Source organism: Candoia aspera, chromosome 1 (assembly GCF_035149785.1).
Source record: "Candoia aspera isolate rCanAsp1 chromosome 1, rCanAsp1.hap2, whole genome shotgun sequence".
NCBI lineage: Eukaryota > Metazoa > Chordata > Lepidosauria > Squamata > Boidae > Candoia > Candoia aspera.
The window spans coordinates 247,297,961-247,370,049 of NC_086153.1; the positions used below are offsets into that span (position 1 = coordinate 247,297,961).

Below are 72,089 nucleotides of genomic sequence, written 5' to 3' on the forward strand. Positions count from 1 at the left end.
TTAAATCGATTCTTTACCTCCACTGCATATTCCTGAGGGATATTAGTGAGCTCATATCTAGCTGATCTGTGGGTCTTCCCTAATCTCTTTAGTCTGATCCTAAATTGTGCAAGAAGAAGTTCGTGATCAGAACTACAGTCAGCTCCAGGTCTTGTTTTTACCGACTGTATAGATGACCGCCACCTTTGGCTGCAAAGGATGTAGTCAATCTGATTTCGGTGTTGTCCATCTGGTTAAGTCCATGTATAAAGCTGTCTCTTAGATTGTTGGAAGAGAGTGTTTCTTATGCAGAGTGAGTTGTCTTGGCAAAATTCTATCAGCCTGTGTCCTGCTTCGTTTTGTTCTCCCAGGCCATGCTTACCTGTAATTCCAGGTGTCATTTGACTACCCACCTTAGCATTCCAGTCTCCTGTGATGAAAATAACATCTCTTTTAGGCGTGTTGTCCAGTAGGTGCTGCAGATCCTCATAGAACTGCTCTACTTCAGCTTCTTCAGCATCTGTGGTTGGGGCGTATATTTGGATCACTGTGATGTTAGATGGCTTGCCCTGAATTCGAATTGAGATCATTCTATCGTTTTTTTGATTCTATCCAAGCACTGCTTTAGCCACTTTACTCTTAATTATGAAGGCTACTCCATTTCTTCTGTGGTCCTCTTGTCCACAGTAGTAGATCTGGTGGTCATTTGATGTGAAGTGGCCCATTCCAGTCCATTTCAGTTCGCTGATGCCCAAAATGTCTATCTTTAATCTTGACATCTCACCAATAACCACATCCAATTTGCCCTGGCTCATAGATCTTACATTCCAGGTTCCAATGGTGTGTTGATCCTCAGAACATCGGATTTGCCGTTCACCACCAGCACCGTCGGCCGCTAGCCATCCTTTCGGCTTCGAGCTAGCTGCGTCATCACGTCTGGGGCTAGTTGAACTCATCCTCTGTTCCTCCCCAGTAGCATTTTGACCATCTTCTGACCTGGGGGTCTCATCTTCCGATGGTATACCGACCTATCTCTGGTTGTACTGATCCATTTAGTTTTCACGGCAAGAATACTGGGGTGGGTTGCCATTACCTTCCCCAGGGATCGCATTTAGTCTGACCTCTCTGTCATGACCTTCCCGTCTTGGGTGGCCCTTCACGGTTTAGCTCATGGCATCATTGAGGTGCTCAAGCTGCATACTCAGGTCTAAAAGTAACATGTTTCTATGACTTGGAAGTATTTTCTGTTCTTTGCAAGTGAAATGGAGAAAATATTTGATATCAATCAGATGAAATTTGATAGGATCTCCAGAACCTAGTAAGACTGACTCCAAGACAATTATTGGCATAGAAGAACTTGACACTTTTCTAACTTACAATGCTATGATCTACTGTATTGTGCAGCATCAGTGCTATGATTTTGCATTAAAACCTGTTTTGCCTGGATATTTTTTGCTGTGTAAAATGAAAAACTGTTGGAAAAATTCAATTCCAGTAGAGAACACTTGGCATTCTGCACACAGTATCTGTCATCTGCTTATTGCATTGGCCAGGTAAGCTGCCAACAGACAGTTTGGAGGGGGGGGGTTGTATTTTGCTTGTGGGTGGGGAGAAGATTAATTGTTTCAGAGAATGTGATTGTCCTCAACTTGCATTATGAAGACAAGATGCAATTGCCCTGGCCAGCCTAGTCCAATTTGGTGCAGAAAGCACAGATGTGTCATTCAGGATCCTGTCCAGATTATCCTTCATAAACTGCTATCCTCGGGATTAAACTGGATGCTTTTGTTTGTTGTGGAACCATTAAGCCCAGTCAATGTCATGAAGTGCATGCGAGAAAATGTTGGGTGGTCAACAGTCCAGGTGTGGAACAGTGTAGTTAGATCTAGAAAATGATGGGTTTCCTGCCCACCCACCCAGCTTTGTAAGCTGGGGCCCACCTCCTTGCCCAAACTGCTGTATCACTGACCACAGTATGAATTACTGGTCCTGTACGACTTTGGAGGTCTGAAAAAAGGCTCAGGCTGTACGCTGTTTTCTCGCCTGGCCCAAAGGAAGTGCTTTAACTTTTCTGAATTACTGAATGACTTTTCATCAGGATAGAAATGGTCATTCTATCTGACCCCATCATCCCAATGATAAGAGGCAGTGTGCTAATAATTCTAGGTTTTCCTTAATTTGTTTGTTTTTGGCTTGCTTGCTTGTTTGCTTTACAGGGGGAAGAAGCATCCTTTAAAATAAAGCAGCCTGCGTAGGTAGTATGCATAACTAGGCAAATCTCCAGAAGTTAAATGGGAATGGATAGAATGTGTCTCTTGTATGCATGTAGATTCCTTTTACACTACTGGTTATTTGTTACAGGACAGTGATGTTTTTGTCATGCTTCTTAAAATGAGAAACAAGTTAGCACCAGCCCACTGACAAAAATCCATACTTGCTTTTTGCTTTTGCTGCAAGGAACTAATGCCACTAACCATTTAGATGCTGCTTAAAATGTTGTCTCACTATGAGCTATGTAGTACTAATTATGAGGAGAGGACAGCCCCCTGCCCACCTGTGTTGGATTTTGAACAGATTGTGTTACTGTTGTATTTGGATTTCAGGTTTCACATAGCTCCCATGCATGTAGGATGGTCAGTTTCTTTAGTTTTATTACACATTTTAATTTTTTGTTGCAGGAACTTATCTCAATAGGAAACCCTTTGATAAAATCCAAAGGATGACAACTTAGATGTTTTCCTCTCCATACGACTAACATCGTGTGGGATTAGTCAAGGGGGTAGCCGGCACATATTTAGCAGATTAGACAGGTTCCAAAATGATTTGGGGACCAGGCTTCCTTCAGTAAAATATGGTGATGCAGCGTACCTATGGTGGTTTCAAAAGCAGACTGGAAATGTTTACCGAGGAGGCAAGGACTGTCAAAATTATCAGGAACATCTATCCTCAGAGACAGAAGGCCTCTGACTGCCAAGTGAAGCAACAACAGAACGTCCTTCTTGTGGCATCACTACAGCACACAGGAAAGATTTTCTTCCAGTATAATCAGAGAGGTTACTGTCTCCAATTGCTTGCTCTTCCAAGTAGATTTGTACCTGGAGCTCAAAAAAGTACTCTCTATATCTGATCAAATGGACTTAAGTCCAAAACTACTTATGTATTTATTTATTACTCAAATTTATATAGCCACCCATCTCACAGAAATCGACTCTGGGTGGCTTATAGCCATAATAATTTTATTATGCCATAGTAATAAAATTGTCAACCATTGTAGAGGGCAGAGGAAGTGGCCTTGAGAGACAAGAGGATGAGCTACTACCAATACAATGGTCACATAAAAGAGGAATGAGTCCAGGACAGGAGTGTAAGTAAATGTCTCAGACAAGATCTTCCCTAGTTCTCACAAAGATAAAGGGAGGGGGGAAGAACATTCAGATTTGCAAGGTTCTGTTACTATAGCTTTATAGTAAAAGTTGCACTGCCTTACATGACACTGGATGCTTTGTCTGATCTACCTTGAAGGGCTGACAACCGTTATTTGAGTGCTGAACGCCAAGCAATGATGTTCTGATGTATCTGTATTCATCTGACAGTTTTATTTGCTTTTTGTTTGTTCTAATTGCTGTTAGCGTTTTAGAGCACTATGGTTTATATTTTTCCCACCGAATCTGGAATTTGTCTGAAAGAAGGGTAGCTTCAAAATATTTTAGAAAGAGAGGGAGGGAGAAAGAGAGGAGAAGCATTACTATTAATCTAAGGAAAGCCTCTCTTAAGAGTTAAAAGCAGCAAATTATAGCTCTAATGTTAATTGGGCTTTGAAGATCTGTCCTACGCATTTCGAACCGTTTTAAGCCAATTAAAGGCTTCTAACAAATGGAAATAATTTAATATTTAAAAAGCGCTTTTGTTTCTCTTTTGGAAAGTTTGCTGCTGATGCATTTGGCTCTGTTTTGTTGACTGTACTATACCCCACCATTTTTTTTTTCTTCTTGAAACAGATGGTAGCTATCTATTTTCTGAGAACCACAAAGCATCCATAGAATACAACAAAGATTGCCCAAGGATGATAATACTCCCACAGTCAGCTGCAGCTCTCAGTTCATGTGAATGGTTTGCTGGAAAGCATCTGGAATGGCAGAAGCAGTCATTCTTAATGTCCTTACTGTGAATGTGCAGATGGTTCATTCACTGTATACAGGATTTCCATCGCCAAATTTCATGCTGTTTTGTTTGCCTTGGACCAGACTTAGTCACTTTAGAATTACTTCTCTTCTAACCTTCTTTTTTCCTTTTCCAGGGCAATCTTTAACAGAAGTATTATTTTAAAATAATCATTGCATCCAGAAGCAAAATTGAAAGCAAAGACAGAAACTACCTAGGCTAAACCTCATGTGAGTTCATGAAGAATCACCACATTTATGATGAAGGGGTTTTTATGGAGATCCTTTTTTTTTACTTTACCAATGCAAATTTGAGGGAAGGAAAAGCACTTAGAAGAGATTGGAGGGGAAGAGTCTCCCTGTAAGCATTAAAGGAGGGAGACAAAGTGCTCAGCTGAGAATAGTGGGATCGGTAGTCAAAGTTTTAAGATGCTGTTGTGATGCCAACTGTTTTTGAAACAAAGCTATTTATAAACAGTGAGGTTAATTCTTGCAGAACAATAGAGCAACTGTTCAAGACTCATTACTGTGCATTGCTAAATATTCCTTATTTTTGATTTCATTGCTGAACTGATAGGGAAGTCATTTGAGTGCCACATTTCTATCTGTACTCTCACAGGGTAGAAGTGGCCGCATTCTATCAGGTCCGGCTCTTAATCCATATCCCACCCACCCCCAGCCCAGTTTCCAGAAAGAATAAAGATGCTGTATCCTACACTTTCAAAGGGTGTGCTCTATCCCTAAATGATGGCTCTTACTCAGTAAACAAGACATTTATACATGCATGAAGGCCTCAATAATCTTGATTACAAACTCAGGTGTTTATTTCAACTTTCCTCACTCTGGTACCTCCAGAATATTGCAGTGCAAGTCTGATCATCCCCAGCCAGCATAAATAATGTTAATACAAACTGGGGATAATTAACATGTAGTTTAATATTCTGGGAGCCATAAGATTGGGGAAGGCAGATGGAGTGCACAAAGCTTTTTTAACAGAGCATATGTGAATTGTGGTTGGGGAATATGTATCTCTCTAGCTGTTATGGAACTTCAGTCTGCCCAACCACCATCACCCCCACCACCACCAGGCTGAAGAAGCATGGCCGGTGGTGAGAGCTGGTGTTAAGAATCTGGCAACAACTAGAGAACATTCTCTAACCCTGTTGTAGATAACACAACAGTTATTTAGTAAACCAGTGAATATACCACTGTACCTATTTTATTTATTTAAAAATTATTATTATTTTATTTTATTTATTATTATATACCCAACTCCAAATGGTGATGGGTGGATGTCCTGTTTGGACTATGAGATGGCCAGGCAGATTTTAGATGGAATTCTTTATTTACAATTAACTATTTACATCAGATAAGAGTATTAATTAGGCAATACAGTTCAATCAAGTCCACCAGGCAGTGGATGAGAATGAGACAAGGCTGCAAGATCAGGAGTAGAGGAAGTTTGTGGCAACACAGCAAGGCAGAACTCAGCTAGCCCTTGCAACGAAGCAGCAAGGCTGGGTGTAGCTAGAGCGCATGGCAAGAATGAAGCATGAGGTTTGGTTGAAGGATGAGGCAAGGAGGCAAGGCAAGACTTGGCTACCAAGGCAAGGCAGGTCTCGGCTGGAATGGCAAGACAAGCCTTGACTGCAGAGGCAAGGCTGGGCTCGGCTGGAGCGGCAAGGGAAGGCTTGGCTCTGGAGACAAGGCAGGACTTGGCTGGAGCAACAAGACAAGGCTTGGATCTGGAGGCAAGGCAGTACTCGGCTGGAGGAGAGTGCAAAGGAGGTAATTCTGCAATGGTGGAAGGAGCTGGCACTGGTTCCACATCAGCTACAGGCAAGGCCCCCAGTTCTGGCAAGGCCCCTCCTGAAGAAGCAGTTAGCTCAATGGATCAGTTGTCTCCATCGGTTGCTCCTTGTACTGGTGCTTTTTATCCGATTCTTTCCACACCATTTCTCCACTGGAGCCAATCGGGCTGCCTTTTGCTTGGCTCACTTCTCAGTTCTCCTTTCACAAGCACTGTTTGGAGGATTCAAACCTACCTCCGGTTTCTGCCCAATCAGCTGCTCAAGATTTTCCCGCTCTGCTGAGTCACTCCGGGTTTCCATTTCCCCAATTCTTTCCAGATAGGTTTTGTTTTCCCCTTTTGGCTCAGCATAAGTTTTGATTTCCCCTTGATCAGAGTCAGAGTCAGACTCAACCCTTACAGCAGATCACAGTACACCAAACTACCTACCTACCTACCTACCTACCTATATCTATCTATATTGGAAACAACAGAATCAAACAAAATCAAATTAGAACAAAGAAAAAGAAGAGTAAGACTACAAACCTAACAACCCCCAAAACATCCCACCAACAACTTGCATCCAGTGAAGGGGGCCCCAACTGCCTCCACCCAAGGCCTGGGAGAACAGCCAGGTCTTTATGGCCCTCTGGAACACCAGCAGGGTGACAGCCATCCGGATCTTGGGGGGGAACCTCATTCCAGAGGGCAGGCACTTGGACAGAGAATCAGACAGGTGGAATCAGAAGCTCTAGGAGGCATTCAACCCCCACAAGCCTTCGATGGATGTGGCTTTATAGGATTTCAGAGGCTGTTTCTAAAGTAATTTTTAATACGATGAAGGGTGGAAATGTTAAATGCATGATTGAAGGATAATCACATTAACAATATTTACTTTTAATTCAATGTGATGAAAAAAAACCAAAGTCAGATTTTGTTCCCCTTCCTTCTTCCATCTCTTTGGTGTCCAGCTCCCAGCCTGCCAATCCTAAGCCAAATGTAGCTCTGGCCTAGAATGGGCCTCTGATGTAGACAATAAAAGAGCAAATTTTGTACCATTTATATTAAGGGAATGAGCTAGTCCCATGAATTGGAAGGCTATAGGCAGGAATATGTGGAGCAGTACAGTAGTAGAGTTTCACAAGAAGAGAGGTGAGCTTATCAGGTATACATGGTTTCAAAGTCAAACTTTCCAAAGTATGCAAAATTTTCTTTAAAAACACACCCTACTTTTCACAAGATTTTATATTTTGCTCCTCATGTAATCAAGATGTAGTGATAGATCAGTTTGTGCTGAATACTGAACTGTCTAAAGGAAAAAAATACACACCTTCCGTTTGATTATAAATGTGATATGCGTCAATTTTATCACCTTTTAAATTCATTGCCACTATAACACCTGAAGCCCATCTGACTTCCTAGCACTTAGAATAAGCATTTTAGATGGGCTTCAGATACCAGACTGCAAAGGAATTGTGTTTACAGCCTTTGCCAGGATAGAAGCAGAAAACTGGTATTCCTATTTACTAGCACAAAAGGGCCTAAGATCTGGTACCCTTTTATAGTAGGTGTATATGACTTCTTCTCTGGAATGAATACAATAATGGCCCTTAAGAGTGATTGACAACTGGGAGCCCAGGTGCACATTCTGGCTACTAAACCCTTTCACATCAGAAATCTAGGATAGCACCAGATCCCAAGGCCCTCTTTTTTCCTCTATATCAGCCAGGCCTTTAACTGGTCTCACTTTCACTCTTTATCTCTGATGTGAATAGCAACAGAGACTTTGTCCACATTGTCACCTTAATCTACCCCATTTCTGAGCTCTGGGTTTTGGGGCCTCTTAGGTCCAGTGATATGTCATCCTTGACTCTTACCAGGGTAGTACTCCCCTGGACAGAGCAGGCGTACAGTTTGAGGGTTCTCCTGGACTTGCAGCTCCTCTTCAAGGAGCAGCTGGCAGCTGTGGCTAGGGGGGCTTTGCACAGATCCATCTCATGTGCCAGTTGTGGCTATTCCTGGACCAGGAGACCTTGCTCACAGTCACTCATGCTCTGGTCAATTTTCCAGTTGGATTACTGCAATGCGTTCTACATGGGACTGCCCTTGAAGATCATCTGGAAACTACAACTGGTCTAGAATGTGGCAGCACATGCAGTTCTGAGTGCTCCATGTTTTGCCAATATTCACCACTGGCTTCCAGTTTCTTTCCAGGTACAATTCAAGGTGCTGATTATCACCTTTAAAGCCCTAAATGGCATGGGACCAGGTTACAGCTCTCCTTGAGTGTGTCTGCCCATCCCACCAGGTCAGATAGGGTGAGTGCACTCCAGGTCCCTTCCTTTAAATGTTGTCATCTAGCAGGAGCTCCCTCTCTGGAGCTGTGGAACATCTTTTCCCCAAGATCTGGCAGGTCCCCACCCTACTTGCTTTCTGGAAGGCCTTGAAGAGCTGGGACAGGAGCCCAGCAAGATGGGATGTAGATGTATGGGAAAGCATTGCCTTGGGCTGCCATGAGTTTTTATAAAGGTTTATTGATTTTTATTTTATGGGTTGAGGGTTTCTGCTATGTTGACTATATGTGCCCTGCCCAGGATTGTTGTTACATATAGGTGGCTACATAAGTCGGAAGGAAGGAAGGAAGGAAGGAAGGAAGGAAGGAAGGAAGGAAGGAAGGAAGGAAGGAAGGAAGGAAGGAAGGAAGGAAGGAAGGAAGGAGACTTTCAAAATGATCATGACAGGAGAAGAAAAAAACTGAAAAAAGAATGAAAATTATTAAAATTAATAAAGTAGAAAGCACTTCCATTAGGAAAAAGAAATCAAATGCACAAGTATGGAATGGATGATACTTGCTTGGTCATAGCATATGTGAAAAAGGTTTTGGAATTGTAGCTGATCAGCTGTGATGTGGCTGTTACAAAGTCAAATGCGATTTTAAGCTGCCTCAACAGAAAATAATAGATCTAATATACTGAGTATTACATCTGGTTCTAGGCACCACATTTTAAGAGAAATTTGGAGAAACTAGAGCAAGTGGAACAAAAGGCAATGGGGATGATCAGGGAGCTGGAAAGTAAACCACAGGAAGAGAGGTTTAGGAGATGATGCCAGTGGTGTCCATAACAAGGCAGGAGGATGTTGAAAAGACATGTACCTCATGATATCATTATGCAAATGATACAATGTAGTACTTGTCACCCAACATTTGATGCAGACTTGTATTCTATGTCATTTGTTTCATGACACATGTACCATCATTTGCCTCCTTTGTCTCCCCACAGACCTTCATCAACTGGCTATGTTGATCCTTGTGATGAGATGACTGAAGGCGAGGGAAACTTGATGGCATTTTTCAAGTACCTGAAGGTGTGTCACACAGGAAAAGGTCAAGACCTGTTCTCTATTGTCCCAGTGTGGTCTTGCATTACTGGAAGACAGATTCTAATTTAATATTATGAAAAGCTTCCTAATGATAAATGTAGTTTGATAATGGAACCAATTACTAAAGGAAATAAGAAACTTCCTTTTGCTGAATGTGTTCAAGCAGAAGCTAGACATCCATCTGTCAAGGATACTTTAATCTGGATTCTTGCACTGAGCAGGGATTAGATCAGACTTCAGTGGCCCTTCCTAATTTTATGATTTTATACTTTTATGTTTAGATCTGCTAGTAACTTTGAGTATATATACATGAATGACTACTCTAAAGCAACCAGTCAGTTTCCATGGCTATATCTAGGCTTGAATCTGGTTCTCCTCAGCATTAGTCCAATACCTATCTGCCAAACCACACAGGCTGTCTGTAATTAATAAGAAGAACTAGGAGTATTAAAGCTAATGTACAATTACTTTTATGTTTCCGTGGATTTTCCTTTTGAGCTGCTCTATCTCTTAGGATCTGAACCCCTAAGCAACTGGAATCTGGTGTAAATAACTTGCTAATCAAATTTGCTTTCCTGAGTTCCATAATGTTATGTCCCCAAAACCTATACTGTATGTAACTACATAGGTTGCTGTTGACCAGCCTGCCATATTGAAATGTACTCAATACTTGGGTGGTGGTGATAATGGCACACTTCGGCTATTATTATTCTGTAGATGTAGGAAAAGGAACTGTTTGCACAAGAAACTTGCAGATGAATGGCATCGTCCTAGGGATAGCTCTTTCAGAAATAAGCAGATATAAGTGGAATAGAGTTTCTTTCACTAGCCCAAATGATATTTAAATATGGAATGTTTTTCCAGTGTGCAGATTCTGTTTGGTTTCTGCCATCCTCTGCAATTTGCTCAGCTTTGCTGCTACTGCCTGTTAAAGTGGGTCAGCTACTCATTAACTTTCATCTTTCAATGAAGGTAAAAATCAGTTAATAACTTGAAAAATGTGTTGATGGTATTCATTTTTAAAATATTTAGTTAGTATAACTTCAATTTACCTTTACGAATAGAGGCCTCCAATTTCCTTCGACTAGTGGAATGAGTTCAATATTGAAGAATCACAATCAGCTTGGAGGAAAAACTTTATTTCCTATAATAGAGAGATATTAAAGCCATTGAATGTCACTGACACAAATGATGGTCTAATTCTCACCAAAGGGGTAGACCAATATCTAGTTTGTACTATGGAAAGTGGCTTGTATGATTCCTGCTGTTCCATGAGTGCAATTTTCTTCAACAGAGAAAACTAGAATGGTTAGGAGGGAAAGGCTGGATCTGAAAACTTGTCATTAGCATCTAGTTTTTTGATATGCTGTTCTCTGAATTCTAAAAAGTGGTATAGCCTGTGCACAATTTTTGCCATATCATTGAGACCTAGGCCCATAATATGCATAGAAGCATGACTCTCACTAGCACTGGCAAGATTGATAAAGATTCTGACCTCCTATGGAACCAGGCTTGGAAATCAGTGTCCAGCTAGGAGTCAGTAGGTAGCTGACCTTGGCTGATCTGGAAAAACTAAATCAATCGGGCCTGGTTAGTACTCAGATGGGGGAGCCACCCATTTGCTGAGGAGGCCACCACAATGACGTGGTCCAAGAACAGGGAATGATGCTCTTCCAGCAGTATCAACCTTAGCAGCTCCTGTAGATCATGCTAGCATATGAGCTGATGCTGGGACTGATTGCCCCTACTCCAATTACCTTCTTGGGAAGTCCAATCCAAATTATATAGGTTGCCTGAACATCTTGAAAGCTGGATAAACAAAAGTTTATTCAAAAGTGTCACATATTGACATCCATTTCTCCGACCTTTTGTGTAACATAAACAATAGGTTGCTTTTGGCCATTGGAAGGCTGGTGTTAAGAGGACTAGGAAGAATTTTTCCTCTTTCACCCAAATAGACTTCCAGGAAAGTGGATTTTCATTCACTTTCTTCCCAGAACTCTTGTGAATACATGGGTTTTGGCTTTGCCTTTGAACTGTCTTATTGTTTTACCTTAATATTAATATCTCTGGTCTTCTCTGGCTATGTTCATGATGCAGGGTTCTCACCCCTACATTAAGAAGAAACAGAAACTAGAAGCTGACACAGATATGTGGTGTTTCACTGAGGGCAAAATTTTATTCAATAGCACTAACTCTGGCCAGCAGGATGAAGTCAAGCTGTTTGGCTTTCCAGTGTCCAGCCATTTAAGTTCAGTTCAGGTATGGATCAGTGGCATCAGAGGCAATCTTTTCACCTTGCAAATACATTTGCAAATTCAGTGCAAAGATCTGAAAAAGAACTAAGTTGCATTTAGGTGAACAGATTTATCATGCTATCTATGCTTAGAAACTTCAGTGAACCAGGATGATGCTGATGCTGATGATGCTGATGTATAACTGTAAGCCAAGCACTTTTGTATTTCCATTTCAGACCTACATTTAGAATGTGTAAAGCTTATAAAAAAGATCCCTCCCTCCCTCCCTCCCTCCCTCCCTCTCTCTCAGAGGCAAGGTGTGTACATCTATGCCCCCAAAGTTATTTAACACTGCATGTGAGCAAACAAAATATTTGCATGTTTTTTGAGCCAAAGAGATGGTCTAGACTCTTTGAATAAACAGACTGTCTCATACACCAACTGTGCTTATCAGTAAAGTGGTCCACTCCATGGTCCTTCAAGAGAATTTATCTTAAGGCTGCCCTGAGGCTGCTGCTGCTGATTAACAGTGAAAAAAAATCTTGAGAGCTACAGTATAAAATAAAGAAAAAGAACAAATGTGAACCAGCTACCATAAAAACAGCTTTGGATCAGAACAATTTCACTGCATTTAATGTGACACAATGTGAGTAGACAGGAATGTTCCCATGAAGTACTGGCATTAACACAGCAATATCATCAACATGTACTATAGGAAGGATATACCATTTGGAATCTAAAAATTCATTAGACAGAATCTAGACAACAATAATAATAGCAGGATTTTGTAGACTCCCATCATCATTTCACATTGATGCAATATCTTCAGTAACAATTCAACACCTTAAAGATGTTTCAAAGAACTTGAGTGATGCTGGGTATGGGTACTTGTGGATAGTTGCTCCTTGTATTTCCTGTTAATATTACCCAAATTCTTGATCTGTCTGGGTCTTTGAAAAAGCAGGAGAACTTTAGTTGCTGCTAAGAATAGTAATAATGCCCTGGATGATGCACTTCAGAAGGGTTGGAGCCTCCTCCTCCTCCTCCTCTGTAGAAGTAACTGCCAGAAAATTACTAACAGATCACTACTGAACTATCTGATCCTGAATATGGTGCTTTGGTCAGGAAAACAACTCCTGAATCAATCCCATGAGGGTCCTCCTTGTGATAACATGTTTTGCCCTTGTTTCCTATAGCATGGTACTTGTGTCCTTCTTTCCATCAGATGAATTTAGATAGCAGAAAACCTCTGAGCTTGTCTGGCATTCCTCTAGACCACACTATTGATCTCTTTGTCTTGCCCCACCCAGAGCTCACCCAATTTAGTGGGCATTTTTATTTTTTGTATCCTTGAATTTTGATATCCTATCTTTTAACTCAGCTCTGAGAATATTTTTTACCTTTTCATTACAGAGAGAAAAAAAAACTTGAAAAGTAAATCAAGGATGCATCCAAATAAGCAAGAATAAAAATGGAGTACACACACATACACACTTATATATTAAATATCTCTATCCAGAATAAATTTGATGGAGGTAATCTTTTAGGAAAAACACAGTATAGCTATGGAATAGCCCCCAAGTTTGAGTATGTTTTTCATTATATAATTTTCAAAGCACTTTGTTGTTGCACTGATCCTATGGAGGACGTATTTTAGTATTCCAGTGTTTTGTGATTACAAATCTGGCTGCTGACAACAGGAACTGAATGCATTTCTTATGTTTAGGTATTACATGCAAAAATCCAAACACTAGGTTGCAAACATGGAGCTCACCTGGATTTTTGCTGCCCCGGTATGATGTGCTTAAGTTGCATCAATTTATATGCCTCAGGAACTATGGACACTAAATTAAGACCAAGATGACTTGTGAAAGGACGTTTGCTGAATTTTTAGTTTGTTTGAAAACATTCAGTCAAAAAGATGAAGGGATTTCTGTTTATGGTGATAGTACATACCAACTTGTTTAGAACCCTGCCAGCACACTCTAGAAAGATTACAATACACACAAATAGAGTGCAATTTTAGCAAAGTGTGGTGCCATCTGTGGATTAACTTCATAGTTAGCTCCTGATATCATGCTAAAACATACTTAAAACTAATTCTATGCCACAAAGAGTGCCAAACCAACCTCCTAGTCTTTTTAAAGACTTTCAAGAGAGAGCTCATGCTTAATGTAAGCATTTTAGCTCAGCTCTGAGACTGATCTAAAATCCGCTTGACCTCTAAGATTGTCCTTAGGTTCTTCCATAACTATATGTGCTCTATTCTGGTGTCTAGCTTTGTTTATATGGCCAGAGTTCCTTGATCTATTCTTTGAGTAATCTCTGCTTTGTTTCCTTAGAGTGATGCGTTTCCCTTGTACAAAGGGAAAACGTTTCCTCTGTTAGTGCCAATTGAATCTATAATCTGACTCCGTAAATGATGTCACCAACTCATAAACCTCTTCCTTGTAATTTTAGAATTCTGCAGGAAGTCAGCTCTTATGAACTAGTTCCTAATTTTTGTGCTTGTAGTTATAGTGATCAAGCAAGAAAAGAAGCACATTTAAGACATGGCTGTCTAGATACCAACCCTGCCATTTCTTGGATTTCTTCATACAGTCACATTTATTTCTCAGTAATAATTTAGCAGCATGTTTTGAATTGTCCCACTGAAAGAGGATTATGCTAAAACTGGCATCAGATACAAAAGTTCTATTTCTGAGTCTACAAAAGCTAAATGGCAGTACTTATGAAGTACTTATGAGTTCCTCAATATTTAAATTGCTATCCTAACAAAATAGCTTATGTTCTGGTGATGTCAACTTGACCATCACTGGTTAAGTCATTATTATTGTGATATAAAAGGAATAGTGTCTTATTAAGGTCTTTCGGTGCAGTTTCTACTGTTTCTGCTGGTGAACATTGGACATAATTAGTGGGCTGTGTAAAAGTTAAATGTGGTAAATCTGATTTGAAGACAATTAAATCAAATTAACTTTCTGAATTGGATTGATGACTATAGATCAAATAATTCCATTGAGTCATATTCCTTGAATCATCAAATGGACTTAGAAAAGCAATTTGGGAAAAAGAAATGGATTTGGAAAATCAATAAAATCAATTTCCCTGAATTGATTCAGATTGTTGAATCAGGTCAAAACAAAATGGAATCCCTGACTTGAATTTGATGGGAGTAATCTGCATGTTCCTGATGCTTAGTACAGGCTCGCTTGAAAGGAACAAGGCTGTTCAGTAGTGGATGAGACCACCGCACAATATTTGAAATATTGATTTTCTATTTTAAAAAAGGAAAACAATAAATTCCCTCCTGAATCTGGTGTGGTCAGCAACATAATGGCAAATTGGTGATTCAGTGTTGTTTTATTTGAACCACAGTCAACATTTTAGATCCCTTGTTGAGCTTTCACATGAGCTTTCACTTTCTCCATCCATTCCATGAATGCCAGATTTCTCTTACCTCCTTCAGTTTTAAGAACAGAGGTCAGGGTGAGGCTGGGCTGGGCTGGGCTGGGCTGGCGTGTGCGTGTGTGTGAAGCTTTTCACGTGTTGTCATTAGTATTCCTCTTTGTTTTCTCCTCCTGACTCTTACAAGAGTTTGCTAGCAAAAAAGACAGAGACTTCTTCGGGCAGTAGATAAATCTCAGCCAACCCTAATGCACATGTTGATGAGGAGCATGGAAGGAGTATATAAATGCATCAGGAATCTGTTGGTATTAGACATGTCTGCTGTTGTGCCCATACGTCTGCTTATTTCCATACTAAAGACATTTACTGTATACATTGGCCACAAGGGAAAAGGTCTGTCTACTATTCAGCAGTATTACTGGAAGAGCAGAATTGTGTTTGTATTCAGTGGAGTCTTCTGTTTCCAGTACATGCACAGATCTTCATTCTGTAGCCCTCATCCTTGAAAGAGTTCCTCAGACTATCCTTCACCACCCGGCCAATTAGTGAATCCTTCTCATTACAATTCCTCCTGTCTGCAATATGTAACTTGCTACAGTCGAAGCAAAGAGACTGCGGATCGCTCTCAGCAAAGTGAGTGATCATTAACGGCACAGAGGCTGGATAAAGCTTACAAATGAACAGCTCTAAGTTGAGCTGCAAACGCAGCAGCTTTTTGTAATTCAAATGAAGCTAATAGCATGGGAACAAATTGTGGTTCATATTAGATTAACTTCTTTGGAAAGATATGAATTGAGGATTGTTAAGATTGCCTGAGCTGGGCTGACCAACAAAGGGAATGCCGCCGAGGGAATGGGATTCTCTGAAATACGGATATTCCAGGAGGTGGGACGAAGGAAATAGAAACGCAGGCAGAACAATTTCTACATTATTCAGGATTCAGGACAGTGACCCAGCTTTGGTTTTTCCCAATTTGCCCAAATCTAAGGAAAGGCCAAACATCATCAGTTATAACTACTCCTGCTCTTCATTTTCCAAACTGTCTCAGAGAGAAGCTGACTTTGGTCTGGCATGGCTCTGCATTTGTTTTTCACAAAAGGGGTAAGCAGACTGATATATTCCCTCCTTCAATAGGCAAACAGTAATAGGATCCCTGTGGATTCTAACTTTCCAAAGCAAGGAGGCCTAATTAGGGTCTCTTAACAATGATGAAAGAAAGAACAGGTCCAGAACAGGTTTCCAACTTTCCAAGGGACTACAGGACAAAGAATCTGCAAAAATCTCTGTAAGTGGATGAGGGAAACAGCACATGCTTTGCATCCAGAAGGATCTGGATTTAATAAAATCCAGGGACTTGGTAGGTAGTCCTGAGAAAGAATTCTGGCTGAAACCTTGGAGATTCATAACCAATCAGTGAACATAAGATTGAATGGAATAATGCAACTTCTTATATTCCAATAGAAGATACTGGAAATGTGGCTTTTACTGGCCCTCCAAATGAAACCAAATTTCCTATTTATTAGGGGAATGCCAATTCCCAGATATCTGATTAAAGAAAATCAGGTTGGCTCTCTCATTATGGTCCTACTGCACTAAGGGAGGGAAATAGATTATTTCTTCAGACAGATAACTCAGGATTTAAACTGAGATGTCTACCAAGATGGTTCTGCATTTTATTCAGAAAGAGTTGGGGTCTTAATAAAATACTACCCCACTTTTCTTTCAGAGCTGAATGTGGTAATTGAGGACGCCCCATCTAATTTATCCCAACAACAAGCTTGTGAGGTAGGTTTAGCTAAGAAAAACTGACTGGCTCAAAGTCACCCAGTGGACTTTTTGGTTAGCATAGATCCTATTCCTAGTTCAACACTCTAACCACTATACCACATTGTCAGTATGTTTTCAACTGTATTTTAGTTGTGTTTCAATGGGTTTATAATATGTAATGATAATTGCTTTATTTTTATTACATTTTGTTGTCTTGAGTGCCATTTTTGGTGAAAAGGCAGCACATACTTTCAATATATTAAAAGAGAATCAAACCCCAATTTTGCATTATAGTTTTAAGAGCGATGTTTTGTTTAAATGAGTTGCTAAAACTGGATATCTTTCGAGCTTCACAAAGTCTAGAAACCCTCTCCCTCATCCAGTGACCATTTGAACCAGCCCTGAGAAATTTAGCAAGATTGGGTTTCCTTTGTTGTTTTTGGCTGCTGTTAGCAGCATCTATAAATTGACTCTAAAGGAAGATTCATTAAGGCTCAGGTAGAAATGCTGGCAGGGTTTCACTTGTTCTGAATGCAGGATCTGATTCAAAAGCTGAAAGGCTACATTACATGCTAGTGGTCACTAAACTGATTAAGAGGTGGTTTATCTTTAGCACTAAAAAGGGCTATCTGCTAATACTAAATACCATTTACCCAGCTCTGATTCTCTGAATGAATATTTATGCCGAGTGATGAGTAGAGCGCTATCAAATGGGTTTTCTGCTTTCTGTTCTTTAGAGCTGCAGCAATTATTCAACCACATTATTCTGGTATTCAATTCTTGTTTCTATTAAGCAAATTTGCAGTGTTCACGCAAAATTCATGATTGCATTTTTATTCTGGATTCCTTTTTTTTAAAAAAGAAAGCTTTATTTTGTACCTATGAATGAGCAGGAGGCCTTAGTCAGTACATGCCCATATATTTATGAACATGGTTATGTAAAAGCTATTCCAATTTTTTAACGTGAAATTCTGGATCTCTTGTTGCAGCCTCTACGAAAACAGATCATAATTCCTTATGATTTCTTTCTCTATTTCTCCTATAATGTTAAAAAACTTAAGCATTAAAATGATGTTTTAAACAACCATTAGCACCAGTACAATAGAATTGAATTGTTCCAAGCGGAAAGAGACAAAGCACAATAGAACAGAAAAAGCATTTGCATAGGAGCCTGTGTGGTACAGATGTTAACAAATGATTGCCTGGACTGTAAGAGAGCTAGACCATAGCTCCAAAGTCCAAATGTTTAACTGTTCATGTGTGTACTCCAAATCTTCCTTGTTTATTGCTGATGCTTGCGGTTGGAGTTGGGAGAGGAATCCAATAAAACAGCCAGATAGTCTAGAATTCGTAGACCAATTGCTGGGTGGCTTAAATCTATGGTATTTAGATTTTGGATTTCCAACCCCTGGCATGAGTTGGGAGTAACACCACTTGAGCAGCTGCTCCCAAGTCAAGAAGAAAATACAGAAGACTGGCAAGGTGCTAGGATTCCCAGTCAGGTTTTAACTGGCTCATGAATCTGTATGGTGATGCAAAAGGCTAGCAACTTTTTCTAGACAGCAACATATAGGACACAAATGCTGAATTCATGAATTACCAATTCACACAGTTGTTTTCTTCTCAAAAAAGCAAGTGAGGACCAGGGAGAAAGACCTTATAGGACATTGGATTTTTCAGATCTCCTTCTCCAAGTGCAAAGAAAACAGATGTGTTTCAGAAAGAACAATCTAATTTTGCGAACCAAGCCACCCATCTGTACCTGTAGAAAAAACAAAATGGAGATATCTGGGGAGAGATTGTGGATTCTTAGGATCCAGAGCTGCCATGTTGAGGGAGGGAGTGACTAGGATGACTCCATTAGTTTTGCCATATTTGATTAGTGTCATGTTTTGCTAAATGGGCACCACACTCATAGTCCTTTCTGTACTGGCTGGGCACTTAAATTGAGATTATAATGCATATGGCCTTGTAATATCTCCCAGAAACTGAATTATTACAATTAATCCTGAGATGTCCATTTTGCATTCTTTTGCATGACACACAGAATCAAATGGAAAGCATTTTCTGGAGTCTACCCCTAGAAGCTCTATGTTGAAAGTAGCTTATATAAATGCCTTGTAGTGTTACCCAAACCAAACTGAATGCTTTAAAGTGAAAAGTAGCTCCATGTTAGGTTAGAACAGGGTCACTCTTCCTTCTCCCTGCTTATGTCATAGGCTACTGGAGAGACCTTAACTAGGTCTATATGGCACACTTACCAAATCAGTTGCCTGACCCAGTGAACCATTAACAATGTCAGGGACTCAGTTTGGCTACCATGCTAAGATATAACATGGTTAGATAGTCAGAGGTTCAGACTCAGTTACAGAGTCAATTTTTCTGCAGCCCTTTGTCTCTCTGGTAATAGCTAGATTAGAGGCAGGAAAAATCCAGGTTTTGGAATTTACTGGGACAAATTCCCAGAAATGTCTGCTTGCCCACTAAGACGGGGGGAGAGGCCTCGTTTTGGGTCCCTCCTCTGAGGCAGTGTTACCATTATGGCCTTGAAAATGGTCCTTCTCTGTTGCTGCCTCTCTCCTTGAATCCCCCAGGATTAAAGCAGTTCTGACCCTTTCAGAATGTAGAAGGCCATTAAGATCTGTTGTTCTGGAAGTTTTGGGGGACTAAAGTGGATATCCTGCCCCTTCTGTAGTTTTTTATTGTCTATATTGGAGAGTGTTTCCTTAGTGCAGTAGGATAAATTATTATTAATGCTGGATTTATGTACTGTTTCAAAGCTTGTGATGAAGTATATGCTGCTTAAAGACAATTCTAACTGAAGTAGCTTACTAGCCTGAGTAATAAAGAGAATAAAACATAAACATTTAGAATTAAAAAATTCTGAACCCGCAAAGTTATGTTGTGTTTCACATCTGAATGGAGTACTGTCCTTCCACTCTGAACTCTGCTTCTAATTATTCCAAGGTTCTTTTACGTCAGCAGTATAATTTAAAAGGCGGTGTGCGTAACCATTGTTGCTCTTGTTAATCAGTTGCAAGTCACCAATTTTTGCAAGTTTGCTGAAAATTGCCTGAAGTCTTCCAGTTGTTCTGGCTCTACCGTCTGCCAGCTCTTATTCTAGATGGAAAATTTAGGGTGGGCTGAGTGACTGGTGTCTTTCCATATGAACAATAAAGAGTTTCAGATGGCCAGGAAACATTCATAATTTTTAATTCACACCTGTAATAAAATTGCATTACATTTTTCATAAAATAAATGTTCCAGTTTATATACAGAAAAACAGACTGTACAGAGCTTTTCCCCAACTCCCCCCCCCCTCCAACTCACAAACATACAGGCAAATGCAGTGCTCAGCTAAGCAGGCACAACTGTACATCTAAAATTGTAACTGCGTTGTGTTGTATAGGTGTGTGTGAGTGGGTGTGTGTTTGTGAAGAAATACTACAACGTAGACCATCCTTTGGGGACCAAGGACTAAAAAAATATTGCAGGCAAGCTGAGAGACGCCCTTCACTGCCAGTGTGGCCGAACGTCCATTCCACAGTGTTTCAGCCAAGCAGGATTTGCTATTGAACCTGCTCAAAGCTGCCATTCAGTTGCCCCTCCTCATAGTCCATCTGACATAAGATCATGTTGTTCTTCAGGAAAAACTTGTCCCCCACGCAAAATCTAAAACACAATAAACAAACAAAGCATTAGAAGCTACTTTTATTAATTCCAGAGCAGGGGAATGAAAGCATCCTTTGTATATCCACGAAGATGTTTATTTCCCATTCCTATTTGTGGAAAAAGAGAGAGAGAGGCATTTACATCATGTGCATTTTTCCTTCTAAATTTTTTGCTTAATGACAGATTCAGACGATTCTATTTTACCTTCAGTGAATCAGTTATTTTTTCAATCATTTAAGAAGTCTGTGTAAAACATAAACACATTTGATCTACTATTAGGCTGAGTGAGGCAGTTTGGCTCCAGTGGGAAAAAGTGTCAGTTATTTAATTAATTTATATATATATATATATATCCACAGAAGTGTGTGCTTGTGTGCATCGCACCATTTAGAGTTTCTACCTTAGCCATCAAAGTGTCCTGCTTCTTGATAAATAAGCATCAGAGAGAGCACATTTACCCTGGAATTTTCAGATCTCATAGCCAGGCTTGTTTAATTTATTTCCCCCTAAAATGTCAGTGTTTTGGATACTTCTGACAAAATATCTTGAACTTCCAATCTAATGAACTCTATCTCACATAATCTTCCTACTACCAGGCTGAATTCCAATGAAAAGAATTCAGCATGAGGCCTCAGAGTAACAGGACCATGGACAGTTCATTATGGAGCAGGAAAGATTCTCACTGCAAAGGACTCAGGCCAGAGTAAGGAGCCATCTAGATCAGTGTTTCTCAAGTGTTTCTCAACCTTGGCAACTTGAAGATGTGTTTACTTCAACTCCCAGAATTCCCCAGCCAGCCAAGTTCCGCTCAGTTTCTTATTTTCCCAATGACAACTTCATTTCTGGCCTGTGCTCACCTTAATTTGGGAGTTCAGGAGAGAGAAAACATTATGTAAAAATTGTATAAAACACCATGTACATTTTCACGTGCATTTATCAAAAGGAACTTTTTCTGTATTTTTTTTTCAGTTGCAGCCATCTGTCACTAGTTAATTTCTCCTCAACATTATGGGCCGTTGTGCATACTATTTATAAATAAATCTGTGCAATGTAGAAGTTGGTGTATTCTAACATATGAAAAGATCAGAGAGGTGCAGATTAGGTACATTCAGGTAAGGTATCATGTAGTCCTGCTGTCAGATTTAATGTACCTGGCTTTGTCCCATCTGAAAAACCTGCTGGTGCTTAGAATGGATGGACACCTCCTAGAAGGGCTGTTTTGCAATGCTGGGAGTCCAAAGTCAGGAAAACAAAGCAGGCAGGGCAACTTTCTCAAATTATACAAAGCAAAGGCTATACTGACATTTCTTTTCTCATGAGAGTCATTCACAGGTATCTTCTGAAATTTATTTATTTATTTTATTTTCTATCCCGCCTTTATTATTTTTATAAATAACTCAAGGGGGCAAACATACCAAATATTCCTTCCTCCTCCTATTTTCCCCACAACAGCAACCCTGTGAGGCAATTTGGGCTGAGAGAGAGTGACTGGCCCAAGGTCACCCAGCCGGCTTTCGGGCCTAAGGCGGGACTAGAACTCTCATACCACGCCTGATTGGTTCTTGGGCTGAGAGTGAGTGGCCCAAGGTCACCCAGCTGGCTTTCGTGCCTAAGGCGGGACTAGAACTCTCAGTCGCCTGGTCTCAAGCCTGGTGCCTTAAACACTAGACCTGTCATGAGTAAGGATGGCGAGCAGGGGGCTCCTTTCCAGACTGTTAAGCGCATGCGTAGCACTGAGGAATTGGTGAGCCATTCCAAGAGGCACAGATTGGGACCGCCTTAACCTGTGGGGTTTATATGGCTGGGTTTTTCCCACGCTTGTTCAGTTTGTTAGGATTACTGTTATGTATTAGCAATAAAACATTAGAGAACAGTTCCCTGTCTCAGAGTGTTTCCTGGGAGTCAGGACAAGACCAAGCTGCTTTATGAACAAATGCTTTATGAACCCAATTCCTGCCCCTTGCATTGCCTGAATAGTATTCTACAATTGCACACTTGGAAGAGGACACTTAGGGCATTGAGTTCAAATCTCTGCTCATTGCAGGAATCCAAATTAACATTTGACATTTCTTCATAACACCCCTCAGACATCTTTTAACAAGGCTAAGCAGAGTCAGGTTTTTTTTTTTCAAATTCTCCTTATAAATCTTATTTTCCAGTCCCATGATCATTGTGTTGTTTATGTTCTAGGTTTTCTGAATGTTTCCTAAAACATAGTTCCCAGAATTGGGCACAGCTCTTGAGAGATGGTCTGACAAATACAGAATAAAATGCAGAATGTTGCTTCCTATTATTTGGAAGCTACACTTCTTCTGATGCATGTGCTCTTTTTAGCAGCCATGTTACACAGTTGCTCATACTCAGCCCTTTATTCTTTTCACATGTACTAGTACCATGCCTGGTATTTCCTCATTCTATTCCTCCACATTTGCTTTCTTTTTCCCTACATGAAGAACTTTGGGTTTGTCTCTATTAAAATTTTGTTCTGTTAGTTTCACCCCAATTCACTAACCTATCAACCACATTTTGAATTTTATTTTTGTTTCCCTATAGTATCACCTCTCCTATGCTATTGTCTGTCATCTGCAAATCTAATAAAGGTCTGATTAATAGACAATGACATGCTCTTTCCATGGATAAAGAACAACTCGTGAATCCATCTTAAGTCTTCCAAGTTCTTGTTAGGTCTGGAACTATTGTTTAAAATTAAAATATCTTCACAATACCATCCAATATGGCCTAAAAAGCATGATGTAGTATTATCTGAGGCACTGCAAGAGATTTTGCTCAAAGCTGTCTTCTGTCTTGGCTCACCCCTTCTTTAAATTTTAATCTATGTCTATATAAATTCTTATGAATAGAGGCTGTTTCACATTATATATTCATTGAACGCTGCACAAACATAAGCACCCTGTCTTGGTTGCCTTCTCTAATTACTTCCTCTGACATCCAGATGTCCATTTAAATGAATGATGGGTTGGAATTAGAGCCCTCTACACTGGCTTCCTCCATTCTGGCACCTCTAGATGTGTTGAAACTGCAACTCCTAAATCTGGAAGGCACCAGATGGGGGAAGAATGCTCTATGTACAGTCTCTCATTACTTTAAATAAAGATACTGAAGTGGGGGGGGGGAGGGATTAGGAGGATCACCCTTGCTCACCCCATTCCCAAACTCAGTGCATCTTATCCAATGACTGTATATTTGGGGTGATTCTAGAAAAGGGACTGCTATATGTGCGTTCCATGGAACCAGTACCATAATTGTTCAATATTTTAAATCTTTTCTGGCTTTATATCAAACCTGTGGCTATTTGGGGAACTGCTGATGAGACATGCAATGGCATTTAACTATCCCTCTAATATTAGGGTAACTTTCAGAAGCCCAAAGAAAATTGTTTTAAACTACATAAACCAAGTTAGCCACATAGCACCACTACTACTTCATATATCACTACGCATGATTGGAATACCTAAGCTTGTCAGCACATGGAACCTCTGCCATCAAGCCATACACTTCATTCAAACGAGACTGCCAGAGAATTATTGCCTATCCAATGATGGCCGGATCTTTCCACAGCTCTGTGACTCACTGGATTTATGTCCTTTTGTCAGTTATGAAGCCCATTTTTGCTACTTCATTTGTAATATTGAAGGATACATAGACTTTTCTTTGGAACTGTGTCAGCCTCTGACAGAAGTGTAAAATGTTTGATATATAAGGTAAACTGAATGGAAGATTGTATTATTCAACTAATTTCATCTGAATTTCATTTAGATCCAAGAACATTGCAAATATCATTTGAAAGGAGAAGTCAGGGATGTCAAGGGAGTCCTCACACATTGTCTTTTGAATTCAGGGCAAATAATCTTTTGTGGAGAAATGTGTGTGTGTGTGTGTGTGTGTGTATAGAAAGGGAGTTGGGGATCCTAATTCCCTTCTAAAATAACTCAAACTGTCCAAGAATACATAATGCACATCAACTGTATGGATTGAATGCATACATTTTTGCACTTTGATAGATAAGTAATGCATTTCTTCTCAGCAAGAGATCAGAAACAGTCATATACACCATGAGGCAACATGTTTGCTGGCAGCAGGAAACAGTAACCAAAGAGTCTGAGACCTTACAGAATGCATTACATTTCCCTATCCAATCTAGCTTGCATACTGAAAGGGACTGCATGTTATTTCCTTCTTAGAAATATTGATAAGGACTAAACTATTCCTATGCTACCAAGGAAATGAACTATTCATAAAATAACTTCAGGAACTGTATTTTCTTTTCTCTCTTAATCCCAGTTCATATATGCTGCTGCTAACTGGAAGCTACAGCCCCCACTACGTTGAGTTGACTGAAGACCCATTACTGAGGAAGTAGGAGATATGGTTCCTTTTCATCTGAATGTCCAGGAAGGCTACTGCTGTCATAAAGGAAGTTTTCCAAATGGTGAGATGGGAAAAGTACTGACAGTAATTGTTTTATTAAAAAAAACTTGTATTTGCCAATGATACAACATTATTTAGAGTGAAGGAAGTAAAGTTGAAAGGAATGAGGTAGGAAGGGTAGAAAGGTTCATGCCAAGGCCATCAAGGGAATGGGTGAATATCTGTTGGCTTGGAAAGGCAAGAAGAAAAAGCATAGAATTTACACGCTGGAATAGTGAGCTACTATAGAAACTTTGTGTACTGGAGAAAGAACATCTTTCTTGTGACACAGTTTCATTTTTATGTGCAATTATTTATTACTACTATTATTTTGTGCCTTTGAGTCAGTTTTTTTAGTCCTGGTGACTACCTGGACAAGTCCCTGCAGTTTTTTTGGCAAGGTTTTTCAGAAGTGGTTTCCCATTGCCTCCTTCCCAGGGCTGAGAGAGAGTGACTGGCCCAAGGTCACCCAGCTGGCTTTGTGTCCAAGGCAGGACTAGAACTCAGGGTCTCCTGGTTTCTAGCCTGGTGCCTTCACCAGTACACCAAACTGGCTCCCTTTATGTGCAATAAAAAGATAAACTTGGCCAAGTGGTATCTGTGACTTTCTGCAGGGTAAGCCAATACGTGAATAAGGGGTTATGTACAACTGTGCTTGATGTAAAACCTGACAGAAGAGTTCCTAAGAGTTCCCAAGCGGAGGTGATCTATCCACCTGCTTCTTCTCCATTGCTAAGAGGGAAATAACAGTGTGTTCCCTGCCAGTCAGCTAATGGCTCCTCAGAAGCGAAAGTGGATGGGTTCCCCAAACCTCCACAGGTACCAGCTCTCAGAAACAGTTGAGAAGATTAAGAGCATCTTATGCTACTGCTTGGTATATGTGCTGTTCTCTACACTAACATGCCAGAATATGCCTATTATGTAACCTGTAAAGAACACACAATGCAATAGGAGTTACACAGAAAAAAAGCACGGACTTCTTAGAATAAGCAAGGAAACCCTGCCCCACTAACTTGTAAACTGAAGAATTATCAAGATATCATGATTCCGCCATGTACTCTTTATCTAAGCTCCTGATGACTGCACCAGAAGTTCTTTCAGTTTTGAATTTCCATTGGAGGGACCTCTACAACAATGATGTCACTCTAGTTTGAATCTGTACCTTGAAATTTGACTTGCAAGACCTCTCCAAGCATTTTGCTGCATCCTGTATCTCATAGCAAGAAGTTCCCTTTACTACCATTTGAGATGCTTTACATGGTACTTAACATGCACGTAATTCAAAGCCAGGCATCTTTAACCACTCCTAAAATAGGATTAAATTACAACATGCAGAGTGCCATAACCGAACATACATTTACATGTCGCCCACTAGCAGAGAAGGAAGAAGGAAGCTCCCCACAGTGTCCTAACCCTCTGGGACAGATGCTCAGGGAGTAGAAGGAAGACAAAACTGGCAAAAATCATGTATTTTTCCTTCAATCAACCAGAGCATCTCATGACTGGAGTTATGGTTACGGGCACTTACGATTCAAGCCCACATGTTTCAATGAGTAACATTTCATGTGTATTTAAAAAAAACAAACCAGCAGGTAAATTGCCTTTAAGATTGTTTTAAATGCTGCCTATAAATCTTGAAATGAGGTTGAGCATTTAAAAGAAAGAAAGGAGGGGGGGGGAAGGACCCAAACCCAGTTCTCCTTTAACAAATTGCAAAAGAATTATTGCCAGGAAATATTTTAGAAGTAACAGTTAACGCTGACAGTAACACTAACAGCACACTGCAGCAGATAATTAATGGAAACAGAGTGCTGAAGTAGTTTTGAATTTGTGCGTGCGCATGTGTTTTTTAAGAAGCAGTGTGCTAACAGCTCAGGCAAGTATCTGAAATGGGTTTAATTTCTGATTGCACATCTGTGTGATATATTAGACGAAATAAACAAACCATCCAAAAGAGCACCTTTGGGCAGGGGTGGGTGAATGGTGAAATTTCAAAATCTAAAGACTGTCTTAAAAGTTTGTAAGTTAAATTTAGCTCAGGGTAAAGAGTAATTGAGTTTGGTTTTTTTAAACTTCTCCTGCCAGATACAGCAAACATACTTATAATGTGGTCATAAACATATTTCCAGCTAATGTAACGTAACATGTATATACTGATCACGTCGGTTCATTCTTCTTCCATTTCTGGAAACCAGATTCTACAGATGAATCTAGCTATTGTACGTTTAGTAAACTGAAAGACTGAAAGATTCTGTGTGTGCTTGAATTAAGGAGAGTTCTGTTCAAACCCATATGATGTGCACATGAAATACAATGCAATTATAATCTGAGAAATGGTAAAAAAAAATCTGGCTTTACTCTGTTCCACTTGGTATCTTCTCCACCCAACACACACACACCCAGAGACAATTTTGTCTTTATTGTCAGTTCTTAGAAACTTGAGATCTCGTGGGTAACGTGCAAGGACAAGGAGAAAAGAGAAACATTATTTTCTCTTTTATCCCCATCAACTATCTTTGATTCCTTTTTTCCACATGACCCTGGCAAAGGCACTACAGATATATTTGAAGTCAAAGTTACTAATAAGACCTTAAAATATTTCTAGTATTTTCCAAGAAAGGTACTTACCAAAAAAAACCAAACAAACCCCACCACCCTCTATTTGAACCCACTAGATGTCACTATAGCCTCAACAGAATAGCCTATCAAATTGGACAGCTTGATTGATTGTACCTGCCTCTTTCAAACAGAAAGGCAGCCTACTCTAAACAAATAATGCCAGCTTTGTGCTAGTTACAGTCCCTTCAATAAAAGCCACCCAAAATGACAGCATATCCTTGCTCATGCTCTAACTTCTGATGTATGTTAGTCAGGAGAAATGACTCTGATTACATCAAAAAGCTAAATCATTCCATGAGAGGTGGCCAGAAGAAACAGACACAGATGATACATGACTTCTGAATAGCAGATATATAATCCTAATGCTCCTTGTGACCAAACTACTGTCTATGGATTTAGCAGTAAACATCCTTCCTGCAATGCTTGCATAACAGGGCTACCTAAACAAGAAGAAAAGTGTTCTCTGTTGACCCCAGACTTGATGTCTCACACAGATATCAGGACTGCCCATGCTTACAGATGAACAACTCGGTTTCGGTGTGATTGGGACTCCCAGATGTGTGGAGGGATGAGTATGAGCAGTGACTTGGACAAAGCAGATGTCTCTACCAATATGTGGACAGGGAGGAGTAGGACCAAAAAGTTGGACCTATTTCCAGTGATTACACAGAGACCCTTCAGTTGATTAATGTGCAAAGTAGTCAGGACACTGAATTATTTAGTCCAATCATAACTTGCTTTAACTTACTAAGTCCAACTTTTCCTACTGTAAGTAAGCAACAGCATTCCAAATCAATATCCATGTTTGAGATATTAGAAGCATACATTTCTCTGGATCGAAATAAACATTAAAATAAATAAATAAATAAATAATCCCTCAGAATTATGGCATTTCAACAGAAGACTTTGGGAATCCCCAAAGGATGACATGAGTCTGGCATACTCCTGTTTGTCTTCCCAGAAATGGCAATTGAGAAGCTGACTGCAAGTTGGAGGTACAATTAGTCCTTGATTGGGACTAGAAAATCTGTTGCTAAGTGACACGGTCATAAAGTGTGACATCACACGACTGTGCTGACTTACAACAGCAGTTCTGGCAGTTCCAGTTGTGGTCGTTAGGCGAATTCCACACAGTCGTTAGGCATGACATCACGTGATTGCCATTGTGACTGGCCTCCCCATTGACTTTACTTGTCAGAAGCTGGCAGGGAAGGTCGCAAATGGCCATCACTATCCCACGAGTTTATTTAAGTTGTCTAAGTTTGTTATCACCTCTGCACTGATTGTTAATGAATTCCATAGATGAACTATAGATGGTAGTCTGATGTGTTTCCTTGTAGCTGTCCTGATTCTTCAGCACTCAACTTCACTAGAGGACCTTTATTCTACTGTTATGAGACAGGGAGAACAAGCTCCCTCAATTATCTTTCTATACACTATGCAGAGTCCCTTATTCACCTTATTTCTAGGCTGAAAAGCCCCCCAAACTGTAACTTGTACTCTTTGGTGAGCTGTTTAAGACTGGTTGTCATTTTGGTTATTTTTTTTTCCTTAACCCTTTCCAGGGCTATAGTATCCTTTTCAAGGTGTGATTGAGCCATATTTAATATTCATGTATGATTACACCATAGATTTGTGTAATGACATTGTATTATTAGAAGTCTCTCCTTCCCTGCCCCCATTCTTGTTCTACCTATCCCACACATAAAATTCGCCTTTTCCAGCTGTACATTATAACTGTTTAGTTGTTTAGTTACTTCTACAGGGGGTTGAGATAGGGAAGGGTCAAAAAAGTCAGGATAGTGGTTGCAACCGAAGCCCTGCCCTTTTGAAAATGCTTGCAATATCCACACATGCACAAAAGGGCCAGGACTTTAACTCTGCTTTTGCAGCCACGATCTTCACTTTTTTTACTCTCCCATGTGGATGCCCCTGTAGATGTTCTTTATCTGGAATGCTCACACAGCATCAAATGCTGCAGATGCTCAGTAATATCCACAACAAAGTCTTCTTGGCTTCCATATAAGCTAGAATCCTTCTAGTTCTGAGTCCGGCCTCCTACGGAAGGCATCCTTTGTATGAAAGGTTTACTGCTGCAGGCTCTGGCATTTAATGCACAGGAGGATCTAACAGCTAATCTCCTTAAATGATATTGGTGAGAGGTGGGAGAATTATCCAGAGGGCTCATATGTTGAGGGTTCCAGATGAGAAATGCAAGAAGGAGGGTTGTTGTCATCGTGTAGGATTAATTCTAGGATCATCTCCCTTCTGGTTTGTCCAAGAAAGATGCAGTATCTCTAAATTTTATCAATTTGTTATAATTAGGATAGGCATTTAGCCAGTCTATGATTTTATTTTCCATTCCAATATCCCTCCAAACCTTTTGGTTGAATGACCAATAGCATGTCAAGTGCACCACTTTCTTTTTGAAGGCTAGCAGACACCCATAAAAATGCTAGAATCAGAATCAAGTAGTTCTTGCTGGCTTTTCCACAGAGCTCAGTTTAAAAGCTGCTCTCCCATCTTTTTGTTCTTGAATGACTATGCTGATCCCTGAGGCATTGCCAAAAAAGAGGAAATGCATCAATAAAAAAAAGACAGAAAATATAGTAGAAGCTGATGCAGAGTTCTAGAAAATTTGCATATACAATATACAGTTCCAAATTTAATTAACACAATTAAATGTGTTCACATCTTCAGAGCCCTCAACTTTAACTGCCTCTACCCAAGAAAGAATGCCTGATTTTTAAAAACATCCTCTAAATTGGTTTGAAAACTGTTTTAGGGTTATCATCTCTGAAGCACCAAAATCCAGATGATCCTTGGATGAAGACAAAGGGCTCCCTTTGCTAGTAGTTATCTGGAGTTTTGAACTCCACTATAAGGAAGGAAACAGGGAGTGGTTCTACCGTAAGCATGAAATAAGAAACTCAGGTGCTGGTACTTCCTGCATTTCCTACTTCTTTCAATTGCTTGGAAACTCAACTATATTTTTCTTACTATGATGTTGGAAACTAAGAACCCCATGCCCTAAGTTAGTATTATTTGCAACTCTAGCTGCAAATCAAGGATACAAAAGTTACCTTTGATTTTATATATACATAAAGATGAAGAACCATGAATTGATGGCACTTTTTTTTCTCCCTGCATTGTGTTAATCCTTCCAGCAGAGGGCTGCCATTCTGACAGTACAATTTTGCATTTTTCTTCAGAGGTACTGAATGGGACTTCCTCCCAGATGAATGGATACAGGGTTGCAATCTTCATCTGGCTCTCAATCCTCAATGCATTTATACAAATTGGGTTTGGTCCTAATTCCAATCGTTTTTTGGACTGTGGCCCCTGGCATGACATTCAAAGGCCAACAGTCATGCTTGGCAGGAAGAAAGTTCACAACTCTGATTTAAAGAAACCATCTTTTCCCCTTCTTTAGATTGTGAGTGATAGGGAATTCTACCCAGGCTAAAAAAAGGGGAACACAATTTCAATCTCAATTTGTACACAGGTTTAAGAACCATTATTAAAGATTACCTTGTGGTGATAAGTGTGGTAAAATACACTTACTTTTCTGTTCTTATTGAATCCACAGATAGCTGGCTGGTGACCATATTTCAGGTGACTTGGTTCCTCCTGGACAAGGAAGGGCCAGGAGAACCTCTGCAGGATTATTGTTGCAAGAACTATTTGAGGCATCTGCCAGATAAATTCACTTGGATTGTGGTTGGGGCATGATCTTGTTGAGTTATCTGGGGAAACTCTGACTCTGTTAGTTCTGAGGTCCTTAGGGCTTTGAGTCTTGCCACCTGTGTTTCAAATGTCCCTCCTGGTTAGTTAGGGGCTCCTGGGATGTAGTTGGATCCAAGTGGTGGTGAATGCTTCTTTTTGGGAAGGGATGACTTTGCTTGCCCTTATGCTCTACACTGAAATCCTATATGAGTTTGTAGTAGACTTCCAGATGCACTTCATGGTGCTGATTGTCACCTTTAAAGGCCTAAATAGCACAGGGCCAGGTTATTTGCAGGACCACCCGTCTTCAACAGTTTCTACCCATCCCATCAAATCTGACAGAGCCGCATGCTATGCGTCTTGTCTGTGAAACAATGTCACCTAGGAGGACCCAGAGATGTGCCTTCTCTGTCATGGCCCATGCAACAGCCTCCCTGCTGAAATTTGGATGGCCCTGCTGGCCTTCCAGAAGTCCTTGAAGACCGGGCTGAAGACCAGGATATTAGTGGAGCCTGGTATGTGAGTTATATTCTGTGAGATGGTTTTCTGAAGAGCCTTGTTTATTGTTTTATTTATAAATTTATATTGCCTTATGGTCCTTTATCCACATGCTTTGTTAGCCCAGAGCTACTTGTTTAAGATGCATGGGCATATAAATTGGTTATATAAATATTAGCAGCAATGCTTCAGAATTATGGAATTTCTTGAGTTTGAAAGCTGAGCAAAGATTTTGATGTGGATTGGGCTTTGACAACTGGATGTGGACATGCTGCTGTTTGGCATGTGATGTTCCATCATTCCTACATTTTATGTTTATATGCAGTGTTTTTGTAGATATGAGAGGTATAGAAGTCAAAATATCACAATTTTTCAATCTACACATTAGGTCTTTAAAGCTTCTACCAGTATCTGCAAAACAGAGAAGCCAAGTAGATACATGGAAATCTGTGAGGCACCTACACCAATGTTATGGAGATAGAAACAGGTCAGAATACCTACTTCATTTTGCCTATGATATCTGCCTTTTAGACACATACTATATGTTCTACTTAAAGTTATGCTGTGAGTGGACATTACTGGAGGAAGTCAGCGGGTTGATGGGTGAAGCTTCCCTACTGAGGCTTTGTCAGGGCTTATTTAGAAAAGGGCATTTCCTTTGCTTTATCTTGATCTAACATCTGCGCCTGCCCAGTTGCATGACTTAAGCAACTTTGATTTTAAAAGTATTTATGCCAATGATCTTTCTATCAATGGATGTTCAGTAGACCGACGAGAAGCTTGGCTTTGAAGCTGCTCATTCAGTTGCCTCAGCTCTACTTAACACCACCTGCTGGCCTATTTCACAGAAACCCCATTTTTGGTGGGGGGAGTCCCTTCAACAATCCAGCCTACCAGCAATTCCACACATTAGTCAGGGAGCTGCAGGGAAAAGGCTCCAGCATTCAATTAGCAGGTAAAATGATTTCGCTCAGCAGTAGCAATTTGAGAGCCTGGGAGAAGGTGATGGAGATCAAACGGTGAAACAGACTTTACTGTTTCATAGAAGTGAAAATAACTTGCATTTTAAAAAACAATCCATGTAAACCCCCCACGTCCTCACCTCTGGTTGCAAAGCTGGCAGGCAAAGCAGTCCAAATGGTAAACGTTATCTCGGGCCCTCATCACCATCTCAAAGGCAGGGATCAGCTTACTGCAGGCAGCACAATTCCCAGTAGTCCCAAACAGCCTGCCAAGGAAGCACAATCATTAGAAGCCAGTTTAATTAAATGGTGGAAGGACTAATTAAGTGTAATTAGTAGTATCAAATACTGTATTGCACCAATAAAGAGAAGTTGCCATCCCCATTTCTCTGACCAGTCAGCATGTGGGAATGGAGGCTGATCCTGCATGGAGAGAGAAGTTCTGAGTCCTTTGAAGTTTTGGAGCTGCCAGCTAATTGACTGTCTAATGAAGAAATCCATTCCACATGCAGACAAAGTGCTATTTTGAGGCTCACAATGCTTCCATCAAAAACAATACCGTCTTTTCAATGCAAATTAACAGTGTCTTAGCAGTACATTTTTACAGGATCCTAGCAGCCCCTCTATTTTCTAATTTGCTATTCCTTCAATTCCTACTGATTAGTTAGCTCTCTGGAGAAAATATGCAAGGTTCATTTTTGGGTAGACATATGACTCCTGCAGAAAACTTTCTGTACATGCTGCTTAGTTATGCTGTAGTTCTTGGATAGGTGTACTACAACAATTCAAAATAGAAATTATATCAGAATGTTATTTTCCAGAGACATCTTAAATCATTTCCAGCACAGTAGTATATTGTAGGACAATCCTATATGGAAAAACTATTATGTGCGTGGATTTGGCCATAATATGAATTGATTCCTGGTTCAGTGACACAATATTAACCTGGAAATGCAATCTTTAAAAAAAAAAATGCTAACGTGTCATTTTCTTTCTCCCATTTTATTTCATACAGTATGTTAAAGATTTACCAGGGCATGGCTGAATTGCAATCTTGAAATATTTTGAGAAATATCCAAAAGCTACTGAATGCCTCAACATATGCTGGAGAAATCCATCTGTGCTGACTTCATGTAAACCATGTGCCACAATAAACAGATGCAAATATTTCATTGGTAATTAATAATCCAATCTATAATTGCTAAAATATTTTGAATTTCAATTTGGAACTGCCTTTTGGTAAAAATCAGTGCAAAAGAAACATCTACTTTCTCTTCTCTTTCTTCTCCAGTGGTTTGTTCACCTTTGCATCATTATATTCCACATTGCCTCCCTTGAGATAACTGGAAAAGTCAATCCCCATCCCCCACAAATGATGTGTTGATTTACTATTTACTATTGTTGTATGACATTCAAACTATGGTTTGTCCTTTCAGAACCTCCCAGAAAACCTTGAGGTTCGCTGTACCATTTCTAATCCAACAGAAAGCATCACATATATCACAAGAAATCTAGATGAAGAGGTAGGTGTCTACTGATAGGCATACATGATTTTTCAAACTGTGTTCCACAGAGCTTAGGGTTCCATGAGAATTTGATGGGGTTCCACAAGGAACTAAGAGCCAAAGAAAGGACAATAAAAGTTCATTCAAATGCAGACTATTTTCTCTCATGATAGCTTTTCCTCTTACTCAAGCATTCTGGGATATTTTTTTTAAGTTTGAAAACCCTTTGCAGGGCCTTATAAAGTTTGAAAACCCCGCTCTACATCTTAATGTAGCATGTGGGGTGTATGCAGATATTCCTTATCTCCAGTCAAAACAGTGCTTCCCAAACCAAGGTAAATTATCCAAAATTGGGTAAAAGTGGTTTTTCTTTGGGTAATGACACATGAACCCATTAAACTGACTTAAAATACTTTACCTACAATGGGTAAAAAGGACTTAATGATAAGTGGTTTGGGTAATGAAGGAAAAAGTTTGGGAAGCACTGAGTTAAAAGAACCACAAATAATTAAGCTGGTTAAGATTTCTGTAGCTGTCATTCAAGGTAGCCAATACTGGCCATGTCGTAAGATTAATTTCGGTTTTATATCAACAGTACAGTACATCCATATGATTCATTACTTTACTGAAAAGACAAGGTAACTATTTGAACTTAGTTTCTAGTGCAGTCAATAAGACTTCACTTAGTAATATTTGCATTTCACGGTATATCAATGGGATCTAAGTATAATTGTGTGAAATGTGAAAGGTCCCCTGTGCAAGCACCAAGTCATGTCTGACCCTTTGGGGGGATGCCGCTTTCGCGATGTTTTCTTGGCAGACTATAGCGGGGCGGTTTGCCATTGCCTTCCCCAGTCGTCACCTTCCCCAGCAAGCTGGGTACTCATTTTACTAACCTCGGAAGGATGGAAGGCGGAGTCGACCTGAGCCGGCCTGAGTTGATCTGACCTGAGAATCCAGCTTCCGCTGGGATCAAACTCAGGTCGTGGGGAGAGTTTCAGTTGCAATACTGTCACCTACCTCTCAGCGCCACACGAAGCTGTATAACTAGCTTAGATCTAATCCAGTACAAAGTAACACATTATTTTCACAGCTGTATGAAGGCAATTGTTTGCTACTGTGGGCCACACACATGCAGTCTCTTACCTTTACCCATTATGAAGATTAACATCACAACTTCAAACTTTTTGAGATCATGCTGCTACTTTTAAAGCAAGGTATGGAGCCAGAATTATGGTAAACACAACTTGATGATACAGCAAAGATTATAGACTGCAATAATTACTCTGTGATAAGATTACGCTAAGATGTTCATTCAGAGTACCCAGCAAACAAAGTTAGCTGGCATCAGAAGTAGGATGCCCGGGCCATGCATCTTTTAAAAAAAGAATCTACCATTCTTCACCAGAAAGGCTGTGCAGTTTGAATCTTGTTTAGAAAAACAGAGCTCTAGGGAGGAGGAGCAAGATCTTGAAGTTGCCTTTGAATGGACACAGTCTTCTCCATTACATAAAGATATACTGGACTTCTATCTAAATTAGGGTAATTTAAATAAAATCACAAATATGATGTAAACTCAGTCCTTAAGTCATGATATGGCATTTTCTCTTCTCTTAGGCAAGCCCTCAAGTCTACTCAACTCCGGCCTCTGGAACAAATTTTAAGACTGGATAGGATGTTACCAAGTGGAGGGGGAATCCATTCCATTGGTGAGAAGAATTAACCCACATAAATGTGCACAAGGTATGCAAATCTGTCTCCCCCCCCCCTTTTAACATTTTATTTCATGATGCATTTCCTCTTTTGCAATGCCTTTGCTTTTGAGGTGATGCTTATGTGACCCCTTTAGTAAACCAAGATATATGTAAGAACTTTTGCTTCTAAAATTGTCAAGTTGTTTGCCAGACTTAAGTTGCCATCTTCTAATTGGTAAGGTGTCTCTCAGATACTTGATATTTCTTTCTGCCCCCATGAAAATGAATGCAATTGGCTGTGAAAAAAGCAGAGGGATCTTAAGGGGGCTGTGATCTTAAACCCTCTTAACTGGAAAAGAAGTGTCCTCACCAGCATCAATTAAACACCCAATTCTAGATTGGATCAACAGATAACTAGGTATTCTTGGACTGAAAGAGAATTAGATCTAAAGATCTACAGTCTCCTTTGAGTTAATTCCTGGTGACATCAGGGACATGTTCATCTAGTTTGCTTGGCCACCAAATGGAAATAGTTTGCCATTACCATCTTCCAGGACTTCCCAGTCTAGCCTAGAGCCATGAGACATACATTCTGTATGTTTTCCATCCGAGTACTAACCAGGCCTGATCCTACTTAGCTTCCAAGTCCAGACCAGACTGTCCTGCTGAAGCCACCCATTGAGATCTGAAGCTGATAGAAACCTCTATTTGCATATATTGGTTGTAATTGTTTTACATAATCTTATATGTTAATTTAGCATGTTTATTACGGAGTTATGTCCAGAACTATTATTTAATGACATGGGAAAACTATGTACAAAGCATGCAAGGACCATTTCATACCATACCTTCTCATCTGTATGGTGAGATATCCCCATGGTTGGATTTCTCAAAAGCCCCCTTGCCCCCTACAGAAATAAAAAGTATCCATGGGAATGTCAGTGATTTGCCACTACAACAACAAAAAAGACATCTTCACAGAATACAGTAGACTCTTAGTTAACCGGCACCCAATGTAGTTTCTGGTTGCTTGAGGGTTATATTAAACCATAATACCCACTAGATGGCAGCAGAGAGATACAGATTTTTTTTCAGGTTGCTTGAGAGTGCCGTTTTTTTTCCGGTTCGATTTTTGTGCCGGTTGCTTGAGTTCTGGTTGACTGAGAGTCAGCTGTATAAGAATTAAAAATAACTAATCTGGAGGAGACAAAAACAGAGCTAACTGCAGAATACTTTGGAAAGGAACAGAACTTTACTCTGCATTTGGAAAATAAACATTATAAAATAGGGATTTCTCAGTTATGTCCTGTCTCCCACTACCTTCTGCACAGCTGCTTCCCTAAAGAAGTTCGGCTCTCTCCCTTATGAATTTCAGCTAAATGACATTACAACAAACTCCCCAAACTCTGAAGTTGGTTTGTCTTGAACTTCTCAGTTTTATCAACTCCCAGATTTTATTCTCTGTTTAATCATGATTAAATACAGGCTTGGGCACTTTTGTCAGGATCAAAATGGAGCATATAAATAGTTTTAGGAATGTAAATATAATTCTAGAGCTACTATTATTCGGTTAATCTTGCAAAACAAACCTGTTTTTTTAAACTGCCTTTGCCCTTTCAAAAATTAGGTGAGGTGGTGTAGTACTGCTTTCGGTTTATGGTTGGGGAGCTGAAGAAAGCTTTGACAGCATGAAGTTTGAACAGAAAGATTTTCACCTTCTGTGATGCATCCTTAGGTTCTTTGGGAGCTTAGCTTGTACTGAAGAGAACCTCAAAAGCCATGCATCACTAACTCCTCTCTACAACGCTGAAAACCTACAACAGACTCTTCCACCAACCCACTTCCATTAGGCCTGCCTGCCTGCCTGCCTTTTCTTTCTTTACAAAGTAATTGTAAAATTTGCCATGAGGTTTGGGGCAAAACATTTTTCCTGGCTGGTTTTTTTTTTTTTTCCAAAAAACTTTCTATCTAGCTTACAGCCCTGGGATTTTTTGGTGCCCCCCGCCAAAGTAATAAGCAGATGCAACCCTGCTTTCAAGGTCAACCAGGTGCTACCACCTGCCAGACTGTGTGAGAGAAGTCAAATTTGGTTTTACTTATCTCCCCCTACACAGGGACAATTTATCTTTGGAGGAAAATGTCACATCTCCAAATATCACTCTAAATCATGAAAAACAAAACCTAGAACATTTTGAAATAAGCTAATCTCACATGAATGTGCACCAATAGTTTTACCCAAAACTGTTTACCTTCCAATTATGAGTCAGTGATAATCTCCCTAGTGGTTTTATTAATATAGATGGTGTAACATTATTATTGGGATAATTTTATAATTTTGGGGGTCTTGATTAAGTGTATGCTTATAAAAATCTCCTCTTTTCCTCTGTCTCTTAAGGGTAGCTCACTCCTTTATCTTGAAATGGAACATTTTTTGCATGGTATAAATTACATTATTGATACACTACTATGGAAACAAAAGAATGGAGCACACATGGCATTTATCTTGTCAGCTGCAAAATTTGTACTTTTTCATGCAGTTGTCTGGCTGTATAACATACTGTTGAGGGGATAAACCTTCTTAAAATGCATAAAAAAAGTTTGTCAACGTGCCATTGCTCTATTTCTTAGCAAACTTGACAAAAGGGGTTAATGTTTAAAATCAAAATTTTACCCTTTTGATCTTTAGAGCATCCATGTAGGTTAGATTACCATTAGAAATTGCTGCCCTATATCCAAATGGGAAAATCAGAAGCAAGCTAATCCCAGATTTGCTCAGACTGCAGTGCCATTCTGTGTGAACATTAAAAAAAAAATCCATTATTCATTAGCATCACAGTTGTGTGAAGCTCAATCTAGATTAAACAAAATAAAGGGACTCCAGACAGCACCATCTGCATTGTTAAACAGGCATTTTTCGTCACCCTGTGAATTAGCGGCTTTTCTAAATGGAAATGAGAAGTTTGGACAGATGTTCACTTAACTATTTAAACAGTCATCTTAAGAAACATGAAAATGTATTTGATCCTGGATTCACCTGCCTCCTTCCAGGGGCTTTGGGGGTAGGGAGAGAGACAGCATTAAACAGTTTTGAATGTTTGTATAAGATTTAAGGCTTCTATTCTGTCCAGCTGCAATCATGTTGCTTTTTTTCTTGTCTGTAACAAATAGAGCTTCCAGCTAGTCTGGGTGCTAATCGTGGCCTTCAGTTTGAATGCTGCTTTCCACCCTTTGGTATATGAATGCTTCACGCCCATTCTTGCACTACCAAGTTCAACGCCTGTTTTCAGAGAAAGCCAGAAAACGGTGCAGCTCTTGGTGTTTAAGGAAGCGGCAACAATATGCAAAGAGAAATGGACTTTTGACTTTTTGTCAGCCCCCCTCCACCCCCAGACAGTCCTAGTCAGCTACATGCCTAGTAACTAAGGCTAGAATAAATCCTCTGGAATGGGCAGGATGTGTTCTTTGGTAATTATTCCAGATCCCTCCTTCTGTCTTCTTCTTAGTGTTTTTCCCGTGCTATGGCAGGGTCCGCTTGCCGGCATATCTGTCTTCATTTGGCTCGGTCCAAGGCATCTTCAGGGGTGATATTCATGCATTGTATGCATAGTAAATTAAGGACAGTAAGTGTCTTCTCCTCACAGAGCCTGGGTTCACGCATTGTGTTCAACCACATTATATGTAACCGCAATGGGTGGGATTTACACATTGTGCTAAGCCATACGTACATCATGGTTTCTAATCCAAATGGGCTGTGCTCAGACAAACCAACCACATTATAGCTTAGCATGACTTGGATCTTCAGTTATGTTAGCTAAAGGAAGTTCATGGAAGAAAATTCACCCCCCTCCTTTTTTTTTTCTTTTTTTGTTAGCCACTGCAACTGAAGAAAAGCCATTCTGGAAATTTGGGAGAATCTCCTGGCTACTGAAGAGCCACTAAAAGGAAAAGTCAGGAAGCTTTCTTTCAACACATTTCCATGAACGGCTTTCTCTTGGGATCATCCAAACCATGATTATTTATCCTAGAAGATGAGATGAGATGGTTACCAGCACTGATGACATTAGCAAGCAATGTTTTGTGGTTGCTGGAAGGGGAAGGGGGCAGAGGCTGCCCAATTGCATGCAGCCTGCTGCAAACCAGTTCTTAATGGGCACTGATGACGCCAATCATCTGGCCTTACAGACAAGTGAACAGAACTCCCTGTAGCTGCAGGGGTGCAGTTTTGGAGGCCGAGCGCTTTGAAAAATTCTGAGATATCTCGTTATTCATTCTCAGATTAACATGTGGCTTGGAAAGTAATCATCTTTTAGATTTCGTGCTCTGATTTCTTGGATCAAAAAATGCATACATTTGTGCACTTTGGCCGAGACATTTTAGTAACATGTACGTTATAAATAAAATGGAAAAAAATGGGTTAAAATAGGCATTTAAAGGCATGTGTAATGAATTTTCATGTTTTCAAAAACCCATTAATGAGTAAAGAGAGCAGAAAAGATTAATGAATTTGTTGTGCACAACAGATTTGGACTGAAAACAAACTTAGTTCTACCAATGGCTATGATTATTAGCTGACTGGAACTCCATTTAATAGAAGTGTTCTCTCCACAGAATTCTACTATGCTTTCAGAACAAGGCTGTCTGCAGGTGGGGGTCAAAAAAGTCAAGATGGTGGCTATGAGAGTGCAACCAAAACTCTGCTTGATTTTTATATGAACTGCATATAAACAGAGCTTTGACCACACCATTGTGGCTAGCATCTTGACTTTTTTGCCCATACCCTGTGGACACCACTATTTCAGAGTATATGCAAAAAGGAGTAACCATCACTGTCATATACTCTGTGACTCCCCACAGAGAATTAGCTGACCACAGCTGGAACAAGAGCATTGTAGTAGTTTCATCTTGATCTGATGAAAAAAGAGACAGAAACTTGTTAGTTTTCTATCCTTCCTAAGCTGTGCTTCTGCTTTTTAGATTTCTCTGCTGTTTTAAAACTTTGACTATGGAACTGTCTAGAACAGTGGTTCTCAAACATTTTGGTCTCAGGACCTCTTTACATTCTTAAAAATGATTGAGGACCCCAAAGAGCTTTGGTTTATGTGAGTTATATCTGTCGGTATTTACTGTATTAGAAATTAAATCTAAAAAAAATTAAAATATTTGAGTTCGCGGATCCCCAAATGGGTCTTGGGGTCCGCAGACCACACTTTGAGAACCACTGGTCTAGAAGATTGCCATCTCCTTCCAACTTTACGGTGTTAAAAAATTCATACAAGTAATTTCTAACACAAATCAGAAGAATTCATTTTGTGACAAGGTATAGCTTCTGCCAGTAAATACTTCGGCTTCTGAAACACAGTCAGCTATGTCCCTTCCTTGAAAGATTTCTAATGGAATATTGGAGGGGAAGGGCTTGGAATTTTTAAAATATTAATAAAAATATTAAATTTATGCCATTTCCAAATCAAACCAAAGGAGGGAGGGAAGGGAAGAAATCCTTCTTAATGTCCATGCCTCATGTTTCACAGGAAATTCATCTTGTCATTCATAAGGCCAAGACATTTTACTGCTATCTATCACGAAATCCTCAATTCTTAGTGTGATCCCAATAGGAAAGAAATGACTCAGAGATATGGGTGGCTTTTATCAGCATTTTAAAGATTTTTTGTTTTGTCAAATAAAAGTTGGCAAGCAGCAAATTTTTAAGTACAGATTTATTTTCCCTTATGTAACACGAAGGCCTAGCCAGCTTGTAAATAAGCTTAGGCTATGCAGATTTAAAATTTAACACAATTAAACTTTTACCCTGTGGTAGTAATTACGCTTAATGGCTCTTACCCTGAACTTAACCATGTCTATTGTCGTCAGCCAATCTGAAAGCAGGAGTTTAGCCAAGGACAATTTTCTGTAGTTTATAGGCACACTAAAATCCTGCAAGACCAGAATCTCATTGGCTGCTGATGTCATTGTGTATAGTAGAAATTAAAGCTAATTGGCACAAGGACTGGCAGTGAATACGAATGAATTGATGGGAGAAAATGGAATAAAAGTGAGCACACTTAGTGGCGTGTGACTGTTGAAGGCAGCTTCTCATTTAAAGACTTCTTTGTTGATAATTATAGCCGCCATCTTCTGTTCAGCACTTTGTCTTTTTCAGGCTGTGGGTACTTTCCAATAGCAGGTGTGCATCTTTGTTCAAGGTTTTCTACTTGGGTAGAAATGCATGTGAGAGCATTTGACTGCTGCTCCTTTATTCCAAGGAAGACAGGCTTCTTACTAAGGACAAGCAACTTTTCAAACTCCTATCAACAGGAAACCTGTCTTGCCTTCCTTCTCGCTCTCTTACTTCTGTGCAGGCTTCCCCTCAGGCTGTTCATGGGGGGTGGGCAGGGCCAAAAAGTTAAGATGGTGCTGCAACCACCAAATTGAAGCCCTCACCCTTCTGTCCATGTGTTGCATGTGGAATGCATGTGAAGAAGGGCCAGGGCTTCAAATGAATGGTTGCAGCTGCCATCTTGATTTTTTTTACCCCTTCTGTGGATGTCCCTGTCTCCCCTATTTTTCTTTAACTGAGCATTTTCTTCAATTGAAGAAATCCATATTATGCACAAAACAATTTTCACACACATATATAAATAAGTATAAGAAAGAACATGAAATAATAAAAGAATATAATACAAAAAAAACAGGGTTTAAACTTCTCATGGATATTATAGCTTTCTAATATACTGTTTGTTACTTGTAAATAGTTAAGAATACCATACATATTATATCACATGAAAGATTAAGAAACAGTATTAAACCTAAACATGAATCTCAAAAATCATAGTTAACATACTATAAATTACTGAATAAATACAGTACATCCAACTGACATTATTAAAAATCTGTTGGAGTGTGTTGGAGTTGGGCAGCATTCAGACTGAATGAATAAATAATAAATGATTTAAATATCTCTGCCCAGAGTCCCTCCTTGTGGGGGGGGAGATGGGCAGTGATAAAAATTCAATAAATAAATAAATAAATAAATTTGAAGTATGCATTCTATGCATTGATAAATCCACATTTGGGGGTTGGTTCCAATCCACAGAATGGAATGGAAGTGTTAGATTATGGTTGAAGAATGATTTCTAGTTTGAGCTGAAATCTGTGTTAGATTTACTTTTACGTTATACAGTTATTCTGAACATCAAAGCATATTTCCACAAGTTGGTTAGCCACTCTTCCACTAAAGGGGAACCCCAGGCTCCCAGTGGTAAATAATTTCTGATGTGGCTGTCGTGTGTAGGTATCTATTATAAGTGGGTCAGCTGTCATTAGCTGAGGAGCCTTTAAACCTCTTCCAATGACTGCTGGGAGTTTGTGCACATGAATCATGGAGACTGATGTTGGGAACTATGTGAAGATGATCCCTGCACAAACAAAACAGGGATAATGGATCACAAGAAACCTGGGTATCCCCAAGAGGGGCTAGAGAGACAAATGAGGACATGTGCCTCCTATGCAGATGGTGCAGTTCATATACTTTTATTAAATCTGACCCAAGTACTAAGTGGTATACTTTGCATGATGATTTCACAACACATGCCATTTGGACATCATCATGGCTTGTTACAAATGCCATTTGCAGGAAGCAATTGTTTGGAGTAACACCTGTTCCAGTTCTTCTCAATGCTTTTTCCCTATCCTTTCAATTTCTACCAAAAATCCAAAGCCACATCCTAAGAAGAGACCACGTGCTCTGCTTTATTCCTTGGCATCATCTTCCGCTTGAAAGTTCTCAGCAGAGCTAAGAACCACGGTAGAGAAATCCTGACCCTGGAAAATTGCTGTCAGTTGTACTACTGGATACCTGATTCAATTCAAATATTCATTATCATGGTCACTGAGCAGTATTACAAAAATTAATAATTATAAACAGAGACATATTAACACAACAGGCAAGGTAACAGGAGATAAGCGACAAGTCAGTTTGCCTTTTCAAACTTCTAATAACCTGCTAAAGCCAAATATAGAACTGCCAGCTAAACAGTATGTGGCACTATGTGGGAGAGAGCGAGAAAAGAAAAGACATGGTTGGGCGGGGGGTGGGGAATCATTCAACTGCATGTTAGTTGTTGGCAAATTCTGCTTGCTGTCATGGAGAATCTGGCTCCGCTGACAATTTTAGAGACTTTGTTGGACAAAAGATGCTGTACATAAAATTCATCCAAGCAACGTTTTTGATACAAGGCATTATTAAACTGTTGCATAAGCTTTTATGTAAAATGCTGTATAATAAAACATTTGACTATCTATCCCCACAAGGTCATAATAGTAGTCTTCTTCAACCCGCTTTTGAGATTTGCTGAGAGTAAAATAGTAAAGTGAAGGGCATAAAAGTTCTGTGATGTTTAGGTTATCAACGAGTTGGTTCCCTAACTCAGCACAGGGGAGTATTTTGCTGTATTCGGTTTGGGATTTCATATCCACCCATCTTAATCTGATCACTTTGAGAACTACCTTATCCAGCTTACACCTGAAGATCAGCAGCATAACCATTTATCCTCAACTCTCCATATGCAGGAGGTCTGACAGTTTCCCATCAAGGTTAGCAGGATTAACTCTTATGGGTGAAAAATTAACCCTCACCTGAAGTTAGAGTTCCTTTTCCTTTTAAAAAATCCTTTTTGTAGAATTTGAACATTTCTTTTTATAGGCGTATTCCCTTTTGTTCAAGGATCATCCAGTAAAGAAAATGTATTGTTTCAGCAGGTGGCAGCCAATGCCTTCGTTGTTGGCACATTTGTGATCAATCCATCATTTTGGTCCATGGAAACAGAATGACTTTGTTTCTTTATTTGCTGAGGTTAATAATTGCTGACATAATCTAAATCAGTCCTTCATATCACATAAGTCTTTTTGTCCAGTTGTTAGTGATAACAGAAGATTGAATCTGTGAGAGCTGATCAGGAATATATTCACTCAAACACGTCCTCATAGGTAAGACCACCTTACCTATGAGGATGTGTTTTCTATGAGGGTTATCTGAGGGACTGCCTCTCCCTGATTACATTGGCTCGGCCCACTGGATCCAACAGAGAGGGCATGCTGTGGATACCATCCACAAGGAACCTACATTGATGGTTCCCAGGTGGTGGGCCTTCTCTGCTGTGGCACCTGCCTTATGGAACACCCCCCCCCCCTCCGATATTTGGTTAGCTCCATCCCTTCTGATGTTTTGGAAGTCTCTCAAGACCTGGTTATGCCACCAGGCCTGGGGGTCCCAGGGAACTGGAGATCTGTTGAGATGACTCCACTATTGAGGTAGAGGTACTCATTCTCTACCTGTGGTTTGTATATATTTCTGTTTTAATTAATTTTTTTAATGTGGATTTTTATATTTTTAATATTTGTTTTTATATATGTACTATTTGATTTGATTATTTTATGTCACCCAAAGTCACTTGGGTGGCTATATAAATTTGACAAACAAACAAACGTTTTTTATGTTCAAAAACGTGACCAACTAACGGCTCTATAGTTTCTAGGAAATCCATCTTAGGCTCAGAACCAATGGCAGGTGGCCACTAATCAGACAGCTCTCAATTATGATACTCATTTGTAAATTTAACAGACTCTGTGTAATGGTGTTGGGAAAGACTTTTGAATAATAGCCAATATTAAAAAATAGAGTCTTAGTCATTCCTGCGGAGTCTGTTTCTTGGATGGCCTATCTTGAATGGCTGACAGGTATCCATATCATATTTCCCAAATTGGCTGTTTCCAGTCATGGCTGAATAGATAGAATTAGTTTAATCCCACGCAGGATTGGGTCTGTTTATGAGCTAAATCTAAACCTGTGGGATAATTTGGAATAACCTTTAGAATAAGTTACCCCTGGAGGTAAGACAGGGCCCCACTCTCCCGGCCTTCTGGAAGGGGGTTAAAGCCTGGTTGTGCCACCTTGCTTAGGACAGAAGTGGGGATAGCCATTCATGGGGATGGTTGGCACCGTGATGGGGCCAATGATAAGATCCTGATTTGCCATCTTGAATTTATATTTTATATTTTGTATTTTTACATTTATACAGTATTTATATTTATATATATTTATATTTATACTGTATTATTTTAGCGACATGTTATTTTTATCATTGTAAACTACCCAGAGCCATCGTATACAAGATGAGTGGTGGAGAAATACGACAAATAAAATAAAATAATTGATGGGTCAAGTGAACCCTTCCCAACCATATAAAGCTCCTAACCAATTCCTGGCTAATACTGAAAAAGCTAAGCAGAGCTGGACTTCATAGGTACTTGGATAGGGGGCCATCAGGAAATGCCAGAGCTATAGGCTGGATTAGGAAGTTAAAAAAAAAAGCATACTGTTATCAAGAAATCTATATTTCCATATACTTACCAGGAGCCAATCGTAATTCGAGGGAGACTTCATTTTTTTTTTAAAAAAAATAACACACTATGACCCCCCCACCCCCCACCTTGAGCCAGTTAAACATGTGGTGGAAATATGGGCTAAGCAGAGGAAAACACTCAATCATTTCAAATCTTGCACATCTATAATGAAATAAAGAAAAAGCACAGGATTATACATGCACTATCTGTATAATGTAATGTTGTTTGCTTCAAAATGCAAATGGGGAGAAGCATATTTTTGAATATGTAAGATAGTTTTAAAAGTGTATGTAGAAACTCCTTCCACAAAATAAAATAAGATAAAAAATCTTGAAGTGTGAGATTTATCTAGCTTAACTACAGGGACATTTTAACATAGGAATAATTTTAAAACTTCTTCCTTCTCTCGTGCGTTCCAGGCATGGTACTTGAGACACAGTACACAATCCTGGATATATCCATATATTTTTCTTTAATGGACAGAATGGGAGGAGACCAAAATGCAAAACAAAATATATTCATAATTTTAGACAAAAGCCTTAATATCTCAAGACAACAGAGATTTGGATCAACGGGGATCACCATAAGGCATCTAATTATGGAGTATGGAAGAGAATGTTACTCTGGGCACAGTCTTCTCTTTGCGCTCCAGTTTTATTTCTGTTTCTTTTGAGTAACTGAAGAATATACATATTTCCAAGAGGGATTAAATAAATTTGTATAAAATATGAATGTTTCATTTCAATCAGAAAATTTGATTTTCTTGCCACAACATTTTTAGTGCCAGATTCCAGACATCTGGGATGCAACTGCTCCAACTAGCATTAAAACACAACTTGAGTTTTGCAGATGCTATGCAAACACACATGAACAGAGAAGAAGTCTCTTTGGAGAGTTTCAAAATTATCAGTAGCAAAACAGCCAGTCTGAAAATGCCAGAGGCAGGTTAGAACATCAAATGACTGAAAGATATAATCCACACAAGCTTTTCACTTAAACAGAAGGCTTTAGGAAATAATAAAAAAGTCAGCTAACAAGCCAAGTGCAATCTATTTCTGCCTTCAGATCTTAGAAATTCTCCGAATAGTTAGCCTCAGTTAAGGTACCATATTTTAGGAGGATTGTTGCTTTGCAGACAATGTAGTCCAACTTTTCTATCTGAAGCGTTATGCAAAAGCCAGTGGGTTCTAATGGGGTGACTATTACACTTGGGAACAACAGAATGGGCCCTTGATTTCTGCTCAGCTTGTTAAAACAAAGTGAAGGACAAATCAGGAAGGAAGACATCTATGTGGATATCAGACCATGCTAGCAGCATCTTGTTCAAGCTCCTATCCTACTGCTGTTGTGTCACTGCCATTCTGACACGGCAAAGCTAATTTGATGCCAACCCTTGCTTACATTGCATGATTCTAGTACCACTGATAGTGTCAGAAACCCAGACGGATGGGTGACGGGGTAGGAGAACAAATTTATTCAGCCCAGATTTTAGGAGTAGCCTCAGCTACAGCTTTGTGAAAAGTAAAAACTGAGATTAAATTAAATGGCATGCTAGAGAGTATTCAGGGACGTGGTGGCGCTGCGGGTTAAACCGCTGAGCTGTCGATCGGAAGGTCGGCGGTTCGAAACCGCGCGGCGGGGTGAGCTCCCGTTGCTCGTCCCAGCTTCTGCACACCAAGCAGTTCGAAAACATGCAAATGTGAGTAGATTAATTGGTACCGCTTCGGCGGGAAGGTAACGGCGTTCCGTGAGTCATGCTGGCCACATGACCCGGAAGTGTCTATGACAACGCCGGCTCCAAGGCTTTGAAACGGAGATGAGCACCGCCCCCTAGAGTCGGACACGACTGGACTTTACGTCAAGGGAAACCTTTACCTTTACCTTTACCTAGAGAGTATTCAGCAAAGTTAAGGGCCCTCAAGATCTCATTAAGTCCTGGAAACTTAACAGAGGAAAAACAATATCATCTCTCAAAGAATGGTGAAGATATTTTGTGGAAATATGTCTGGTCTTTTGGGACTGTGATTCTGGATTTGGGCTCTCTGCTTCATTTTCATCTTCTAACACTCTGGCATTTGGGGCAAGTTTGCTTCCTTAGATCTAAGGACATCAACTAGTCATACCTGCAGTTTTGTGTGAAAGATGGAAATGGTGCTGATATGGGGAGAAGGAACAGGCTTCATACCTCACTGCCGACTTACTTTAGGCCTTTTCTCTATCCAGTAAGTAACCTGGAGTGGTATATCTCCTGTCAGCATTAAGTAATGATAGTTAACTGTTTGATCCCTGATTCTTGCAATATCAATTCTGATCAAGTTGTGTACTTATTTTCATCCAACTCCAAATGTGATCAAGCTGTGTCCCAGATCCGCATTGTTCTTAAAAATGCCCTCTTAATCTTCACTGCAACTACCAGTGCTGTGTATATAACAAAATTCTATTCCATTTTCTGGGTTGTCATCCGCACAAAATAAAAAATGTGAATTTTGAACCATTATCATAATATACAGATCACTTTGTAGTTTTTTATTTTATTCTACTTTTAGCTATAACTCTTAATATTTATTATTTGTATATTAGAGTTACAGATCCTGAAAAGTGTTAATAAATTACAAAATCGATCAGTCTGTCTGTCTGTCTGTCTGTCTGTATCTATCTATCTATCTATCTTAGGCCAGCCTTCTCCTGTCTGGTGCCTCTTTCCAGGTGTGTTAGTTTACAATACTCATCCTTCTCTGCCATCCTGGCCCACATTATGGATTAAAGCAGCACTTTTCAAATCAGAAGGTGTATAGCCTGAGGACAGCTGAGAGGAAAGCAAAAGGAAAGAGATATTTTGCAATCATTTTTGTATGACTGGACCAATAAATATTAATTGACACAGACTGAAAACTCTATAGGAGTCTGGATGATGGAGAAGATTTGCCAAGGGGGGAACAATGAAAGGAACAGCTAAAAAGATTCTTAGCCAAGAGACACACGGATGCTGTAGAAGATTTCAAATGTTGAGCATTTCAAACTTGAAAAATGTTAAACTTATTTATACATTATTCAGTCACATTATTTGCAAACACAGTTTGAGGCAGGAACATAGCCATGGCCCTAACTTTGACATGTTTCTAGACTAGGCCTGCTCTCTGACTATTTAATAAGGCACTGCAGCCTTTTCAAGTACTAAGTGTCACAGTATCAGCTTTTTGAGGTAGTCCAGGTCAAGAAGCAGGAATGCCCTTTACTGATGTAGGGTAGAATAACCAAATATTGAAAGCCTGCCAGAGTTTCTCTCTGCCCCATCTTATGCCATACAGATCAAGGCAGGGTTATTTTGAGCTTCTTTCTCACACTCTCCTCTTTCTCAGGACTGAGCAATCTTTTCCGAAAGTCCTCCCTTAATGGATTGCTCATTTCTTCCCCACTCCCAAGGCCAGGTCTACATTTCTTCACACCCTGTGAAATCCTGAACAATATCTCAGGTGCTATGGCCATTATCCAGGGGTGTATTGTATGTAATCCCTCAGTGTATTGCAACACTTTGGCATCTGTGAGCCCCACACTACTGACTGATGCTGAACAGAACCTCTATAGGTCAGGAGATTCATTCAGAAAACATCACGTGGACATTAGGGGTTTGAAGGGAGTGGGAGAACTAGCAGAATCATCCCATTCATGCTTCAAGCCACAAATGATCTACACTGAAGCAGTACGTGAATAAGGAGAATGGAATAAGAAAAAGTAGCAACTATTCTGAACATTATACAGCAAAGCATTTGCCACTGACATGCAACGTTCTGCAGTCACATGTGCCTGACATGTTCATGTTGTACATTCTTTTGCTTAAGACATCCTAAGTGTAACTTAAAACACTGAAAAGCAGTCATTTCGGCAGTTTGTTTGGGAAACATTAATTTCACTACCACTTTCATCAACATTAATGTGTGTGTTTTTTTATCAAGAGACCGATTCTTTCTCTTTAGAAGTTTCTTATACTTGCCTAGTGCTCTTTTCTGCAGCAGTTATATAAACATTATTTGTTGAACCCCTCCCCATCATCTGCCCTAAGAAATCTCTCAGCTGTACCTGAACACAGACACTACAGTCACTTCTGTTAATCACTCTGACAGATAAGCTCAAGTTTTACAAATGTTAGCACCTCCTTTTGATGATACAGAGTCTACATATAGAGCTGTGGTTGGTGACCATTTAATTTCATTCACCAAGCTTCTTTAGAAATGGTAGTCGAAAGAAGAGCAATTACTGAATGTACTTCCTTTGCAGATTGAAATGATACACTTCAAGAATCAAGGTCTAACTTTGAACAGACAGTAATCAAAGTAGACACAGGGTCTACTGTAAACACTTGTCACCCATAGAGATCGTGAAGCTCTCTACAAATTGAAATCGAATGTTGATAGAACTATTAAGGCCAGACTAAAAAAGAAGAAACTATGCAACTATTGAGGGTAGGCTAGATAGAATAGGGTTATTCAGCTGAACCAAGCAGCCATGGTGGTTGGGCAATGACATGTTTTCCTTGGGGCATCCAGCCAACAACTACAGTTGTTCTCCCCATGAGAGACAGAATCTATGAAAATGAATGTTAATATGTAGCAGTTGACTTACCTAGCACTGTCTAAGGGTGACCTAAATTATTGGGTTGCCAGTGCAATACAACCCGAGAGTATCATGCTAGTTTAGAAGATGTAAATTATGCCATTTGGCACAAAGAGGAGTTTTGTCTACCAAGAGAGGATTTAGGAAGAGCTATTGGGGAGCTGTCTGTATGGTTGCTAGGAGTTGAAAATGACTTGATGGCACATAATCAATCAACTGGGGAGCTATTCCTTGACATGAGCTATGCTGGCCCTGTCAGGTTGGAAGGGAAATGACCACTTGAAATCATATCTAAATTCAACATCTTCACTGAACACCGGTGTGGTGTAGTGGTTAAGGTATTGGTCTAGGAGCAGCAAGGTTCTAGTCCATCTGCAGCCCCAGAAGCTCCCTATGTGATTTTGGGCCAATTACTCTCTCCCAGCCCAACTTACCTTATAAGGCTATTGTGAAGAAAAAACATGACTGTTGACTTGAGCTCCTCAGTGAAAGATGGGATATAAATCTAACAAATAACAATCTAAATCCAGTGAATAAATACACTCATCAGCTTAGTAACAGGATGGGAGAAAAGCAGCCTTCCCAGGAATACCAGAGAGGGAGGCTGGGAAAATCCTATCTCAAAATCTCAACTCATCTGTCAGACTTGTGACAAAATGCAGATCTAGAGAGGAATACTGTGGGCAACTACAGTACAGATGGAAAATTCCTGAAGGATTCCTAACTGCCATAAAAGACTCTGAGGTGGCACATACCCTTAGCAGGGGCATTTCCTTTAGTTTATCTTGGCTACATTGATTATCTTGCACCTTTATTAAATCTTGATCCAGCCTCATCATAAATGTAGCATGCAACAAGTATCTTCAATAGCATCAACAACTGTCACATCAAATATTTTCTTAGTGTGCTGAAAGTTAGCATCCCTGAGTACCAGTGATCACAATCACCACCACCACCACCTGATCATCCTATATGACAAATGGTTCCCAAATTCTGTCCCAAGCTGCCTGGTATTTTCTAAATGTTAACCCACATGTGCAGGTATTCACATCAATAATAATTTTATGCTAACAGCTTATAACTAAAGAATAGTTAGTATATATGCCTACTTATGTGTATCTTCTACACTTGGAGAAAACAGTCTTGAATTTCTTAGGGGAGTCTTCCATTTTCATAATGAGTGGGTCAAAGCAAATGATGTTCCAGTAATGTGACAGTAAAACATTAAAGCAGGAGTGCACTTCGCCTTTGGGTGGTACCGTAAAGGGCCCATTCCAAAATGGATGGAGGCGGGGCATCCACAGGAGGGCAAAAAGGTCAACATAGTGGCTACAACTGTTTGCTCAAACCATTTGTGATGCATATCAAAAAGAGGGGAATCTTCAGATGAGCAGTGGCTGTCTCTTGCCTTTTTTGATTCTCCTGAGAATGCCCCTGGAGGGTGTGGGGAGGAAAGAAATATTAAGCTGAATTTATTTTCAATTTGCTTTACATTAATTTAAATCATTCAATAGTTATCATATATTTAATAATATCACCTTTTGCATTATTAAAAAAGATATCCTTTGGGGGCAACTGCTGGAGTTTATGGTGGCCATTTCCTATTGTAAGTGGAGATGCACAGAGCTCTGAAACCACAAATGTAGAATTCATCTGCATCCTTCAAAATGCAGTTTTTCCTCTGGTTTTCGTACTGTAAGCCCCCAAAACAAGTAATGTGAAACATGAAATCAAGGTGAAGTGGCCAAAATCTGTGGGGGGCGGGAGGGGATGGGTGGGTGAAAAAAGCATCAAACAAAAATTTTGGTGGCATTCATGATAACTGTTTACAAGCTTAAGTTCAAGAAGCATTTCAAATGTATTTATTTGGAAAAAATGTCTGTGCAAATCTGTGCTTATCTAGTAGATTTGAAAGGCTGATTTTTGATGGCTCCTCTAAGAAACAGCAAAAAATTATTCATAATATTCATAAAGGCACTAGACAGAGTCCAGAAAATGTTACTTGTGACTAGTGGAATGGGACTAGGTTGTGATTAACATCTGATGTCAGAGAGACTCAACTGTGACAAACTTTGCTAATAATCTACTAACCATAATTCCATTTAATATCTAAGAAGTTTGCAAATGATGCACCAATGGAGGGAGAGGAATTGTGAATATTCTGGACAATGGTGGAATTGGACCTTGTATACCTCACCCAAGGGTGACTTGGGCTGTCCCCCTTATACAGAAAGCACCAAGCAAGGGAAGATGCAAGACACCTGGCTTGCTCTCCCTTTTTACTTTGTAATATGCAAAACTACCCCTAGATGAGAACCAGCATAATTTAAGAGGGCTGTGTGACACCTTGAAGAAATGTTTTGCTTTGCACAGACATCTAATGAAACAGTACAATCCATGACATTTCTGTGCAAGAAGTCATGCCTGGGGGGCATAGAATTGCCACCTAAAAGATCAAGCAGTAGACCAGGAAGTGGGGATGTGTGTCTCTTGTGAAAAAGGATGGAAGGATGGGATTTTTTTTTTTCCCAGCCCAAGGTGGAGGGTCAGAAATGCTGGCACTGGGATTCTCATAATGCTGTGATACAGAAGATAAGGTTCAGGGACTTTTTTGATATTGGATTTAAAATGAAATGAAAAACAGTTTTAATATGTCAAAGCTGTTCTGCCTTCCAAAACCCATGATAATGATTTCACCCTGGAAACAGACAAGACTATTAACGGCCTCATCCTATACTGACAGCTGAACCGGTAAAGCCAACATTCCAAGGAAAGAATGTCCAAGCAATGAAACAAAGGAACGTGTTGCTTCTATAATCTAGAACACTTGCCTCCTCCCAATACCCCATGCTGATAAAAAGCTAATAAGAGGGTGCCGTCCTTGTGACAGGGAGGTTCCAAATCCCCACAATTTGGTATAAAGCTATGCCAGCATTTTGTATCTATATGGGAAACCTAGGGAAGTGTGTGACTCTGTTTGTCTTAATGAATTACACATGGGAAGAAGACCTGAACTGAATTTCCAGTGTGCATCTACAGCAGCAGTACTGCCAGCTGACCTGTTACAGCAGCAGCTTTTTGCAGCAAGCTGCTAGTTGGAAATGACTTTCACAAGATACTCAAATGTTTTCCTTCTACTGGATTTTTTAAACTCACTTGTATTTATGCAGCATAATATGTATAATGCTGCAAATTCACAGGAGAGTGGGAAAGGTCATTCAAGTACCTCTATTCTAAAGCATGACACTGAGCATCAGGTGTGGCACCGGACCTGTTCCTGGCAAATATTCACCCAGCCACTATATAGGCTGGATTCACATGATCTCTCAGAAGGGAAGCAAAGCCCTAGCTGGCCATCACTGTGTTACTAATGGAAGGAGGGGGCTGCAGCTCAGGACAAAGGAGGAGAGGAAAAAAGAACACCGACCTGATTTAAATGAATTTAAGTCTCCAGGGCCAGATGAATGCTATAGTAGTAAAGGAACACAGGACCACTAACTAATCTTTGAGCACCCCTGGAGAACTGGTGAAGTCCCAGAAGACTGCAGTTTGGGCAAATACCCCAAACTTCAAAAAAAGGAGAGGAGGAGGTGGACCTGGGAAATTACAGACCTATCAACTTGCTGGGGTTAAGATCGCTGGAAGAAACATTAACACTCTCAGATATGCAGATGACACCACTTTGATGGCTGAAAGTGAGGAGGAACTGAGGAGCCTCATGATGAAGGTGAAAGAAGAAAGTGCAAAAGCTGGCTTGCAGCTAAACCTCAAAAACACCAAGATTATGGCAACCAGCCTGATTGACAACTGGCAAATAGAGGGAGAAAATGTAGAAGCAGTGAAAGACTTCGTATTTCTAGGTGCGAAGATTACTGCAGATGCTGACTGCAGTCAGGAAATCAGAAGACACTTAATCCTTGGGAGAAGAGCAATGACAAATCTCGATAAAATAGTTAAGAGCAGAGACATCACACTGACAACAAAGGTCCGCATAGTTAAAGCAATGGTGTCCCCCGTAGTAACATATGGCTACGAGAGCTGTACCATAAGGAAGGCTGAGAGAAGGAAGATAGATGCTTTTGAACTGTGGTGTTGGAGGAAAATTCTGAGAGTGCCTTGGACTGCAAGAAGATCAAACCAGTCCATCCTCCAGGAAATAAAGCCAGACTGCTCACTTGAGGGAATGATATTAAAGGCAAAACTGAAATACTTTGGCCACATAATGAGAAGACAGGACACCCTGGAGAAGATGCTGATGCTAGGGAGAGTGGAAGGCAAAAGGAAGAGGGGCTGACCAAGGGCAAGATGGATGGATGATATTCTAGAGGTGACGGACTCGTCCCTGGGGGAGCTGGGGGTGGCAACAACCGACAGGAAGCTCTGGCGTTGGCTGATCCATGAAGTCACGAAGAGTTGGAAGCGACTGAATGAATAAATGAATAACTTGATGCCTATATCTTTGGTAGTAGCCTCTGTCCTGAGCAATGTCCTGATCAACATTTTTATTAATGATCTGGATAAAGGGCTGAAGGTACAATAATGGAATTTGCAGATTACACAAAACTAGGAGGAGTACCTATCATTTTAGAAGAGAAAAAGACAATTCAAAAACCTTTAGCTAGGTTTGAACAGTGGTCCAAAGCAAGCAGGACAAGATTTTATAGGGAGAAATGTAAAGTCCTGTATCTGAAGAAGAAAAATGAAAGGCACAAGCATGGGATGAGGAAGACTTGGCTTGGCCATGGTAATGTAAAAATGATCTCTGTGTCCCACTAAATCACAAGTTGAACCTAAGTTCCCATTGTGATATAGCTGCTAAAAAGGCAAGTAATATTTTGAGATGTATTAGTGGGACACAAAGTTCAGATCACAGGAAATAATTATCCTACTCTAGTCTAACTTGTCAGGGCCCATTTGGAATACTGGCTACAGTTCTGGGTACAGTCTAAAAGGGACATTGACAGACTAAAGAGGAGTGCCACCAAGATGAGGAGGAGACTAGAAACCAAGTATGGTTAACTTGCAGAAGAGAAGACTAAGAAATACGATGAAATCTTCAAATATCCAAAGGTTATCAGAAAGAAGAAGGAGTAGACATAATTTCAGATGCCCCAGATAGCAGGGCCAGAACCAACAGACCGAAAATACAGGGAAGTAGATTCAGGTTAGATATCAGGAGGAATTTTCTGATGGTAATTGCTATCAAGTGGAAAGGTTGACTCTTGAAAGTGGTATGTTCCCCTTCACTGGGTATCTTCAGAGTTTGAGTAGCCAGCTGTTGAAAACGTTTTGGCAGGTCCTACACCGAGCGAGGATTGGTTTAGATTATAAGATCTCTGAGGTCACGTCCAACTGTGTAGTAATGAAATGGATTTGATAGTGCTATTTTAAAAGGTCATTTATTATCTGGCAAATCTACTCTGTCCCCCTAATGCCTTCACAATTTAATTTTATGTAATTCTAATCAGCAGGGCTGAAAAGAATTCCATTATAAATTCCACTGGTAGCCAGCAAATCCATCTGTCCATCCGCATTACTGTCAGCAGATCCATGGCAGGCAAAACTGATAGGAAAAAGAAATTCTACTCTTCAAAGGATCTGCGGCCATCAGAAGTGCACACATCTTTTTGAAAAGTTAAAGCAAAATTGAAAAGACCTTTATCCACTTTCTACTTTTTAGAAAGTATTACAAATCTCATCAGATCCTGGGTTGATCTAATATATTTTTCTATGGATTTAAAATAATAAATACCATAGGTATAAAATTGCTGGATATCTGCCACCCAAAGCAGGTTGTTAAATGTTCCCTGATCTGCTATTCTCCTGCTGAGTTCAGTGAGACTTAATTCTGGATAAATATGTTTAGGAATGCAATCTCAGTATAGACCATCAAACAATATGGATATTTCATACTTGGGGTTTTTTTTTACATTATTTGCATTATTGTCTGTATTTCTATCCTGTTTGTCCTAACAACAGAAAGGAAACCAAATAGTATTTCATGGCTGAATTAGGGCATTTCCACTGGGGGTACCTTGATATACTTTTTTTTATTGTAACGTTTATACATTTGTTTGAATCAGTTGAGTTATTTTTGGTGAAATGTAATAGAAATTCTACTAATGAATCAAAGATGGGGCAATTGCTGCTTTCTATTGGCATCCACCAAATTCACACATACTGTAGATACTCCAAGTAAATGCAGACATTTTCAGAAGCTCTATTAACAAAGCCAGTTTCACAGGTTTCAGCAATATTAATTTAAATAAGAGCTTCAGAAAGCCATTGGAGATAGCATTTCTAGAAAAATACAAGCTACAGTTTAATTAAGAAAGGAGTATATTGATTGCTATATAAAAGGGACATTTCTGCACAAAAGGTGTGCATAATTCAATTTTGCTTCAAGATCTTCAGTTTTGTATTATTCTGAAAATAATTTTGTTAACAAACCAATTATTGGAAGAAGACTGCTTCAAGAGTTAATGGTACTGCTTTTTTGCAGGAAAATCTGTTTTGATTATCTCTTATAAGGAAATAACAAAACTTGACTCTCGCCCACATAGGGACAGGTTAATTACATATTGGCTGAGTCTGCACAAGACATACATTAGGTTAAACTGGGGCGAGGTGGTTCAGGGTATTGTGGAAATCCAGCTGTTGTCTTAACATATTGTTGAACCAGGCCATTATATTAAGCCATGATACAGTGGATTTTGGGGGGACGGGGTGGAGGGGGTAGAGGTAGAGCATATTAGGTCAACATAGTAACTGTGTTTTATTACACCAGCTTTAGGGTTTAGCAGTTGTGCAAACAGCTTCTTGCCCACTCCTGAGATGAGTGTCTGAATAGAGTTTCTCCCTATGGACCTAGCTATCCCCCCCATCCCCAGCTCCCCTTGTTGCAGGTGCAACGTAGCTCACCAAAACCTAACACGCTAAGTACCTTCTGTCATTTAAGGTACCTTCCAGTTTGGCTTTGAGAAGACCAAGAACCCAAACTGGACATGAGCACCCTTTTGCTGATCTTATCCATACAGCTAAATCTACTTATACAGCCAGAGCAAGGCAGCTAAGCTGAGCAAGATAATCATAGGCCAAACATATGCACAGATATGCATTTACCTCAGGTAATCTCTGCGGCAGAGAATGAGATTCGCTTTTGTGTAAAGTGTTGATCCAACCTCTCCCAGGCGGCAGTCGCAGCAAGCACACTTCAAGCAATCTTCATGCCAGTACTTATCCAAGGCCTTCAGCAGGTAGCGGTCCTTGATCTTACGATTGCAGCCAGCACAACCCTTCTGCTTTCCTTTTGGTTGCACTGATAACATTGGCACACCTAGGAATCAGGACAAGAGAGAGAGCATATCAACGAGGACATTGCTGGGAAATTCTCCGAGATGAAACTGGTGTCCTAAGCAGTCTTTCTAGGTAGTTTTGTTTGGCCTTGTTTGCAAAGTGAGCAAGGAACCTGATCCTGGCAGTATGATGAATTGTAGTTATAAGGAAATGCATATTTTCCCACCATAAAATTGGCTTATTATTTCCAGATATTAAGGAATCTCTCTGCTCTGCCAATAAAGGAATTCTTACAGTACTTCCTATGAAACACTGCTGTCTTATTTTGTAACTTGGTAATGATTCCAACTGTTCTTACTTATCAAAAGCCTTATTATAGATAAATTATTTTTAAAAAAAATTACACACACACACACGCACACAATGTGTGTGTGTGTGCAGGCTTTGTGCATACTAGATCCTGGAGTATGCTGATTTGACTGATCAGTTTATGGAAACATTGGAGAAAGGGGGAATACCAATGAAGGAAGGCATGAAGAAACAGAGGTAAACTCACTTGGGATCTGCCAATGAACAGAGGAAAAGGGGCCACATTGGAGGTTCTCTTCTCCACCCGTGCAAAAAGATACTAGTAAGTCCTATCTATCAGTCAGAAAAGGAGACACCATTCTTCCCTCTTGCAAAATAAAATCATCTCAAAAGATTTCATCAGTAGTTGTCCCATGACTGCAGAAATTAGAGAAAGTACACAAGTTCCCAATCAAATGGAATGCCAACACATACATGCATCACTCCAAATGTAGGGATGTTGGGAGGCAAAGCTAGCAAGTGTGAATTGTCAAAGCATATCTGGAAGCTGAATTGTGCTTTTCATTCACATGCGGATGAATAATTAGGATCTCCTTTGGGCATGTCCTTTCTCTTCCAGAAGCTACCATCCTTTTGCTGGAAGGAGTAGGGTCTCATAAGCAGTGGCCCTAAATTGTTGGAAAATTCTTCAAAAAGTGGCTAATAGTCTTTCAGAAAAAAACGTAATATATACTTGCTTGCTCTGAGTTTGGCAAGTGGGCAAGAAAGCAGGGGCTGCTGCCTTATTTGGCATTTTTAATGTTTTGAATTGATATACTGGTTTTACAGTAAAATATAATCTCCTTTACGATGAGCTCAGCTCCTGGTGATTTAATGGAGACTTTCCTTTAAGGCGTTTTGGCACCAATATGGAAGTGGTTTGCCACTGCATTATTCACGGATGTTTGACTTCCTAATTTGGCCTGTAGAATGGTTGTATGTTTACCTGCATTTCAAATGACAGTATTCAAATTTGAATTTATAAATTGGGTGGGATGGATAAATATAAATATGGAGTGAGACTGAAAATAACGGCCTGTCATTTAGGTATGTCTCTGAAGATTTATGCTGAAGTACGTGCATACTGAAAGGAGAAATACAACAGATATGTTCATAGCAGGAAAAATGAAAATGTGTTTTAAAAGGCATAAATGGCATTCTAAATGCTCCAAATTAACTTTTAAAAAATAATACTTTTCATAGGTTTTGGTGCTAATTGAAAGTGGTGTATCCGGAGAGTTGCTGATGGTCCAGTGCAGATGACTCAATGGCTACTGCCTACTGAGTAAGTAGAGACTGTAAGGCAGGGCCCACTCCACGAGAGAACAAGGACCAACAAGAATTTGCCAAGGAACACAGCAGGTGAGTTTTAGGGGAAGTTTCTAACAAAATTTCCTCCTAGCTCAAGAATTGTACTTAGGGAACATGAGACCTTGAGAAGGGAACAAGGAACAGAAGTCTTTCTACTGGTGGTGACCTAAGAAATAAAGTGTAGAGGAATGCTCTATAGAAGAGCATATCTGTGGCTCCAGTTTGAATGTGGAGTTCTTGGTGCTCTCTGAACTTGGTTGTTTGCTTGTAGACATTTCATTACCCATGTTACCTACAGTAGTCAGGTAATGAAACGACTGCAAGCAAGCAACCAAGCTCAGAAAGCGACAAGGACTTCATTGTAGATGAATAGACAGGAGACTGCAAACTGTGGCCTGCAATTTGTCTTCCTGCTTGAAAACAATGGAAGTGCAAGTTCACAGTAGCCAAGAAAAAGTTAAAGTATTGGAGCAGCAAATGGCCACACTTCAGCTGATGAGAAAGGATGAGGATTTATTAGTTCAAAGAAAGGAAGTTCAGCAACAGAAACTGACAGTGAAAGCAACTCTTCATAAGAAAGACAATAAAACAATGGAACAAGCCCAGAGGATAAGAGTGACAGGCAGAAGCACCAGACACAGATGATATTCTGGAGTACTGGAATTCAGAAACAATTTCCAGCTCCTTGCAGTTGAAAAAAGCTTTGAGTGTTCAGGGAAGAAAAAGAGACACTAAAGAATGGGACAATGGTTCCCTAAAGGGCAGAGAGGATGCAAATTTGCCCTATAAGAAGACAAAAGAGAGCAGTTGATGATTCACCATTGAGAAGAATTGGGGCAAATGTATGTCAACCGTACTCACTGGCCTGTGAAGTGTCCTTCCAAGACTTATCAAGTCCATGGTCTGCTAATACATATGGGGATGAGTTATACTGCAAAATAGCAGCTACAACGGTTTTACCACTTTGAAAAATTTAGAAAGAAGCTCACAATCCCGGGGCTCAGGGAGTAATTCTCATCCATCCTTCCAATCTGTGGAAGAGAATTGAAAAGAGAAAGAATAATGCAAGTCAGCAACTCCTTATACAAATGATATTGATGGGACAGATTTGGCTTCTGAGACCATGGGTTAAGTGATCTAGAAGATGGATTGTTGGTATGAGGTAGATTGCACCTCACAACAATTGGCAGAAATGCGTTTGGCCACAGCATAGCAATCTTGAGTAGGAAGTCCTTCAGAAGGTGGAAACAAAAACTTAAACCCTGAAATAAGGACCTAAGACAAAAACTACTGCACTGTAGAAATTGGGAGCACTGCTGAAATTAGGCCTCTTTAAACGAATCAATGAAACATGAGAAAGAACCTTGGTTCATAAAGCTCACGGCCTTCATTTTTTATACACTAATACTCAGAGTATGAGAAATAAGATTAGATTGACCTCTTAATACAGGAAGGGACATATAATTTAATAGTATAATGGAGACCTGGTGAGATGACTCCCATGGCTGGAAATGAAGGGTACAATATGTTTTAAAGGAGTAAAAGCAATAGAAAAGGAGAAGGAATGGTACTGTATACAAAAACTGTCAATTTCTACTCAGAAATCCAAGTGAATGAACTTGGCAGTGCTGTAGAGAGGGTTAAAATATATGGAGAAACAAATAAAATACTGTTATTGGTGTCTACTACCGCTCACCCAACCAAGGAGATGTGGATGATGCCTTTCAAAAACAAATTGCAGATCTGTCAAAGAGGCATGAAATCATAATGCTGAGAGACTTTAATTACCCTGACATCTGTTAGGAGACAAACTCTGCCAAGCATGGTCCTTCCAGAAAATTCCTGACAACTTTCTTCTTCAAAGGATGGCACAAGAGGATCAGCTGCCCTTGATCTGATATTACTCTATAGGGAAGACTTTAAGCATGCCCATACTGCACCCTTAAGCTGTTCCTCTCCTCTGCTCACGCCGACCTGACTCTATGCCAGTTTAGGAAAACCCTCTCTGGACCTGGATGCTCTGGCAATAGCTTACAAGGCATTCAGTCTGGATAGCAGGCAGGCTACCATATCATCCCACTGGACAATTCCCCTGCTTCTGTGCCCTCTCACCTTTCCATTCCAAGAAATTATTGCCAATCACTTTCCTTCCTGTGGACAGGTCCTACTATACATGTGTGTGTGTGTGTGTGTGTGTGTGTAGGTATAGAGACACACATACACACACATTGTAGATTTACACACAAAGTTAAATTGAATTTACATATGCAAAGTTAAAGCATCAAAATGCACATAAATACAGGACAGCAACAAACTTTAATACAAAATTCATTCCTTTCCTGTCCTGCTGTTATCTAATGTCTCCTAAAGCTACCTTAATCAGTAATGTACAATAGTGCAGTGGTTATAACATTGTTAGCTTCCCAGAGTTATGCTACATAACATGGGTGGCTATATAAATCTAAAGAAATACATACATACATACATACATACATACATACATCCATAAATCCATGCATCCATCCATCCTTGCAAATAAAAAGTTGCTGCATTGAAACCCAACAGTTCTCTTAATTAATAATTTTATTTTGCTAAGCCACCTACTTTTTTGTATTTTTTTTTAAGTCAGTCCAACAATGCACCATTTCATGGGAGCTGGGGGTGAAACTATTCTATCTCAAGTGACTGGAAAAATGATGAAACAGTCTACCATTGGATTTATTTACAGATCAATTAACAAAGGAGGGTGGACAGTGGACCAGGAATGAACTTACATGCACATCAAGAGATCCTTCTGTCTCTCCCTCTCTCTCCCTCATGCACAGAGACACACATACACACTTTATTTATTATTTATTAATCAAATTTGTATGCCACATGACTCCCAACAACTCTGCTTGCTATTCTTATAATGAATTTAAGCTTTTAAGCAGATTTATTAGCCTGCTTTTTCTGTTATGTGTTCAGAGCCAAATCAGCAATGACTTTGGTTTACTTAGAGTGTAAATTGAAAGTTGCACTATAAAAGCACCTTGGTGATGGTGGGGCAAAATGGGAAAGCTATTTCCCAATGAGCAGGCACAGAAACCCAACTAAAAATTTCACCTTCCCTACATGCAGTCACTCAATAGCCTCTTCCTAGAAAATCTCTTTCCCAGGAGCTATTTTTTTCTGTGTGTTTTGGGCTAAGAGATATAGAGATCAGTAAAATCTTAGGAAGTCTAAAGACTTCAGAAGTCTAAAGTTTAACATGTAGGAGAGCTTGAACTAGGAGAGTGCCCAGAAGGACAGCAGAGGAGACAGAGACCATCTTCTGGTCACTTCTAAGACACCGAATCCCCCCAAAATCTCAATTTTCATTCTGTGTTGAGCAAATTTGTGAGTAAGGTGAAATGGTGGATCTAAAGTCCACAGAAACTTAAATGGGAGTGCCATCAATGATCTGAACAGAATTTCCACAGCTGCATTAAAAGGATTTCAAAATATTCCTCACAAAGTCCATTGCTGGTGCTCATTTGCCATTCACTGCAAGGGCTTTGGGTAAATAGCTTCATATTCTTCAAGACTTACTTGAGGAAACCTATTCAGCATTGCAGCAGCCAGCTCTGAAAGACAAATCAGTAGGAATGCTGCTGGGAATCAAGGAAGGAATAGAACTTGACTGCAATTCCCCCAATTATCATTGGTTTTCCTTCTGCACTTTTAAAAACAGAGAGAAAGATTCCATGGGCACTGTCTCCAAGAAGAACATCAGTCTATTCATGGTCTGAATCTTCCAAGAGATTCCCATGGCAATAAATTAAGGAGAAAACACAAGGCTCAAACTTACATTAAATGATCACACTACAGACGCTGTGCTTAGTGCTTTTGAGTAAAGAGCCAGAGTAGAAATTACTTGGTTTGTATTTGCATGGCTCATTATGGGAGCTGTGCTGAGTTTGTACAAACCGGTTTATAATCCCACATGATTCTGTCTCCAGTTTCACCTTTACCTACAGTTAAAAGACTGGCACATAATATTGAGATGATTGATTCATCCCAGACTTTGGGATAGTTACGTTTCTACTGAAAAGCTGGGCAATAAATGTCAGAAATACAGGTAGGTTGCAATTAGTGCAAGTTTGAATAATGCAATATTCAGCTTAATGTGAATTGTAAATTGATACCAGGTCGCATTTAATGTGACCCAATATTCAGTTAATGTGAGGCTAGTGCATGCGCAGTTGTGGTTGGGGCTGCCAATCTTCATGTGTGCTAAATGGAGAAAAGGAAGATTCCATTGGAGGAAAACAGTTTAAGTTTAAAAAAGAAGAGGCTCATTATTACATTAGAGCAAAAATGTGATGTAATTGAACAACATGAATGTGGTCATAGCAACACTAAAGTAAGACAAGACGTTGGAATACCTGAATTTATGGTAAATGTTTTTTGTTTTATTTTGCTTTTCATAAGTACTCTGTGACTTTGTTAACCATACATTTAAATTGTAACTATGTTCTGGTTATCCTTTACTATAATATTTCATTAATATACATATAAAATTATGATTAAAAGTTTTCATCACCTATTGCCATTGAGCTGAAACTAATTACCATGTATTCCATAGAAATATAACTTCAGATAGTGTGAATTTGAATAATGTGACCATTTTGTGGGATTCATTAACTGCACTAATCGAGACCTACCTGTATATAAAAAGTCCAGTTAAGATTACATTATGATCATTTTGTATAGGGAGAGCAGGCTGTGCAACCTGACCTAATGAACATTTACTTAAAAAGATATCCACTTTTTAACCTCCAAAGCGTGTGTTGTAAAGTTGCATGCCCAACTTAGGAGGAAGTGAAATCTTAGCAAGAGTATCAGCTGTATATGGTTCACAACTGTTTTTTTAAGTATGTTTGGTTGGAACCAGTCCAGTTAACTTTAAAGGAATTTTAGAGGGACAGTAATGCTAAACTGTTGACATTTTGGCCTCAATCCTACACCTCCATAACTTGGAGATGTCTAAGGAAGTGTGCTAAACATCAGGCTGTTGACATACTATCCTTTGCAGGAAAGCTGATTAGTCTATGGAAATGAAGCTTACGGACCACAATGGTACTAAACTGACTTCATGGAATCTGGGATTTTCAAACTTTTAATGGATGAAGCAATACTGGCATGAGCACAAATAGTGAGCAGGAAGGGGCCCCTATCCAGGGGGGAAAACGCATGCGTAGTAGCGAGGATTTGAGCAGTCATTCAAAGAGACACAGAACAGACCCGCCTTGACTTTTGGGGTTTATCTGTCTGGGTTTTCCCACGTTTCTTCAGTTTGTTAGGATTTTCTGTCTAACGTAGTAGTAATAAAACACTAGAGACTTATTCCTCATCTCAGCGTGGTTCCTGCTTGTTAGGACAAATACTTGCTATCTAGTTTTGCCTACATGTTGCAAACTAGTATGGCCCAGCATACTGTAAATGCCAATAATTCCAAATGTATTTTTGCCTGAGAATACCCATCTCTTGATCTTTCATATCTTCCACGAGATTGATGCTCCCATGGCTTGAACTTTAAAAAAACGTTACTTTGAAAGGTTGCATATTCGTATGTGATTACTGCACTTTGGAAAGGTCTTAACAGGGCTGTTCAGGGAATTTTGCTTTTTGAGGCAGGATAGGGACTGATATGGCAAAATCAATCTCCAAGGAGATCAATAAACCTTTAAAAAAACACAATAAAGTGGCAAGGAGCATCCTGAGTCCCCCAATCCTGCCCACCATACTTTTTGGCAATTGTTTTCCCATGGGTAGTTAGAAGGTAAAGGTAAAGGTAAAGGTTTCCCTTGACGTAAAGTCCAGTCGTGTCCGACTCTAGGGGGCGGTGCTCATCTCCGTTTCAAAGCCTTGGAGCCGGCGTTGTCATAGACACTTCCGGGTCATGTGGCCAGCATGACTCACGGAACGCCGTTACCTTCCCGCCGAAGCGGTACCAATTAATCTACTCACATTTGCATGTTTTCGAACTGCTAGGTGAGCAGGAGCTGGGACGAGCAACGGGAGCTCACCCCGCCGCGCGGTTTCGAACCGCCGACCTTCCGATCGACAGCTCAGCGGTTTAACCCGCAGCGCCACCGCGTCCCTTAGAAGGTAGTTAGTTAGAAGGTAGATGGGAAGAAAACACATTGAAGTTTCTCTGAGGAAAGCCCTGAAGTTGAGTGTAGTCAAGCATGTGTCTTGGACTTCGAAAAATGGATTTTAATAAAGGAATGCTGAGTATAATCTCTTGTCAGGAGAAGCTAATGGAAAAAAAAGGTGGGGTTTCTAAAGAAGGAAATATTAAAACAAAACTGCAAGCAATTCTATTCAGGAAGAAAATGGGAGACTGCAAAATAAGCTATCGTGGCTATACAAAAAACAACAACAGTAAATATCTGAAAACAAAAAAGGCGGTATGTGGGAAATGGGGAAAGAACCAGGTCACAAAGAAAAAGCGTGGAAAGGTAGCCTGGGACAGCGGAGTTGGTATCAGGCAAGCAAAAATTCAGACTTGAGCTAAGCTTAGGAAACAATTCTGAGAATGAGAGCAACTGCTTTTTAAAGTACATTTAGAACAAAAGAAAAAGGAGAAGAACAGTATACCATCTGCCCAGTGAAGAAGGCAAAATGCTAACAGCTAAGGCTGAACTACTGAACTCCTATTTTGGTTCCGTCTCCTCCAGCAAAAAGTCCGGGTCCACTAGGAAATGCAAAGGGGCAGGATGGAAGCTTGAGATGGAGAGAAAATGGCCAATGAATACTTCTTTACCTTGAATGAGTTTAAATCTTCGGAGCTAAATGGATTAAATCTAGGGCACTGAGGAAATTAACTGATGGTTTGACCAGATCCTTATGATTTATTCTTGAGAAATCCTGGAGACCGGATGAAATGCCAGCTCCTGAAGATGAGCAAATATTGCCCCATCTTCAGAAAGAGAAGGGAGGAAGATCCAGCTGGCTACAAGGCAGTCAGTCTGACACTGACGCCCAGGAAGATTCTAGAGCAGATAATAAAGAGATCCATCTGTAAGCCCTTGGGAAATAATGCAGTAATCACCAGAGGTCAGCATGTATTTATCAACAACAATCCTGAGAGACTAAACTTATCTCATTTTTGGACTAGGTGACTTCCTCAACAGATTTTAAAATTGCCTTCTTTCAGGACAGTTGCCTTGGCATTTTAGTTCTTAGTTACAACTTTTCTCAGTCGAAATATACATGTTTCTACGTAGTTGCATCATTAAGATCTGGTAAGTATCCAAACATTCTGAACATTAAATATTTGGACAAGAAAACCTCACTGACACAGCAAGGTACCCTTAAAAGTTCTGTGAGAGTGTAGGGAATTTGGAAAATCTCAAGTCTCCGAGGTTCAAAACTTAGAGTAAGGGTTTTAGTAGAAATATCTGACTCAACTTTTGAGTTTAACTAGATTATTTTTGTGATTTTTTTCTAATGTCTAATCCTTACCTTTTAAAATGTAGACATGAAAATAAAAACTTCCAAGGACTGCATGCATAGGAGTGGATATATTTCCCTCTTCTTCAATAACTCCCCATATATATATGAAAATATATCAGTATTTTCATATATTATGTCACTTGACTTTACACTTGGCACCAATCAATAAGGAAGACTTAATTAAGGAAGAATAAGAGGCAGAAATATTTTATTTATTTATTTAAATGATGTATAGAGCCAAGTGATCATATAATGCTGGAGTTCTGGACTGTAAGGGAAATGAGAAGAAACTGTCAAATATATATCTTAGATTTCAAAAAATTCAGAACCATGATCAGCAGGATGCCATGATAGGAGAAACTAATGGGAAAGGACTGGGCAAGAGCTCCTAAAGAAGGAGATACTGAGAGCACCACTGCAAGTAATTATGATGAGGAGGAAAAAAAATGGAGGAAATCAAAAGAAGCCAACGTGACTACACAAAAAGTTTGGGAAGAATGTGTGGATGCTGCAGACATACAGTAATATATCTTGCATTTAGTAGAGCATTTGACCAAGTACCCAATAACATGCTGATTAGCAAGCTACTTAATTTGCACCATGGCATGACCATTTCATGGATAGACCGTATAGCTGGTTTGAAAATCATACTCTTTGTGCTCATTAAAGGCACTGTGCCTCATCAAATTGGGGAGAGGTATCGAATGGGGCATCGTAAGGATCTTTGCTGGATCCTTTTATTCTTTATTAGTTTTATTAATGATTTTCATGAGATGGAGAGAATGCGTATCAAATCCCCCAATAACACAAAATTGTGTGGGATAGCTAACTGAAAGATGCAGATAATGTTCAAAATTATCTTGATGGGTTAGAGGGATCGGCTGAAAGCAACAAATGAATTTTAACCGTGACAAATGAGCCGTCTTCAGTTGGAAAGCAAAAATTCAATGGACAACTCTTTTGCAAGTTAAAGCACATTACTTCTGGACTAAAGTAGGTATTATATACACGTGTGCCCACACACACAATTATTAACAGACCTTTAACCACGGCGGCTTTACTTAATGTTGCTATAGCAAGTGACATTTTCTGCTTTCCTTAAAAGCAACAGTGACCTGAGGGTAGCAAATGTTCAACACATAAAACCCACCACTCTTACAGTAATAATTGCTTTGTCAGAACTGCAAGGGAACAACAACAGCACTTAAGACACTTCAAGACAAACAGGGAGGTATCGATCTATCCGTCATCAAAACAGTCTTTGTACTACGGAGACAGGTTAAACAACATTCAAAAACCTGGAGGCTTAAACAACACTCCTCGTAGAATCTGCCAGAGACACAAGAACTACTTAGTGTTAATACCAGCTACTTTGGGGTATCTTGAAAGAGGGGGAAAAAGCAAACTAAACCCAAATTCACACTAGGAACTAAAGATGCAATCTGTAATGGTTGCCTGTTCTAAAGCACTGTCAGACTCATGAGCAGGAATTCAAAGATATCTGATTTATTAAAGAATAGTATGCAGGATCACAGAGAAAGCTGAGGATGATGAAAGCGCGCCAAATTCAAACTAAAAACCCTGGGTGCAAATGAGATCCCTCCCCCCGTAGAATCTTCCCAGGCTCACAATCCCAGGTGCTCCTAACGGCTTCTGATGGTCTGCGGGAAAAGGCCTTGAGCAGAGAACATCACCCAAACACATTCCATTGTAATGAATTCAGATACAGAGCTTGGTACAAGGTCTCACAGCAGCTCCCTCCCAAACAGAAACGCGCGTCAGCGCCATGGCATGTGAAACGTTACGATGTATAAACTACATTGAACATGACACAATCCTGTCTTCAAAAGAATGGATACAATCAATGGTGCCACTCCAAATATGTCAGTGATTCAAAATGTCCCGATGCAGGGACAGACATAACAAGTTTCCCTCTTGGATAATTGGTTGTGTAAATTATAATTAACTCTCCACCCAATGGGTGATCAGTACAATGTGTATAAAGTACAGCAGCATCAATAACAAAGCAACCCCCCACCCCTTAAAAAAAAAAGCAAAAAAGGAAACATCTCTTATCTCCAAAACAGTCAAACAGAAGGGTGGAATTTTTTCTTAAAACTGAGAAAGAAAGCAAAGGGAAAATAAATGAAACACCTGAAACAGCAAAGTACCCACAGGTGGAGGCAATCTAGACTTCTTAAGCAATGAGTTGCATTACTGAGGTGCTGCTATAGAAAAAGAACCTCTTATGTACTCAACCATCTAACCTCTAAATGACTGGCACAGTTTTTGATCTAGAGAGTGGACTTTGAAGTGTCTTTATTTGTATTCTAACAAATTCACAACTCTGCATACAGCAATTTGGTGGTCGTGTTGTAACCAATACAGGTAGTCCTCATTTAGTGACCACCCCATTTAGCAACCATTTGCAGTTACAACAGTAACAAAGAAGTAATTTTGCAACCAATCCTCACATTTTCAACCTTTGCAGGTCTGTAAAGCAAAGGAAAGCTGAAGTAAGATTGTAAGCACAGTCATGGTTTTACTTAGCAACCGAGTTGCCAGTTCCAATTGTGGTTGCTAAATGAGGAAAAATGCATTTATCTAACTTCATATGCTCTATTGACACTTTGTATTTCACTGCTGCACTTCCCATGTTGCATGTTGGTCACTCAAAGATGCTTTGAGTTGGAACACATCTGGTTGGACATCTAAGTATCATGCTGATTATGATGCTTATAAATTCCAGCAGGTTCAAGTAAACAGAGAGAGTCTTTCAGGATTTCCAAGCATTTTGGCTCTGAAACAAATTGTAAGCCAGTGGATATAGTTTAGGATAGATATTGTATGGCCTAGCTAATGTTTTTGCATTAGCTCTGATTTCTGAACACTTTTAGAAGACAAATCCATGTATAGTAAATAATGTATAGTAAATAATAATAATAATGCAAATGAGATATGAAAGCATGGATCACAGAATGAAATCTCCCACCAGGATTCATTTCACTTGTATTTCTTTCCCTCTAAGATAATCTGTAGTCTGGCATTGATCCTCTGAAGCTAATCAGACTGAATTACATTTGATTTGTCCCAAGACCATCAATGCCAAAGTATGGGGAGCTAAACCCAACTTTCCCACAACTGAATTCATTATTCTGTTCTTTTCATTCTACTGTCATTGTCTGCTTATGGATGACTTTGTCCGCATATATTTAGGTGTTATCCCAAATAAATTAGTTTAAAAGTCCCACTGAAATCAATAGGAGTTATTTTCAATTAAAATTACTTGGAAAGGACTCAGGAGTCCATTTGCATTGCGGCATTTACTGTGATATTGAATTATTTTACTTGGCCTAATAGAACAAGAGCCTATTTTCTATAGAGGATGGTCTTCAATTAGACATCCTGTTGGGTGTCTTCCAACTCTAAAATCAGATTGCTTGATAACAACTGTGAAGTAGAAAGTGCTGATAGAATGTTTGGGATTAGATAAACAACATCCATTGTTGGATGAGAGACGGGAGTGAGAGAGTTCAAAGTTTGCCTTTTGGCACCAGAAGCGTCCATGTAAAGGGATAAGTACCATCTTCCTCTTCAGAGATGAACCTAAAGTCACTGCAAAGGCTTAGATCTGTGCCGTTTAAATTCAGTCCAGCAATTGTGCTCAGCTGGCCCAGGCCTGAATATTCTAGCTTTTTTTGTGGACTAGCTTTATCTCTGGATTAGGGTGAGATTAACCAAAATGAAAAGGACAGCCATTCATTGCTGCCCCAGAGTTATATTCAGATTTTATGATCTAGAACTGCTATAGTGAAAAATCATTGTTTCCTCCAGTGACATCGAAAGCTCTAGATAGGGGCAAGAAAATATTCAGCATGTCTCTGCAACATGGGTTTCCTTTCTGAGTTATGCTTCTATCCCATCCTTCTTTCAAGCAACTCAATGTCACGTATAGTGGGACGGTGCATGCTTTGATAATTCAGAAGAAATGCTTCAGCCCTTGTGCTGGAGTGAGCACAGAGCCTCCCTGCTATTCCTTAAAGCACCCTAACTTTTTTCAGGCTTACATACAAACCTCCCCCATTCCCTGCTGCAAAGTAAATGCAACTCTTCAAGCCTTGGCAGCTGCACAGAAATAGGCTAATAAATAGTGAAGTAGGTCCTCTGCTCACATGTCCAGAGCACATCTTCTTAAACATTTTGGAAGTACACGCAGTCCCCAAGTACATGAGTCTTTCTATATCAGCTTTCATCATCTTTCACCTTTCATTTAGGTAGTTAGATGAAGAGAAAATTGGCCGGGGATTGGAACCCTGTTCAACCCAGTCCAGATTATTTAACCATTACAACATTGCCCTAGCAAATCTGGCGCCATGTTAAGAAAGCCTCATCACTTCTTGGGCTTTCATAACTAGAGCAGTTTAGATTTGATTTTCTGAGTTGATTCGCCATTCATTGCTTTTCCCAAAATACAGCCTCTTTGGAGGAATGCATATTTTGACCAATTTTCTACCTGGGGAAGGAAATAAAGTTAGAACTTGTATGACAAAGTATTTAATTTTTATATCACTGAATTACTCTCCTTTAGAAACGATTCCCCCTTCCCATCTGAGAATACCTTTATAGGATGTTTTCCTATTCCTATGAAATCAGCATTTTGGAAGTTTTTTCCAGTGTCAAATGAAATCTCATTTCAAAATGGCCACAAATTTGCTGTAAGAGGACCCCCCCCCTTTTTGTGTGTGTGTGTGTGTGTGTTTTTTAAGTAGCTCCTATAGTGGAAATGCTTCCTATAATTATGTAGGTCTGGAAAAGAAA

The 72,089-nt window shown here is 39.7% G+C and overlaps 1 protein-coding gene across 1 annotated transcript; it reads right to left on the minus strand.

Annotated features, from left to right (window-relative positions):
* Positions 1-20,026: 20,026 nt before the first annotated feature.
* LMO1 (LIM domain only 1) lies at positions 20,027-58,165 on the minus strand. The gene is made up of 3 exons (XM_063293035.1): positions 57,957-58,165; positions 32,767-32,892; positions 20,027-20,393 (listed from the first exon to the last, which is right to left on the minus strand). The coding sequence occupies exons 1-3, from the start codon at positions 58,160-58,162 to the stop codon at positions 20,291-20,293; spliced, it is 435 nt and encodes a 144-aa protein (XP_063149105.1). The 5' UTR covers positions 58,163-58,165; the 3' UTR covers positions 20,027-20,290.
* Positions 58,166-72,089: the final 13,924 nt, after the last annotated feature.

What these genes read in the sequence shown, in the direction of transcription:
- LMO1 (XM_063293035.1), bottom strand. Translation starts at nt 58,162, where the DNA reads ATGTTATCAGTGCAACCAAAAGGAAAGCAGAAGGGTTGTGCTGGCTGC. An exon ending in TGCCGCAGAGATTACCTGAG is followed by an intron (nt 32,893 to 57,956) that starts GTAAATGCATAT and finishes CTTCCTTGGCAG; the next exon opens with GCTGTTTGGGACTACTGGGA. An exon ending in TGCCAGCTTTGCAACCAGAG is followed by an intron (nt 20,394 to 32,766) that starts GTGAGGACGTGG and finishes ATTGTGTTTTAG; the next exon opens with ATTTTGCGTGGGGGACAAGT.